The sequence below is a fragment of the Coptis chinensis genome, chromosome 7, assembly GCF_015680905.1.
Source record: "Coptis chinensis isolate HL-2020 chromosome 7, ASM1568090v1, whole genome shotgun sequence".
Classification (NCBI taxonomy): domain Eukaryota; kingdom Viridiplantae; phylum Streptophyta; class Magnoliopsida; order Ranunculales; family Ranunculaceae; genus Coptis; species Coptis chinensis.
The window spans coordinates 94,105,401-94,166,348 of NC_141462.1; the positions used below are offsets into that span (position 1 = coordinate 94,105,401).

Consider the following 60,948-nt stretch of genomic DNA (forward strand, 5'->3'; position numbering starts at 1 on the left):
TTGTGAACGTGTAGTGGTCACAGGTGGTGTGACTGGAACTACCTCACGTTGATTATTAACGGGTGGGTTGCGATAGTTATTAGTAACTGGAACGATACCTTTATTAGCATTATAATTATTATTATAATTACCTTGTCCTTGTCCTTGTCTCGGTGGATTTTGATTGTAATTTGGTGCTTGCCTAACATTTTGATTACTAAAGCCTGGAGGTGTAACGTGATGATTATTTTTCTAACCAAAGTTGGGATGTTGTCTCCAAGGCGCGTTAGGTTCGCTATTAATGGAATAAATATTGTCCGGTTGAGCGGATGGTTGTTCATAGACTAGAGGACAATAAGAGTCTGGATGCTCAAGGCTGTAACAGAAATTACATGGAAAAGTGTTGACGTTCATGACGAGGTAGGTTGTTGTTGGACAGAAATGACTTCTACCCTTTTAGTGAGAGATTCGATTAAAGTTTTAAGCTTGGGATCAGATTTAACCTCAAACATACTGGTAGCCTTAACTGTGGAAGAAGAATTACTGGAGCGGGGGATGACATTACCCCCCCAGTTATTTTGACGTTTAGATTAATCTTCCAAAAACCTATAAGCCTCAGAGGCACCTTTACTAAGGAAGCTACCCCCAGTCATTATGTCAAGAACCTCTTTATGGTGATGTAAAAGCCCTTTGAAAAAGGCACGAACAAGCGTGTCTTTCTCAAGGTTATGATGTGGACACTTAATGAGAAGATCAGTGAACCGATTCCAGGCATCTGAAAAGGATTCATGAGGATTTTGGCGGAAGAAATGAATCTTTTGAAGCATTTCATCTGTCTTTAGCGGTGGGTAAAACTGTTCCATGAATAATTGAATAAGTTTGGCCCATGAATCCACAGAATTAGGTGCTTGGGCAGTTAACCAAGATGCCGCATTATCGGTGAGGGTGAAAGGAAACACCCTCAATTTAATTTGCTCCGAACCAACAGTAGGATGATGAAATGTGCTAAGAACTTGTTCTATCCTACGCATATGTTGATTATAAGGCTTCTCATGGTCTAACCCATGAAAAAATGGTAACAAATTAAATATATTCGGGGGGATTCAAAAATCCCCCACTGGGTCTGCAAGAACGATGCAAGACTTAGGGCTATCGTTAAAGGCTTTATAAAAATCAGAGAGAGGAGTCTCTGTTTCGTCAGCCATTTGTGCAGGTGTAGTGTGTGGTATTCTAGATAGGTGTGTGTGTTGACGTTTACGATAAACAACCGAAGATGGTTTACTAGTACCGGACCTTAGTCTTATACAAAGCTAAGGCCAATATAAAGCAAACTACGAACAAACTGTCAAACAACCATGATATGCTTGAAAAAAATCCTTTAACAGGAGAGGCGAGGAGTGGAAGAAGGAGTACCTGAATGCCTCCTTGCTACGCATTTGAATAGTGTCTTGTATACGCGATCACAGTGTATTCACGAAGTTAGAAACACTGAATAACTTAAACAAAATTATTTGGAAAATAACCTATGAAAATCGGGCAAATTTAGAAGTGGGGGCTTGGAAATAGGCGTAGGGCGGCGCTAATGCTTCTTGCTTTTGCCCAACCAATGTCCAGTGTTTTTAGGGCACGTGCGCTCTCGAGATAGTCTACAATGGGCGCGGGCGCGCTCCGTGTAGATTTCTAAAAATAATAATTTCTGAGCCAAACAAACACAGTCAGAACCAAACAAGGGTGGGTGGAGTTTAATGGGATTTTGGTAGGGACGAAAAATCTAAAGGAAACGAATTTAAACAGAACTTAGATGGCAGCGGCGCCATTTGATAAAAGTAAAAACTATTGTTTACTCCTACTTAACTAATTAAACTTAAATAGACGTAAATGCTATTGTAATTGCATTCTAGATTATCAAAGTTATCTACTCTCTTGAATCATGCAATAAATGGAGTAGAGAATTCGTTCCACTCCTAATCCTTTAAACATAAGTTTCCGATATCTTAGTCGATACTAACAAAATAGTTGAGAGTAATAATTTGAAATTATACTACGATGGCAATTGAACTTAACTAAGATTGTTTAACTTATACTATGATAATAGAATATTGAAATGTGAATATGGAGAAGGGATTAGGGAGATTCGAATCCACTTGATGTATTCCTAATATGCTAGTGTCGATTATTGCAGTTCTAATCAAATAAGATTAAGTGTCGATCCCTAATTACTCGTGGCAATCTCTACCAACTAATAATTAGCATGTGAGGAAGTCCAACCCATTCTCATGGCGAATCAACTATCCTTCTAGAGTGAAACTCTTACAAGCAATAATTCTAACTAACATATCAAGTCTTCATCAAGCTTCATAAAACCCCTCTAATGGAGGTTTAGCTAGATGTCATTAGACTATCATAAATAGATATATAAGAAGAAGACATAATGAAGAATTAATAATGAACTTTTATTAATCTAATGAATACTTAAGAATAATAATTAACTAAGGTTTTAACTAATAACTAAGTCTAAAATCTAATTATCTATCTCTAATTAATTATATCTATCTAAGTCTAAGTATATTAAGAGTTACGCCTTAGTCCTCTTTATAAAAGAGAGGCTAGGTCTACATTTTTGTGCATGGGCTTTGGAGCCATGTTTTGGGCCTTTGAATCAAGCCCAAAACCTAATTACATAAGTCCAAAAAGGGTTTCTCTGTTGGAAATTACTACAATAGTCTTTTTGTCCACTTCTTCTCCTCTTATTGGGTCAAGGCCTAGACCGTTAGAAAGCACTTTCCGAGCCGGTCGTTTTGACATATAATAGGCCCAATTCCGAGGTCTGAGTCTAATGATATGGCCTGCGAAAGTTTTGTTGACTTTTCTGCTCTATTTCTACCCGTTTGACTTTGACTTTTCAGCTTTGATTGGGCTTTAAAAGGATTTTTCTCCTTGAATCTTGGCCTTTAATCATAGAACTTCTTAGCAACCAACCTTTGCTCCTTTATCTCGCAAAAGTGATATGTTTCTTGATATATTTGATTCCAATGCTTGAAATACATAAACGCACGTAAACAGTATTAACTCTTATTTATTATACATATAATTGGTCTAAATGTAATGATATTAAGGGATTAAAACTATAGTTTTGGGCTCTTATCATATCCCCATACCCGCCCCATCCCCATTAACCTACTTTGACAAAAAAAATAAAAATAAAATACAAATCATGACTGGTACTCATCATACTCACCTAACTAAGTAATTGTACTCAAAAAATTTAGATCATTTAATAAAAGCTAATAAGCTTTCACAATAGTCTAAGTAGTAAATTGAATTTGCCAATACAAAAACTATATTCTACCTCAATAATATCTAAGTCTAAGTATTTAACCAATAATATATTTTTATAGCATAAAGTGGTTTCGGTCTAGTGGTTTGAGGGTTACTTTTCCATAAGAGGGGTCTTGGGTTCAACTTGTATACAAGTGAAAAATAAAATAAAAAATCATATATACATAATTGGGTCGGGGACCCCCATCCCCGCCCCCATACCCATTTAGTGCCCCCCATACCCACCCCATTAGGGTCGGATCCCCGTACCCATAGATAATATTTACATCCCTAATTTGGGGTATGATTGTTCATACCTCAACATAATGTATAATTAGTGAGAACATCTATTCATACCTATTTGGGGTATGAACGATTATTGTTCATACCTCAACATAATGTATGATTAATAAGAAAACACCTATTGGAATATGAATGATGGACAATCATTATTGTTCATACCTATTTGGAGTATGAACCTCAACACAATGTATGATCAATAAAAACATTTATTGGAGTATGAACAATCAATTTTTTTTTTCTATTTCGGCATACCTCAACATAATATATAGTATGATTGATAAGAGCCCAAAACTGTAGTTTTAACCCTGTAACAGTCATATTTTTAGACCAATTATGTGAGTAATAATTAAGAGTTAACACTGATTACGTGGTTTTATGCATTTCAGGTTTCAAAGTCCATTATCTTGTGAGAAATGTGCCACTTTAGCGAGATAAAGGAGCAAAGGTCGGTTACTAAGGAGTTCCGTGATTAAAGGCCAAAATTCAAGAAGACAAAGCCTTTCTAAAGCCCGGTCAAAAGTTGAAAAGTCGACGCGAAAAAATAAAGACAATAAGTCACAGAACTTCCAAAGGCCGTATCGTTGGACTCAGACCTCAGAATGGGGCCTACCTTATGTCAAAACGACCGGCTCGGAAAGAGATTTCCAATGGTCTAAGCCTTGATCCAATCAGAGGAGCAGAAGTGGACGAAAAGTCTGTTGAAGCCAACTGCAGCTGAAGAGGCCTTTTTGGACTGAAAGAATTGGGTTTTGGGCCTGATTCTCTATCCCAAAACATGGCTCCAAGCCCATGCACGATTTTTGGATCTGAAAGTATAAAAACAAGAGCTTGACTCTTTGTTAATGGTAGATAGTTAGACCTAGATTAGATTTAGATTAGTTAGCCTCCATTAATGAGTTTTAGAACTTAGTTTTAGATTAATTTCTTGAATCATTAAATATCATTCATTAGATAAATAAAATAGTTATTATTCTTGTCATTTCGATTTTTGTTATTTCAATCTATTAGATCTAGTTTTAATTATTGTTGGTTACCATTTCTTAGTTGTTAATTAGATTTTAATTATTGTTTAATTTAGATTAGTAAATTTCGAATCTTGATATTATGTTTAATTTAGATTCATATGGAAATGATTATGAATGATTCTCGGCTAAACCTCCATTAGAGGGGTTGAGAAGCCTTGATGAAAGCTTGATTCGATTATCGTAGAGTCGTCGTAATTTCTATTCCACTCTAGAAACGATTAATTCGCCATAAGAATGGGTTTAATCGTTCACATGCTAGTTATGAATTGATAGAAATTTCATGTGTAATTAGGGATTAGGAAGAACCAATTGTTCTCAGCGTAGCGATTCAATTCGGATTACGACGATTAAATTCGTTAGTGAGTTAAGTTGAGTTAAGGTGGAATCAATCCCCCCTAATTCCTTATTATAGAATCAACGTAGTATTTCCGTAGTTGAATCAATTATAGTTTGTATCTTGTGGGTAGTTGCATCGTAGTATAATTCACCCTTCGTAAAGCTCTCATTAGACTTAAGACCGATTAATTAGATTAGAAAACATTCCATGCTAGAGAACTAGGAGAGGAACGAATTTGTTACTGCACTCTATTTTGATAGAATTGAGAGTAGAAACTTTGATAAATCTAGACACGTAAATTAGTTTTAGTTTTACTTGCGTTTGTAAGTTTAATCGTTTTATTTCGTAGGTAAAACTATTATTTTTACCTTTATCAAATGGCGCCGCTGCCATCTTAGTTTCACTTTAGCATTGTTTTTATAGTATAATTAGTCATTTTTAAGTCCCATTTCACCCACCCACCCTTGTTTGATTCATACTGTGGTTGTTCGTTTCAGCATTGAAAAGTTCCACGAAAAATTACACGGAGCGCGACCGCGCCCATACAGAGCGCGACCAGCTAAATTCTTGGAACACGAGCCGCGACCGCTTTCATACCGAGCGCGACCAGCTAAGTTATCTTGGAACACGGAGCGACAGCGCCATACCGCGCGACCAGCACTAAGTTATTGGAACACGGAGCGACCAGCCCCATACCGAGCGACCAGCTAAGTTATCGAACACGGAGCGCGACCGCGCCCAAAGCGAGCGCACCCGCGTCCTAAGCTGAAATTTGCCGGATTTCCACAGGTTTGTTTCGAATTTAGATTTTTCCAATTTTTCAGTGTTTTAACTTAACACGCGTAAACAAGACGCTATTCATAAGCGAAGCAAGGACGCAATCAGGTATTCATTTCTTCCACACCTCACATCTCCAGTTAGAGGTTTCTACTAGTATATCAGAATTGTTTGGAGTGTTGCATGTTTAGTTAAGTTCGACTTAGTCTTGCATGAGAATAAGGTCTGGTCGAAGAAAAACAACTAACGTAATTACACGACAATGTCAATAAACAAGTCTATCTAGTTTCCCACCCACTACACCTCTAGCTACTATTTCACACACACCACCTGATATTATGGATGAAGAAAGAGAGACTCCTCTCTCTGACTTTTATAAAGCCTTGAGCGATAGCCCTAAATCTTGCATCGTTCTAGCAGACCCAGTGGGGGATTTCCGCATCCCCCCAAATATATTTAATTTGTTACCCGTTTTTCATGGTTTACCTTATCAGCACATGCGTAGGATTGAACAAGTCCTTACAACATTCCACCATCCTACGGTTGGTGCGGAACAAATTAAATTGAGGGTATTCCCTTTCACCTTAGCTGATAAGGCGGCGTCTTGATTAACTGTCCTAAGGGCCTAATTCTGTGGACTCGTGGGCCAAACTTGTTCAGCTGTTTATGGAACATTTTTACCCACCCCTAAAGACGGATGAAATGCTTTCCAAGATTCACTTCTTTCGACAGAATCCTCATGAATCATTTTCAGAGGCTTGGAATCGTTTCACCGATCTCCTTATAGAGTGTCCACACCATCACCTAGCAAAAGACACATTAGTTCGTGCCTTTTTCAAAGGACTTCTACACCACCATAAAGAAGTCCTAGACATAATGAATGGGGTAGTTTCCTAAGTAAAAAGAGCCTCGAGGCATATAAATTTTTTGGAAGATCGGACTAAAGCGTAATAATAATTGGGGGGTAGTGACGATTACTCCGCTCCCGCTTAGTTCTTCTTCAACAGTTAAGGCTACCAAGATGTTTGAGGTTAAATCAGATCCCTGAGCTTAAAACTCTAATTGAATCTCTCACAAAAAGGTAGAGGCCATTTCTGCAAACAAAACCCTATCCCCGTCATGAATGTAAATTCAAATCCATGTAGTTTCGGTTGGAGTCCCCGAGCATCCCGACTCCCATCGTCCCATAGCCTATGAACATTCTTGTTCCATTAATAGTGAACCTAACACCCTTGGAGACAAAATCCCAACTTCGGTTGGAGAAATAACCAACAAGTCACACCTACGAGGTACAATAATCAATATGTTAGGCCAACACACGGTTATAACCAAGCTCCACCACAACAAGGACATGGATCGGGGTAATTATAATAATTATAACAACCAAAGCGAACCTCGACAAGGTCAAGCACAATGTCAATGTAGTTATAATAATTATAATACTAATAGAGGTATTGTTCGGTAAATAATAACTATCACAATCCGCCCATAAATAATCAACGAGATAGTTCGATCCACACCACCCGTGATTACTACACCCACAATAATAACCGATCGTCTTGACACCTTCATACAAGTGAGCCAATAACTTTTCCAAACCATGACTCAATCTAACCAACACATTCTACAATCCGTTAATAATTTAAACCAACAGCTTAGCCCAAGAGAAAGCCCAACCAAAAGGCGTGTTTCGTGCCAAGCGATACCCAACCCTAGAACGACAAACCACAGCCTTTGAGGTAAACGGTAATACTAGTACGGAAACTACAACCGTGGGTGAGCTAAATGCCATCACCACTCTCCGTTACGGAAGATTGGTTGATAACAAAGTAACTATGCCTATAGTTACCCCATCAGTACTCCCTACACCGGAAATCGAACTAGATACCGAAATAGAAACTGAAGAACCTACCACTGTAGAGGTACTAGTTAAACTACAACCTAAGAAACAGAAAGCCAAGGTTACACCTCAAGTCAAGCCATACGCTAAATATAGAGCGAAACCACCGTTCCCTCAGAAATTAGCCATGCTAACCAGGGATACTAACTTTGAGGAGATTAAGAACGTTTTCAAAAATCTAACGATAAACCTTCCTTTTCTCGAAGTTATAAAAAAGCTACCTAACCACGCTAAGTTTCTTAAGGAGTTGTGCACTACTAGGCGTAAGACAAACAGACATAAAGACGCCTTTCTAACTGAACAGTTCCCAACTTTATCCGAAAATAATGGAATTGTTAAGTACAAGGACCCCGGTCGCCCCTCTTGTCTAATGCACCTTAGGAGATTCTCTCACACGACGACCGCTTACTAGACACGGGGCTAGTGTTAACTTACTCCCATTTTATTTGTATAAACAAATAGGTCTAGAGGAGATGCAACCTACTAAAATGACATTGCAATTAGCTGATAGGTCTATTAAGTATCCTAAGGGTGTGGTTGAAAATGTGCTGGTTAAAGTCCAAAATTTTTACTACCCAGCCGACTTCGTTATCCTCGACACAGAAGTCACTAACGACTCTGTACCTATCATTTTAGGGCGTCCTTTCTTGGCTCGCCAAGCGCTCATAAAAGCGCCGCCAATGGTTCGATGTCCTTGTCCTTTGGCCATCTTTACGTTGAGGTAAATATTTTCAAAACGAGGACACAGTATCCCGATTCATCTACAAATGGCGAGGTTAGCATGATCGAGAGCTTAGCTCAAGATTACTTCAAAAACATGTTTCCGGAGAAACAGATTAACAAATTCCTTTCCTTCGGAAATTTTGACTTTAACAATGACTCCCTGGTAGTAGACGAAATCGAAGAAGAATTTCTGCAACTCTGTTGCACCGCTTCTTTACCACTTCAGCGAGTCCCCTTTGCCAACAACCATTCATCCCTTGATGCTTTATGACGGAAGATGAATTTTTCAATCTCTATCCCAGTGATCCTTTTGACCCACCTATTGAGGAATGTCTTGCATATATCAAGATTTCTGATGATATGGACTTGAGAGCTCTAGCTGAGAATCATTCACCTTCCATCACCAATATTCCCCACCCTCCACCTTTTCAAAGGAACCTCGAGTTTGCACTCGATCCTTTAGTTTCTCCCCGCGGCTTCATGATTTTTAAATCCACCTAGTAAACAAATACTTCCCAAGGATAAACCACTTGACACCTTCATTTTTTCAGACTTGAGACAGTCCCTAACTACACCATGAATGAGTTTTGTGCTAAACCCACATCCTCATTTTTCCATGCTTTTCTCTAAAACTTATCCCAATCCACCATATCTTCCACAACCATTCACTTTTCCACACTTATTCACTAGGACACCCTCTCGTTCAAAGATGAAACATAAGGTGCATGCTTTCGGTTATGTTATAGGTCTATCCGACTTAAGCTTTCATTCCACTAGGGTCAAGTCGTAGGAAATCTTGGTGCTTGATTGTGTTTGGATATGTTTTCTGTGATATTTATTTATGGAACGATCCACAACTATTTCGGTTGTTGATATATGATAAACTGCATATTCATACATATATTTAGATAAAGTCTCGAGTATCTGACTATAAACGACTCAATTTTTGTGTTTGGTGCATTTCCTTTCATTTCCATATATTGGTGAATGCACCATTCAGGTAACCGGGCCATCCCTATGGAGTGTGTGGTTGTAAGTACCGGATCCTAAGTCCACGGTTCACATAATTCACGTTTTCCACTCTTGCATGTTTTCTTGGTTTTTGAGTCATGTTTCTCTATGGTGTGAATTATGTCTTTACTGCTTATTGTTTTCCTTTATATTAAACCTAATTCATAAAAAGTAAACAATTTTTAAAGCTATAAAAATAGTAATCTAGCAAGTCTCGGGAATCTGACTTTAAAAGACCCACGTTTTAAAACAAATTTTTACAAACCTATTTTCAAAAATTTGTTTGGGGGTGGGGTGTTGGTTTTTCCATTATTGATCACTCAAATTCCTATTCTTATCCCCACCTCGCTCCCTTGAAGAGTAGCTAGATTTCTTCTTGTTTGTTGTTTTGATGTTGTTTTTTTTATTATATTTAGTAGATAGGATGTTACGTTGTTAAATTCCGTAGTTAATTTTGACTTTTGGAGTGAAATGTTGTTTGAATGACAATATTAATATAATGTGGTTATTTTCATTATGCATGGATTTTATTGTTAATCCCACCTTCCCGAATTGTTTGGGGTGGTATTATTTATTCTATCATGATTTGTAGAAGATCCTCCATTTTAGAGTTTGTTTTGGAGTGAAGGTTGAGAATATCAACCCACACTACACCCCATCATCATCTCCTACCTTTCACTCCAAGCTTTTCCTTCTTTTTCCTTGTAAACTTACGTTTCAAAGACTTCTACGGCACCTTTTCGCCTCGATGGATCGCACCTGCGCCGTAGACAATTTCAGAAAGTTTACTTAGAGCGCAACCCGCGCCCAAGATGAGCGCGACTCGTGCTCAAACACTGTAACTCCAAAAACCTCAGAGCGCGACCAGCGCCCAAGTGGAGCGCACCCGCGCCCTGCCTTCTGTGAACACGGAAAATTCCAGTTTTCTGCAGGTTGTTCCCGGGTGATTTGCAGTTGTTCTAGAGCGTAGTTTCGAGATGACATCTTCTACAATAATACCGGAACAGTCTTTCGAAGATTTGTTCCCAAGCACTACTTATGGTGCTTAGACTCGCGAGGTGATCACACACGTAGGCTGGGAACCGCTTATGGTTCTTGCTAGCATTTGTTCTTGGACTTGCCATGCCCACTGAAATACAAGACCCATGGTGCTATTGGGTAGATAATTTGCATGTCCGGGAGATAAGGTAAGTTTTTAATTCCATTTAGTGTCTGCTTATGTCCCAAGCAATGTAAGTCTGTTAACCCCATAATGGGTGGAACTCTTATAGAGTTCGTCGGTTTTATATTAGTATGTTTTAACCTTGTTTTGCGGATGTTCCAATTTCCGCAGCGTTTCCATGGTACTTTTCTACCCTCTTTATTTAAATGCTTTGAGGACAAAGCATGCTTCTTGTTTGGGGGTGGGCATAGAAACACGTGTAATTAAGGCATCTATTAGGATATAGATATGTATAATATGCACTTGTTTTCTAGTCAAAATTTCAAAAATTCAAAAATATAAATAAATAAGTCCGTGCTATACACTTAGGAATATTGGTATTGTTTTCCTTCTCTATGCTCTTAATAATCTAGAAGTCTCACGTAGCTTTTGCATTAGAATAATTTTTAGAAACTTAGGTTAATATGTAGGTAATAATCTTTGCATCTATCTATAAATATATTACATGAGTATCTATGATTGTTAGCAGTAAGTTTCTGAAATCTAGGCTAGAGTACTTATTCTACAAATCCCGTGAGAATATAGCCTAAAGCCTTATAAGAGTGAAACATTTGAGAAATGACACAAGGGAGAAGTAAAATCCGGATAGAGAAATCACACGTCCACTTGTTTGATCACTAAACCATATCCTAAGCGAGAATTTAGGCCCTCTTTGGATCGATATAGCCAGAAATTCAAACCTATGAATTATTTTCCGCTAGTAAGCCTTTCGAGCCTTTCTTTAGCCTTTCATAAACCACAAATTCTTTTACCCCTGTTACAAAAACAAAACAAAAAAAAAAAAAAAAAACAACCTACCCAATTTAGAATAAGTCCGAGAATAGAATGAGGAAGAAAGAAGAAGAGAAAACCTATGTAAACAAAAATTAGTTAGTTGTTTCGAAATAAAGAAAAGAAGTTTCCATCCAAAGAAAAGAAAAATAAAATAGAAATAAAATAAAACTCCAAAAAATAGAATAAAAGGAGTCAAAAGCCAAAGAAAAAAAAAATGGCTAAGGATGGAAACAAAGTGTAGAAGCAAAAAGTAAATAACAAGGTTTTCTCTAAGTTACATAATATGAAGACTCTACTATCTCGGACTTGTCCTTTTGAATATCCATTTCCTTCCTTCTTAAACCATCTCCTAATCCCATGAACACCTAATAAAGACCTCTAGCTCAATTAGGAATAGGTTAGTGTGATAGTAAGTGGCAGATGTGTTTGATCGACTCCGCTTCCTTGTTGTCATTGAGATTGTAAGGTAAAGTGTGCCCACCGCATTAATCGGAGTAGCTAAAACTTGAGCGGAAAAATCAGAGTGGTTTTCGTCTTGACATTTATGTGAGGACCTACTTAAGGACGCTATTCCAAGTTTTCATAAACGAACCTGCTAGGCATTTCATAGTATTACTCATTGTATTTATATTCGTATCATATATGATTGATTATTATGTATATATTAGCTTAGGTTTTTGACTTGGTTATTCTTATTCATTTGCTAGTGAGATATATAGATAGTTGGGACATGAATGAGGAAAAATGTTTTATTTCTTAGTCGTTGTAGTATAGTTGAAGTTTGTGAGTACCTTCACTGGAAAACTCTCATGAGGCTATAACACGTCCACTAGGAAATTCCTAGTGGTTTAAGGCCTTGTTGCATATGGTCAATGCAATCGCATTCAGCGAAACGAGAGTAGTTAGAACTCCATTTTTGGTCACTTATTCTAATTTCTCATCTTTGCTTGAGGACAAGCAAAATGCTGTTTGGGGTGGTTTGATAAGAGCCCAAACTGTAGTTTTAACCCTAAGAATCATATTTTTAGACCAATTATGTGAGTAATAATTAAGAGTTAACACCGATTCACGTGTTTTATGCATTTCGGGTTTCAAAGTCCATTATCTTGTGAAATGTGCTACTTTAGCGAGATAAAGGAGCAAAGGTCGGTTACTAAGGAGTTCCGTGATTAAAGGCCAAAATTCAAGAAGACAAAGCCTTTCTAAAGCCCGGTCAAAAGCTGAAAAGTCGACGCGGGCAGGAACAGCACACAAGTCAGCAGAACTTCCGAAGGCCGTATCGTTGGACTCAGACCTCAGAATGGGGCCTACCTTATGTCAAAACGACCGGCTCGGAAAGAGATTTCCAATGGTCTAAGCCTTGATCCAATCAGAGGAGCAAAAATGGACGAAAAGTCTGTTGAAGCCAACTGCAGCTGAAGAGGCCTTTTTGGACTGAAAGAATTGGGTTTTGGGCTTGATTCTCTGTCCCAAAACATGGCTCCAAGCCCATGCATGATTTTTGGATCTGAAAGTATAAAAACAAGAGCTTGACTCTTTGTTAATGGTAGATAGTTAGACCTAGATTAGATTTAGATTAGTTAGCCTCCATTAATGAGTTTTAGAACTTAGTTTTAGAATTTCATTTCTTGTTTTAGATTAATTTCTTGAATCATTGAATATCATTCATTAGATAAATAAAATAGTTATTATTCTTGTCATTTCGATTTTTGTTATTTCAATCTATTAGATCTAGTTTTAATTATTGTTGGTTACCATTTCTTAGTTGTTAATTAGATTTTAATTATTGTTTAATTTAGATTAGTAAATTTCGAATCTTGATATTATGTTTAATTTAGATTCATTTGGAAATGATTGCGGAATGATTCTCGGCTAAACCTCCATTAGAGGGGGTTGAGAAGCCTTGATGAAAGCTTGATTCCGATTATCGTAGAGTCGTCGTAATTTCTATTCCACTCTAGAAACGATTAATTCGCCATGAGAATGGGTTTAATCGTTCACATGCTAGTTATGAATTGATAGAAATGTCATGTGTAATTAGGGATTAGGAAGAACCAATTGTTCTCGTGCGCGATTCATTCGATTTCTTACGATTAAATGGTTAGTGAGTTAAGTTGAGTTAAGGTGGAATCAATCCCCCCTAATTCCTTATTATAGAATCAACATAGTATTTCCGTAGTTGAATCAATTATAGTTTGTATCTTGTGGGTAGTTGCATCGTAGTATAATTCACCATTCGTAAAGCTCTCATTAGACTTAAGACCAATTAATTAGATTAGAAAACATTCCATGCTAGAGAACTAGGAGAGGAACGAATTTGTTACTCCACTCTATTTCGATAGAATTGAGAGTAGAAACTTTGATAAATCTAGACACATAAATTAGTTTTAGTTTTACTTGCGTTTGTAAGTTTAATCGCTTTATTTCGTAGGTAAAACTATTATTTTTACCTTTATCAATGATCAGTAAGAACACCTATTGGAATATGTTCATACATATTTGGGGTATGAATAATTACTATTCATACATCAATATAAACTATTAACAATCTCTGTTCATACATCAACATAATGTATGAGGTATGTGAATTTATTTGGGGTATGAACAAACACTGTTCATATATGAAGAGGCCAAAACGACAGAAAGGGTAAAATTGAAAGATATTAATTTCAAATCCGGATTATTTGTCCTTAAGTTTCACCCAAAAATTGAGTTTGTGAGTGATTTCAAAAAAAAAAAAAAAAAAATGTGTCCTTGAGAGTAATTTTGGCCCGCAATTGGTGCTATGGACCAATTTCTTGTAAGATTTTGTCTCCCAAATTTTGTATGCGCATAGAAATATCAATTATAGGATTTCTTCATTTCTTATGCTGGATCCAGAACAAGAACATTGCAGCTATCTGCCTTGAAAATATCAAGTTTTCAATATATTATATATTAAACCTATTTTCCAAGAGTGGAACTTGGACGGGCTAAGCATGACTTTTGGTCTGGCTTGGGCTTGGGCCTGGAGTATTGAATTGGGTTCTCGTTAGGGATGTTGGCTAGGTTCCGACCCAAACCCATGGGAGGTAGGCTTTATTGTGGAAACTTAAGTGATTTCAGGTTTTTCGAAAGCCCAGATGACAACGTCCATGGATAAGGCTGTTGCTCAAGATATCACATCGCCCATTTAAAGCCCATCTCCACAACTCCATAGTCCACAGTAGTAATCAAGATTTGCTCTGCAATCTTGCTGACTAGACTAGATAAAGAAAAGTATGTTGAGATCATTTTCCATTTATGTATTATGATCTGACATAGTAACGATTAATAAGTGATTCTTAATAAATTTCATCAACAATGCCAATCATATTTCTACAGATTAATTAAGGATGATTATAGAGATGTGGATTTGTATCTACGACCTGATGTTGAGGTTGATAGGGAATGGCTGCACTTTTGCTTAGGATAAGAGTTACCTATGTATCAAGTTCCTTGGGAAAATTTGAATCAAGCCTTTCGTAGTTCATCTCTCTCTCTAGCTACTTATAGATGTTTGAGCTGACTTTCCTTATTTGCTCCAGGTTGTGTCAAGTGTAGATCCATATTTTGTGTTATATTAATGATTTGTCATTACTTATGATGTTACAAAGTAAATGCCTCATTGATTGGTGCGTTGACTGAGCTTCAAGATCGCGGTAGATCATTTGCTTTCTTATATGGTTATGTTTGATATTTGGGACGACCTGAGTCTGGGTCGTTGTTACATCCTAGTGGTGTGGTACGAGCTAGTGATGTACGAGCTGTGAAGATATGACCTGAGTTGTGGACACGTGTACTGTAGTGATATGTTTGAGAACGGAGGGTACTTATACAACCCTTTTTATTTTATTTCTGGTTTTGAACAAGTTTGGAAAATGTGTGGGAAATGTTGGATCTGATCCATGGGCCCAAATCACGGTGGTTTATGGGCGAGGTTATGATTATGTTTTGTGGGGAAGGCAAAACGTTTTGGCTTTTTCGAGGTTTGAGCAGCTGAAGGATTTAGGGTCTGGCGGTCTTTCATTTCTTCACTTTATCAACAAAAAAGAAAAAAAGCAGAGAGAAAAGAAAACCAAAATCCTTTTGACTTTTTGTCTTCAGGTGGGTCTCTTTCAATCTAAAAAAATTGATCTTTTGTTTCCTTTTTGCTTTTGTAATATCGATTACTAGTGATAGTTTGAGTGGGGAAGTTGAGTTGGATCAATGGAGAGAGAGAAATGTGAGTGATGAAGATGATGGTGTTAGGGCTCGTAGTAGAGGTGAGGCGTCATCGTCTTCCTCATTGGAGACGATGATTGAGAAGGCGGTACCCAGGTTGGTAGATTGTACTGCTGCTTTGAGGGAGAAGTTTGGTTGGACTCTGATCTGACTGTATACGACCTGGGTGGAGAGAGGAATGTGTTTAAAATGGATTACGTTCCTCGGGACGGGGGTGTTGCTGTTTGTTATGGTAAATTGAAGGTTGGGATGAGGTTGGTCGTTCTCCCGTCTGACTGCGGAGGTTTTGAACTTTTATGGAAAAGCTCCTTGTTAGTTCGTAGGGAATAGTTGGAGGGTTTTTCATGTGTTGGATTTGTTGAATGAGAAGGGTTACAACATCTGTTTATCAGATATTTTTGAGTATTTTTCTGTGAAGAGGTCGTCTGTTATGAATTTTAGCTTGCAGGTGGTGAAGGAGAAATCCGTTGTGATTGTGGGTGTGAGTAAGGAGGATTGGGGGCGTAGGCCTTTACTGGTGTGGGAATTACAGTCATTATGACTGGGAGTTGGATAATCGTACTATAAAGTGGGATGGTTGGTCGTTATGTTATAGGTCGTAGTGTATGTATGGTAGTTGATATTTTGAACGTTCTGACCACTTTATTTTGTTTTTGCAGAGGTTGCTATTCTTGGGCGTATGAGTACTGGGGCTATAGAAAAGTTTGCGAGGCTGAGTTATAAAGAAAATGCGTCCTTGTTGGAGAAGGTTGCACACTACTTCAAAAGATGAGGTGGTGCTAAGATAAACTTGAAGAAAGCTGAGTAGAAGAAAAAGGCCCGAAAGCTAGTCTTTGACATCTCTGATTCTAGCTCGGATACTGAGGTGGAAAGATAGGATCAAAGGCGGGTACCTATTTTTTGGGAGGCTATGCAACTACCGCTGATGATCCCTTGAGAACGGGATGGAGGAGGCTCGGTAGCCGCCCCGTTGTCAGACGAAGCGACACAGGTGAAGGTGATAGGTTGGTTGTGGAGGTGGGAGTGCTGGGGGAGGTGGTGATGCTCTCGCTCCTTTTCATAGGCCTCAGCTAAAGAGCCGAGTTGAGGTCGGTGAGTCTGAGGGGGTGAAGAGGACTCAAACTGAGTCTGAGGAATGACTTGTTGTAGTGGAAGGTCATTCTTCATCAAGTCGGGCTCCTTTGATAAGGATGAACTTGAAGGAGCTAGCGGTGGATGTGGGGGTGGCTGGTTCTAGGGGTAAAAAGAAGGCTAGTGAGACTGAGTCAACTGCCCAAAACTGTAAGGGGTCTGGGAGTACGGTCCTAGGTGACAAGGCTGGTGATTATGGCGTTCTAGATAGAATAGTCACCTACTATGACCCCGTGAGTGGGTTGACGCGGCTGGTGAAGAATAGGGACTGTAGTTTCAAGTCTTCACTGGTTGCAAATGGGATGCTGGAGAGTATTGCCCTGGATGGTGATAGGCATAAGTTGGAGACTAGGAAGGACTTGGAGGCAAACCTGAAAGACATGGATTGCTCACTGTGCTTTGTAAGTGTCCTTCTGATATGAGGTTTTGTTTTGTGCTTTGTGATGTTGACTCTTGACTTACTTTGATGGTTTGTTAGGTTCTGGCTATGTACAAGAAGCTGAGAGAGATAGCAACTATCTCCGACATGTACAAGAAGGAGCTGGAGGTTGCCAAGGAGGCTTATGACAAGGAAAGGGATACCATTGGATGCTATCTTTGTTTGGCTTGGTTAAATCAGGTTGAACGGGCTGAAGTGGTGGGGCTAAGGGCTCAGGTCGGGGATTTGGCTGGGAAGGTGGCCTTATTGCAGCCGTCTCTTGATGCTTCAAGGGTGGAGGTAGCACATTGGATTGCTGAGAGCAAACAATCGCTGAGTTCTTGGCCGAGCTTCGCTCCAAAGATGAATATAATGACCTGGTCGATCTGGTAGAGAGTAGGGATGTCTACATTCTGGTAGATGATTATATGGAATTAGAACAAAAGTACAAAACCCTCAAAAGGTCCAACTGAAAGTGGGCTGCAAGCCAATAATCGCGGAGAAAAAGCCTCTTTGTTATAGATGCTAGTAGGCGATCTAATCTACCAATCCACACTGGAATATCCGGTCTTTTGCTCTAACTATTCAGCCAGCATCAAAGAAGATCTTTCCGCCACTAAAGTGCTGAATGCAAGCGGTGACCCGACTAGTAGCTCTGTTGGTGAAGAAGGCTGCAAACTGGATCCCTTGAATGTGGAGAATCTGCCTCGTGTCAACTGATTGAGCTCTTCTTGTAATTTTGATTGATGATGGATGAAGTTTTTGAACTATTTTTTCTTTTGTTGTTGATACTGATAACTTTATTTTGATAGGGATGCTGAGGCCGTTTTCCCAGGATAACTTGGGGGCTTCTAGTATCTAACCAAAATTGTATTAAGTAAAATTATTGAAATTACTTACTTGTTTTGAAATGAGATTGTCTGTGATTTTTGTATGAATGTGATTGCTTCCCTTGCTTTTTGTTTTGTTATTTGTCGACCTGTGCGTCATAATAGTAGACTCGACGACCTGTCATACTTTGTTAGATCGTTTGATGATTGTAGGTCGCAGGTGTTTGCGTACGACCTGATAGATGTGCGTAGTTGGCAGTTAGCTAGGTTTGTTCATGTCCTTAGGTGTGTGTATTGAATGAGTGGTTCCTTTTGTGGGACTTCTTATTGATTTTTGACTGATAATTAGCCTTTGAGTGGTAATTATAGTTGAGTCAAACTTAACCCATTCAAAGGCCTTAAGTTGACTTGTGATCCTTTTTGGGAAAATTTCCTTCCGGGTACCTTGGATTGTATTTGACTAATAATTAACATTTTCGTGGAAATTACAGTTAAATCGTTATTAACCCTGGCGTTGGTGTTAAATTAATTTGTGGTCCTTTTGGGGGACCGTGGATTGAATCTGATTGATAATTAACCATTGCGTGGTAATTATAGTTGAGTCGTGCTTAACCCTGGCGTTGGTGCTAGGTCGGTTACTTTGATATCCGAGATCGGGTAGCGAGTGCAAGATGCGTGGTGCTCATGTAATGCAAGGAAAACATTTATATGCGAAATGCCGATGAAATTTTATTCATATTGATCGATACATCCGGAGAAAAAATTATTAGTAAAAGCGCTTGAATAGAGTTGTACGTAAGGTCGGGGAAGTATATCACCGAGCTGAGTTTTGATCCAGTAAGCTCCATTTCCAACGACTTTGTGAACTATGTATGAGCCTTCCCAAGTTGGGTCAAGCTTGGCTGGTGCTAAGGTCCTTTTGAGGACTAGGTCGCCAGGTTGGAAAGATCTTGGGGCGACCTTCTTGTTGTAAGATATTTTGATGGCTTGGTGGTACCGAGCTAGGGATATTGCAGCAATTTCCCTTCGCTCCTCTAGGAGGTCGACTATTTTGGCTAAGATGTTGTCATTTTATCCTAATTCAACGATGTCAGAACGTGTGGTTGTGATTGTAAGTTCTAATAGTATGATTGCTTCTGTTCCGAAGCAAAGTGTGAAAGGTGACTCGTTGGTGTTGGCTTGGGTTATTGTTATGTATGCCCAAAAGATGTTCTCGAGTTGTTCTGGTCATTGACTTTTCTTGCTCTCCAACTTCTTTTGGATATTTTTTTTGATGGATTTGTTTGTGGCCTCTGCTTGGCCATTGCTTTGTGCATACCTAGGTGTAGAAAATGCTTGAGTGATGCGCCACTTTTGTAGGAATGCCTTGACTTGTGTGTCAGCAAATTAGGTTCCATTGTCCTTGATGAGGGTGTGGGGTAGACCAAATCTTGTGATTTGGTCCATATGAAGTTGATGACGTTGACTTCCTTAACTTGAACAAGTGGGATTGCCTCCACCCATTTGGTGAAGTAATCTGTGGCTGCAAGGACATATTTGAGTCCTGTTTTCTTTTTTGGGATAAATGGTCCCATGATGTCTTGCCCCCTCATATGAAAAGGCCATGGGTTGGAAATGTTGATCAACTCCCGTGCTGGACTTAGGTGGTTATAGCCAAATGTTTGACATTGGTGGCATTTGAGAACATACTTCTTTGCCTCGATGTGCATGTCTGGCAAATAACACCCTTGGGCGATTGCTTTGTGAGCCAGAGATCTTGCTCCTGCATGGTTGCCACATTCGCCTTTGTGAATTTCGTCAAAGATGAGTTGGCCTTAGTGTGGAGTTATGCACCTTAGGTGGGGTCCTCCTGCGGATTTACGGAATAATCGTCCATTGATCACGGTGTATATGGGAGCTCGAAATTGTATGTCACGAGCATTCCTTGCCTCTGTTGGGAGCTCACCATGTAAGATAAATTTCATAAATGGGCCTATCTAAGATTGGGTAATCTCTTATTCGGATGAGGGCTGGAAGTCTGTGAGGTTGTTGACACTTTCTTGTTGGTATGCGGGCCTCTCTAGGATGTCAATGTAAACTGTGCTGGGATATGCATCTTGGGTTTTTTAGGCTAAGAATGCCAGGCTATCTGCATGTCTGTTATCTTCTTAGGGAATGTTTTCCAAGGAGAATGTTGTGAACGAGCTGATGATATCATTGACTACCTGAGCGTACTTGGCTAAGTTTGCTCCATTTGTCACATACTTTTTGATCTGTTTGATGATTAGTTGGGAGTCACTGTAAGCTTTGAGCTTTCGGGCTTGTAGTTGTTGTGCCATGCGGAGGCCTGTGATTACACTACAAATGAAGGCCTCATTTGCAATGTCATATACTATTGCTAAAAGTCTTGAAAAGCGTTGCAATAGACCAATTGCAACGCCAAATAGGGCATCGCAAAGGCGCTGCTAAAAAGTGGGTCACAAATACTTCAATGCAACGCCAAAATTGATGTCGCAAATGATCCTAGTTTGTTACCACGCCATTTCGCGTTGCTAATACACTATTGTCGTTGCTACTTTCCTATTTGAAAATAAATTAATTGTAAAATTATTTCAAACTATTTGCAACGCATGGCGTTACAAGAGAGAGCTTGTACCGACGACAATGGCGTCGCAATAGTTACACCTTTAGCTGCACTACTGAGCGTCGCAAAAGACAAACCTTTTGCTATATTGTTAGCGTTGCAGAAAGTATGAATATTTAGCTGCACATCAGGTGCGGTAAAAAGTGTCCTAACATTTAGCCGCATGTTAGGCGTGTCAAAAGGTATCTTTAATGTACAACTTCTTACTGTACAATCAAAGTTTTTAGCCACACCATAATTGTTGTTAATGATATAAAATCCTAATTAAAACACCTACTTCATTGGCGACGCATTTAGCATGGCAAATGGTGTAATTCATGTACCTGTACAATCCTGCCAAATACAATTTATATAGAAAACAATAACCACGTAACAATTCACCAAAAATCATAACAAAATGTATTTCATTAACTAAAATCATTCATTACAAAAGATTTTAAAGAATCCACTTAATTATTTTTTGCGAAAACATCGTCTCACATATCTTAGCAACGATCAATTAAATTTAGGCAAATTACACAAAACTAAAATTGCTCTATAATATGATGATCTGAGCAGCATCCACCTGAAGTTTCTTCATCAATCTACTACTTTCTTTCGACCAATCTGGTACAATGAATGAAAAGGAGTCACATAAGGATATTTAATTAAAACATTATTAACAAACTAACCTAATATACACTCAAGTTAACAATGCATGTGAAACTCTTTTTACCAACTCAAACACATGCACCTATAATAGACAAGCTATATCTAAACTGGACCACCTAATTCCTGCTTGTTACAAGTCTCATTTACTATTCATATCAATTCATCTCATCATTATGCCTCGTCAAATTCAACTGTTACAAGCAGAAGAAGTTAATAAAATCATAGGGAGAGGTACAAACAATAAGCTTCATATTGATTATCAATACAAAAATATAGAAATACAATAGAAGTGAAGGAAATCAACCTGTTACATGTTACAGTTGACTCTAGGATAGTTCTAGTTATAGCTTACACCCAATACCGTACTAAAAATTTCATCTTCAGTCTTAGCACATCACTTTCTACTTCAGACTCATCTTTAAGTTGTTGCTTCTGGTCCTATAAGTTTAAACTAGGCATAAGTATATGAAATTAAAGTACAATGGTAAAAGCAAGTAAGATTTATTTAGGAATGCTAATTTATTCCATCAAGCAACACTAGCATGGTTCAAGGGAGGGTGAAAGCCCATCCATTGAATGCAATGTAAGGTTCTATTAATAATTAGTTCTTGAAAATCTTAACGATAAATATAATGAATTATGAAATTCTCTTTTCCTCGTTTCCTAACCAATTGACAAATTTTACATACATTTGTGTAAAAGTTGTATCAGGGTTCATAAGGCAATAACTTTATAAACTCGTGCATCAAAGTTATAATTCATGGGAAAGATGAAACATTATAATTTAGACCAACTTCGTGTTTGGTCCTGAGCAAGGATATAGACCTCTAGTCTTCAAGGATATAGACCTCTAGTCTTCTAATGTTACTCATTATGGCAAGGACATTTTCATTGCAGAATATTATTTGTAAAACATATTTCTAATTATGAAGCCATAGAGAGAGAGTATACATAGTTAAACTTGTAAAAGAAGTATAAAAGGTTACCAGATGATAGAGGTGATCTTTAACCAAACCATTTGATGTGTAACTTTCTGTTTCAAGTTGGGAGTATTCCATCCGGTTCACCAGTGTTGTAAGCTCAGATACCGTATGAAGTCCGACACTGCAAAATAGATGCACAAAAAATTAACAGAAGATAGGGGACAAGATCAATAGTTGTGCGATACTAGAATGGATATAAGCGGGGTAAATGTACTCAATAAATGACAAGTGAAAATTGTCAGAGCGATTGCTGCATTTAGCTTCCCTTTCTAATGAGTGTGAAATACTTGCCTATACAACACAACATCTTTGTCTGTACCATCACATCTGTATTTAAACTCGGTAATATTCCTCTTCGGACCTACCTAGTAACGGGAAGAGAGTTCAGAGCCAGTAAAGAACAAGTTGTTACTAACTGGAAAAGATCAAATATATAAAATACCAGTTCACAAAACTGTTTAAAGCTCCCTGGCTACTCTGTCACACAAGTAGATAGGACAACCTCTCTCTACCTACCAATGCTAGCAAGTTTAGCTACCAATTTTAGTGTAGAGACGTTCATGTTTGCCCCACTGGCTATTGCAACAACAGTTTCTGTCACACCCCAAATTTTCAGAAAATTAAAAATAGAGAATTATCCACACCCTATTCCATCTTCTGAAAATCCAGGATGAAAAAAAACCCTAAAAACTCATTAACAACCACGATATTAAAATATGAGATCAAATTACAACCAAACGAACAACTCTTAATGTACAAATTCAAGAATTTACTAAACTACTCTATTACATCTGTTTCAAATCAAGATTTTATACTTCATAAAACTTATACCAGTAAGACTCCAAGAGCGAATCCTAATCAAGCGTCTTCATCCGCTGCATTTCACCATCTATGTTCCCAAGAACACACCCACGTTGCAAAACAAAGCAAACATGGGTCAGCAAATTGAATTTGCTGGTATGAGTAGACTAACAACCAAAATATATATAATAATCTTTCAAATTAATAAATATAACATTACCAACCATTTCAACTTGAATTGGAAGACAATATAGTTCCGTTTTCCAAAACGGCGTGTAGTTTCTTCCCAAGTAAGATTTCAATCCCAATATTCATTTCCAAGATAACTTACAACAGAAATACCACTTATTACATACACATATGATAACTTAATTAAATATTGGTTTGATACACATTACCTTTAAGCCAGCACGACGTCTCAGGGTAAGATATTTACGTCCCTGCATAAAATATTAACAGATCTTACCCTCCTGCAAAAACAGAGTTAGACAGCACTATAAAAGGATTTATCTCAGCCAGTCAAATTTTCATTCATAATCAAACCTCATTTAAGACATTGAAGTCCAATTAATACAACATAGTTCGTCTCGCATATTCGGAGAAAACTACTTATCATACCACCTATATCAAGGGTAGTCATTCACATGACATCATTACGTTATAAAGTTTCCAAGTGCATAACTATATATCTCAGACTATTACAAGTCATTAATGCTTTCATAATAACATATCATTTTAGAGTCATTCCACAATCACAGAAAAGATCACAAGCATTCAATAATATTATTCCCAGTCACACTTCACATCTATAACCTCACACAAACCACTTTTATATTTCTTTTTAAGAAAGCATATACATCATAATACATAAATATTCATAGGCACTAACTCACTCATACGTAAAATCAATATTTCACTTTGCTTATTAATTATCTTGTTGACTCATTTATAAACAAACTCAACCCAACCTTTAGTTCCTTCTCCACGATTTGCACTCCACACATTTGCCAAATCACACATACACGTGTGCCTATATCCCACTGAGTATCACTATATCACAGCCATCTCTGGGCTTTCCATACACATAATCACAGCCTCTTTGGCCATAAAATCTCAGGTCATTCATGGCACATTCAATGAATACCTTGGATCATTCCCGCCATATTCAAGGAATACCCATCATAACACTAACAGATCATTCATGGCACATTCAATGAATGCCCTGAGTCATTCCCGCCACATTCAAGGAATACCCAAACCTACATTCCTGTACATTCAAGGAATACGACCAACCCGCAAGGCGAATACCTTAGTTCCTCTCTAGGGTAGTCCAAACTATTGGGTCATTCATGGCACATTCAATGAATACCCATCTATCACATGACATCACAAGTCATAATATCTCATTACCAAATCCTGAGGCTTGGAGAGTTCTAAAGATGTGGGCGACACATTAAAACATTATTATCACTTATAATTATACTAGCATCACTCATGTCAAAACATACCACACATGCAGAGAGTCATTTTCGCGCATCAAGGCAAATCAAGCACTTAAATATCATTGAATGTAAACAGACTTATAATCAAACAAATACAATTTACCTAACCACACTCATATACACAATATCGTAAACAAATAGTTTATTAGCCCAAATTCAAGTCCACACACACTAATGTCCAAAACAGATCCACATATACTAAAGTCTATATTCATATACAACTTCTATCTCACACATATATATTTATGTAGTCTCAAAACAACAGTAATTTCTAACTCAATCACATAGTTATCACACAAACTAATATATATATTATAGATATAGTGTAGTGTAGTGGCTGCACTTTTGCTCAAAGTTGTCTACGTATCCAAATCTTTCAAGATTGGAATCAAGCCTTCGTAGTTCTTACCAACTACATAGTCAATGCTATAGTTTTTCCTACATTCATCCAAATGACATGTAACTTAAATATTTAGAAACTAGGGTATGTAGACATACTTTTTCATGTAGAACTCGAAGTCCCAACCTTAGCCCATCTAGAAGAAAACTTAAGTTGAAAACGGTAAAAATCCTAATTTTTTAGCGAACTAGATTTCTGATGGACTATCTTCCGAATGACACAATGCTTTCCACAGGTGTCCAAATGAATAAAAAATGTTCGAAAACTAGACTCGAACACAGTGCGCAGAAACTGATTTCTGACGCACTGTTTTCTGCCAGTCAAACTTCCAAATACCATAATTAATGCCACAGGCCTCGGAATGCGATGAGGCCAATTGGAATAGAAAGAAGACTTCCAAATCTTATTTTTTCATGTTTCATAAACATCTAGTTCAAACTCTAACTAAATTAAAACTGGACTTGAACACAGTGCGTAGAAACTGATTTCTGACGCACTATTTTCTGTCAACCAAACTTCCAGACATCATATCTACCACCACAGACCTAGGAATGCGACGAGGCCAATTGGGTTGGAAAGAAGACACAGAAAAATCATTTTTTCATGTTTTGGTGAGAGTTTGAATCTGATCCTAACTATGTGAAAACTCTATTCCAAACCAGACACAGACAAGATTTCTGCAGTCAGAAAATTCTGACATGCTAACTTCCGAACACCGTAACCATATCCACAAACCTCACAATGCGACAAGGTGAATTTGGTTGAAAAGCAGACTTCCAGACCTTAATTTTTCGTGTTTAAAAAAAAAAACTAGATCAAACTTTAACTAAACTAAAACTGAGCTCGAAATCAGACCAGCGCTAAGCTTATACTTTCTTACATCTAAAAGAGAATATCTAAAGTACTGCAAGTCAATTGGTATAAGGGCTTACTACCGACTGTACCATCTAGATCGATCCATCCATATATATATATATATATATATATATATATATAAGGTAATATATATATATATATAAACTCATTCAAAAACAATAGAACCCAATTATCTAATCTAAACTCATTCAAAAGTAATAAGAAGGATTATATCAATCTAAGTTCTAGAGCTTTGTGTCAAAGTAATAAAAAGGATGCATATATATATATATATATATATATATATATATATATATATATATATATATATATATATATATATATATATATATATCTAAGGCCCTTCAAACCCATCAAAGTCCTGCAGACCATCAGTAGTTATATCCAGAACTATAACACCCCGACTTTTATTTGCTTTTCCTATAATAATAATAATATTAATAATAATAATAATGTAAATAAATAACAGAGATAAATATCCAGTAGTTTTTGGATAAAAGCCCGTAAGTAAGTAGATAGGTTTAAAACCCTTGTTTTCGGGGAGGTTATAAAAACCAGAAAATAGAGGTTTCTCACGTAGAGTTTTTAGGAAAAACAAAACGGGAGTTTTAGAAAAAAAAAAAAAGTTTTAAAAAAGGAGAGAAAAAAAAAAAAAAGGGTTTGAACAAGAAAGATCGTCCGGTTTATTGCCAGCGACGATGAAGCGTTGGGTTTTCGGGTTTAAGCTCTCGAAGTCGTTTCGGTTTTAAATGGTGAGTAGTCATATTTTTTTTTCTATTTCACCTCACCTTGAGTTTTACAGTTTTATGGTACGAAACTTAGTTTTCCACTTAGTATTTTTGTTCTGTATATTCTTCCGTTGTTGTTTTCTGTCGAATTGATAAACATGTTAATCATATTGATTTGCGAGACTATGAAATGGTATTGGTAAAGTTTTGTGTCTGTTAATGGCGGCGTATGCCCAACAGCAGAAATCGCCTAGGATTTCGTTTGAACTCTTTATTGTGGTATTGAATTTGTATGGTAGTTGTTTTGGGTTGTATCGCGAATTGATTGTCGCGAGGGATTGAGTGTAGATTCGTGGGGAGAGAGTAATGAGTCTTTGTGGAAAGCTCTAAGCAGCCATTAATGGCGACAAAATCAGCACCAAATCGCCTGCGTTTTTGATTGTTTGATTAGTGTTTTTGTTTGGTTTTTGTTGAGAATTTGTTGTTGGGTTGAGGTGGATGTGTTGGTGGTGGATTGGGTGTTGGAGAGTGGACAATTGGAGCTTTACAGAGTGCTTTAATGGCGTCGTTCGAATTTTCTTCAGTATAACAGAATCATGATTTGATGGTATAGGTAGGTGGGGGTTTTTGTGAGGATCAAAACCGCTGGTTTTTTTCTGTCATGGATGGCCGGTGGTGGCCGTTGTGGTGGTCGGTGGTGGCTGGAGAATGAAGGAGTGAAGGAGATGAACAGTAGCAAAAACGATTTTGGGCTTGGGCCAAAATCGTGGGCTAATATCTTTTTATTTTTTTTATTTTAAAAATTTGACTTTTAAAATTAGACTATGGGCCTTAGGATTTGGGCTTTTGGGTTTTTGGAGTTTAGGCCGGGTTGACCAATGTTGACTGTTGACTTTGACCAGGGTTGACTTTGACCAGTTGACCCGAAAATTTGACTTTTTCCTAAAATTATGATTAGGTCTATTAGGATAAGTCTAGGAATACTAGCAGGTTTGACTTAGGCTAGGACCTTTATAAATATACTTGTGTACGTGTATTTACTGCTTTGTGATTTTTCAGTCTTTTCGATACACAACGTTATGACACTTATACATTCATGAAATTAATAACGCATAAACCAAAAATAATTGAATCAAGATATTCCTACGTTCTCTGAAATAATCTATGCAATAAAGTACAATAATGCGTAAACAAAACTTACCGCACCCTTTTAGAACTCTCTACGCCTCAAGTTATGGAATTTAATTTATGACTGATGAAGTCATATGTTAGGTGGGCATTTATTGAATGTGCCATAAATGGCCCGTTAGTGTTATATAAGGGTATTCATTGAATGTGCCATGAATGACCATATTGCAGTAGACTGCCCTAAAGAGGAACTAAGGTATTCGCCTTGCGGGTTAGTTGTATTCCTTGAGTGTACGAGAATGTAGGATTGGGTATTCCTTGAATGTGGCAGGAATGACCCAGGGCATTCATTAAATGTGCCATGAATGGCCCGTTAGTGATATGATAGGTATTCCTTGAATGTGGTGGGAATGACCTAAGGTATTCATTGAATGTGCCATGAATGACCTGAGTTTTTGTGCCCAAAGAGGCTGTGAAATATGTGTATGAAAGCCCAGAGATGGCTATGATATTGTGGTATTCGGTGGGAGAGAGGCACACAGGAATGTGTGATTTGGCAAATGTGTGGAGTGCAAATCATGGAGTAGGTACTAAAGGGTGGGTGTATAAGAAAAGTAATTGATTAAGTGATAAGAGAAATTGATTTGATTATGAGAGTGTGTTTGGGCTTACTTTTGAATACATAGAGGATATATACATATGTTATATACAAGTTCTAACTTTCTTTTGCAGGAGGGTAGGACTTAATAATATTTTGTCAGGAGGGGCCGTCCTACCCTTATCTGTGTGGGATATCGGTAAGTGTAATTCAATTATTTAGATATTAAAAGGAGTTATTAGAATGAGTTAATGATATGGAAGTTAATAAAATGGAAGTTTTGCTTGGGAAGAAACTATGCTGGTTGAGATGACGGAACTACTTGTCTTCCAAGCTGAGAATGATTAGGTTATGATAGAGTTAAAGTGTTAGTTGGATAAGAAAAGTTTTGAAATGTTTATATGTGGTTAGTCTACTCATACCAGCAAATTCCATTTTGCTGACCCATGTTTGCTTTGTTTTGGCAACGTGGGTGTGTTCTTGGGAACATAGGTGGAAGGCAGTGGAATCGCGGCGTGTGATTGGGATTCGTGCCTGGAGCAGTCCGTTAGTTTTCTTTTAGGTCTGATTCTTTATTTGGAAGGATGTAATAACGTAGTTTACCTTTTTTCATGGCATGAGAACATGGTAGTGAGGAATTTTATTTGGAGAGTTTGTTCGATGTTTTATTTGGAAGGATGTTATCTTAATAAAGAAATTGCGGATAATTATTGGGATTATTGTAATTTAAGTTGATTCTTTTATGACATGGCTATTAGGGTTTGTATGTGTAGTATCCCCTGTCATAGTCTGGGTTTTTAAACAAGTGAACTTAGTGATGTTTGAGATTTTTGTTATATTTCAAATATTCACTTTGTTATTGTTTAGAAATTCGGGATGTGACATTTTGGTATCGGAGCTTAGGTTAGCTTAGTGTTGGAAAGTCTAAGTGATCCTCGGATGTGGAATATGGGTTATAGTGTTGAGAGTTTTGGATATATGTGAATATTAATGGGAGTTTTGTTTGAACTGTAGATCATGGTTGAGACACGAAATGGTAATACCAATCGGACATGCGTGAACAACACTCCAAAGATCTGAGATGTCGAGTATCTGATTGAATCGGTTGTTGCAGGCTATGCTGAGAATAACCATCCATTCGGGGAGATCCTTTGCTAAAGCAATAAGGAGTTTGGTACTCTTGGTGGGTAGCGATTCTTGGTGTTGGGAATCACGATTATAAGCGAGTCTTGGATTCAAAGTTGTGAAAATGTATTTGAGCCGTATGCAGCTTTTTCGAGGTTCGTATAGAGTTGGCAACTCACCAACTTGATGACGACGCTAGGGTTTTAGTGGCGAAGCTCTCACCCCTAGTCCGGACAATCGGAACTTTTACTTGGGAAGACTTCAAGGTTAGATTTGAGAGTAAGTTCATTCCCCGAGGCAAGAAAAAAAGCGGTTGGCTCAACAGTTCTCTGAGTTGACTCAAGACGGAAGTCCGTGGATGGGGTATGTGACCAAGTTTAATGAGTTATCGAGGTTTGCTCCCTATCTTGTGGATCTTGACAAGAAGAAAAACCAAAAGTTCATACGTGGGTTAGAGAGTCACTTGTCCGAAAGTTGATTCCTTTTGATGGGGACACTTTTGATCGTGTGTTGGACTTGGCCTTGAGATATGAGGAGCAGAATGCAGCCCTAAGAGAGTCGAGGGGGAAGAGGAAGTTTGGTGAGATACCAGTTGTTGGTCCTAGGCCTTTTGAGAGCAGGCAACCGAATCGGTTTAGACCTTATGATGTACCTCAGAGGGTTCCGTTTCAGAGACCACCATCCCAGGGGTTTCAGGGAGGATTTCATCAGCAGGGTGTATTCCGACCCCAGGGAGGATTTCATCAGCAGGGTGGTTATAGGCCACCGGGGCAGATTGAAGGCTATAGACCTCAGGGGAATCAGTGGCCAAGGCAGGGTCCTCAGCTTCAGGGTCGAGCTCTCGCTCTTCCCTATCGACCAGCAGCATTACTTTTACCCGCACTGACCAATGCTTCGAGCCATAGTTCATAGTTGAAAGGGCTTCTTTACCGGGAGTGTAAGCGGTGGGGCATTTATCTCGTTCTTGCCTACCCAAGCGGGGTAATCGCCAGTGAAACGAGCACCAATTACATCACTTTCGTGGTAGAGCCTATCACCCTATGCGGGACACAGGAATGTTGAAGGTACCTTTAGTTCATCTCGGTTCACATTCGAGTTTTGTTTGATTCGGGTGCTTCACATTCCTTTATATCTCGTCAGTATGTTGAGAAAGAAAGTTTTAAAACTACCCTTTTATCTAAGCCCTTGTGTGTTGAGACACCGTTAGGAGGTTCTGTTACCTTATATGACGAGTGCAAAGGTTTTAAGTTGTGTTTCTTAGACCGTGTCTTTATGGTAGACTTGATCGTGTTGGGGTTTGAGGGTTTCCATTTCATACTTGGTATGGACTGGTTGACGCGTTATCATGTTACCTTGGATTGTGCGAGGAGGGAGGTTATAGTGAATACACCTGGCATGCCGAGGTTGATTCACACCTGTGTTAGTAAGGAGGACTCGGTGATGTCTAGTTTCCTGTGCTCTATAGAGATACCCACGGGGATATCGATGATGTGGAAGTAGTGAGAGACTTCAAGATATTTTTAGGAGATTCCGGGGTTGCCACCCAAAGAGGAGGTGGAGTTTAAGTATAGACTTATTCTGGGGGACTGCACCGTTTCAAAGTCGGCTTTGAGGTTGGCACCTAAGCTATTGGGCGAAATGAAAGTGCAAGTCGAGGAATTACTCGGGAAGGGGTAAGAGTTTAATGTTTATGATTTTTTTTGTTTTTGGCTTAACCATATCTTTTTGAGTATATGGGTTTGAATCTTTAAGGTGTGTATGACCCGGGTTCATATCGACCGAGAAAGCAACTTCACCATGGGGTGCTTTGCTATCTTTGTTTCCAAGAAGGATGGTACTTTGAGGATGTGTATTGACTTGGGGATTTGAACCGTGATGACTATAAAAATAAGTATCCGCTTCCTAGGATTGATGATTTGTTGGACCTGTTGAAAGGGGCTAAGATATTTTCAAAGTTTGATTTAAGGACTGGTTATTATCAGATGGGAGTTGAAGAGAAGAGTATTCCTTTGACTGCATTTAGAACTCGGTATGGGTTGTATGAGTTTTCTGTGATGCCTTTTGGGTTGACGAATGCACCTGCATTCTTTATGGACCTGATGAATCGTATATTCAGGCCCTTATTTGGATAAATTTATGATTGTTTTCATTGATGATATTTTAGTGTATTCATAAAACACAGAAAAACATAAGATGCATTTGAAGATAGTGATGCAGACGTTCCGGGAACAGAAGTTGTATGCTAAGTTTAGCAAGTGTCATTTTTGGGAAGAAGAAATTCGTTTCTTGGGACACGTGGTATCTAGTGAAGGGATTGCTTTGTAGACCACGAAAAGGTTCTTTACTTGATGAAAGAATGGAAACAACCAACCAACCGCTACGAGATTAGAAGTTTCTTGGGGTTAATTTGGATATTATCGAGATTTATTGAAAAGTTCTCGCTTATTGCAGCTCCGCTCACCAAGTTAACTAGGAAAGATGTGAAGTTTATGTGGACTAATGATTGTGAGAAAGCTTTCCTAGAATTGAAACAGAGGTTGACTACAGCTCCAATTCTAGTAATCCCGACTAGAGGCGGAAAGCTAGTGATTTTTACAGATGCTAGTGGAACTGGTTTGGGTTGTGTGTTAATGCAAGACCAGAAGGTGGTGTCATATGCTTCACGACAGTTGAAGATACACGAGAGACGTTATCCTACTCATGACCTGGAGTTAGCGGCAGTGGTTTTTGCTTTGAAAGTGTGGAGACATTATTTATATGGTGAGAAGTTCGAGCTTTACACAGATCACAAGAGTTTGAAGTATCTTTATTCATAGAAGGAGTTGAATATGAGACAGCAAAGATGGATGGAGTTCATAAGTAGTTATGACTTCGAGATTCAGTATCACCCAGGCAAGGGCAATGTAGTGGCGGATGCACTTAGTCGATTGCCTGGTGTTTTGACCACTCTTATGGTGCAAGAGTGGAAGAGTTTAGAGACAATAGCAGCTTATGATGTCCGGACTACACCAGATACAGGATGAGGGGTATATATGCGGTTTGGAGGTTAGGCGGTGATTTTTCGATAGAGTGATTGCCATGCAACCACGAGACCGATTTCTTTTGAGTCGGTTGGATGATCCGGTCATTGATATTTTAGATGATTGTCCGTCGATTGGGCGATGGATTCTGAGGGAGGATTGAGATTTCATGAGAGATTGTGTGTACCGGATGATCACGAGTTAAAGAAGGAGATATTATATGAAGCTCATCGTTTTCGGGTTTACAATTCATCCTGGAGGAACGAAGATGTACCAAGACTTGAAGAGGACCTTTTGGTGGGAAAGAATGAAAAGAGATGTCGGAGAATATATTTCTCAGTGTTTAACTTGTCAGCAGGTTAAGGCAGAGCATCAGAGGCCTTACGGATTATTGCGACCATTAGAGATACCGATGTGGAAATGGGAGCACATTTCTATGGATTTCATTGATGGTTTGCCTAAGTCTCGGAGAGGTAATGAATCTATTTGGGTTATTGTTGATCGTCTAACGAAATCTGCTCATTTCATTCCTATTGACGTACGTAGAAATACAGATAAGTTGGTTTCCTTGTACATTCGAAGTGGTCGGGTTACATGGGATTCCAAAACAGTATTGTTTGGTCGAGATCCTTTGTTCACTTCGAGTTTTGGAAGAGTTTTCAGCGTGCTATGGGCACTAGTTTGGCGATGAGTAATTGCTTATCATCCCCGCACGGATGGACGATGGGAGAGGGTGAATCGAGATATTAGAAGATATGTTTCTGATCTTGTGTAATGGATTTTGGTGGAGGATAGGAGGAACATTTACCTTTGGTGGAGTTTGCATATAATAACAGTTTCGAGTCGAGCATTGGTATGGCACCCTTTGAGGCTTTGTATGGGCGTCCATGTCGATCACCTGCTTGTTGGGTAGATGTGGGAGACCGAGTATTGCTTGGGCCCTTTGAGATAGTGAGAGAGACATCCGAACAGATTAAAGTCATTAGAGAAAGGATTAAGCAACCTGACCGCAGTAGGCGAAAAGTTATGCAGATTTGAAGAGGAAACGGGTAGAGTTTTCTGTAGGCGATTTTGTGTTTTTGAAGGTTTCCCCTATGAGAGGAGTTATGAGGTTTGGCATGAAAGGAAAGTTGAGTCCACGATATATTGGACCATATGAGATAGTAGCCTCCGTTGGTAATTTGGCGTATCGTCTTGCTTTGCTGCCTAACTTAGCGATGATTCATGATGTCTTCCACGTGTCTATGCTACGGAAATGTGTGAAAGATCCTACTGAGGTTGTCCAGCCAGCAGAGCTAGAGTTGAACGATGATGTAACTTTTACAGTGAGACCTATCACGATAGTAGATAGGGATGTGAAACACCTTAGGAGGAGGATTGTAAACTTGGTAAAAGTGTAGTGGAGTGAAAGGGAAAATGACGTGACCTGGGAACTTGAAGATAAGATAAGGCAGATGCACCCTGAGCTTTTCTCTGACACTCTACCTTGAATCTCGGGACGAGATCCTTTTAAGGTGTGTATATTATAACACCCCGACTTTTATTTGCTTTTCCTATAATAATATTAATATTAATAATAATAATAATGTAAATAAATAACAGAGATAAATATCCAGTAGTTTTTGGATAAAAGCCCGTAAGTAAGTAGATAGGTTTAAAACCCTTGTTTTCGGGGAGGTTTTAAAAACCAGAAAATAGGGGTTTCTCACGTAGAGTTTTTAGGAAAAAACAAAACGGGAGTTTTAGAAAAAAAAAAAAAAAAAAGAAAAAAGGAGTTTTACTGAGAGAAAAAAAAAGGGGGTTTGAACAAGAAAGATCGCCCAGTTTCGCGCGACAGTAGACGTTGGGTTTTCGGGGTTTCGCTCTCGGGAAGATGTTCGGTTTTAAACGGTGAGTAGTCATATTTTTTTTCTATTTCACCTCACCTTGAGTTTTACAGTTTTATGGTACGAAGAAAAACTTAGTTTTCCACTTAGTATTTTTGTTCTGTATATTCTTCGTTGTTGTTTTCTGTCGAATTGATAAACATGTTAATCATATTGATTTGCGAGACTATGAAATGGTATTGGTAAAGTTTTGTGTGCTGTTAATGGCGGCGTATGCCCAACAGCAGAAATCGTCTAGGATTTCGTTTGAACTCTTTTATTGTGGTATTGAATTTGTATGGTAGTTGTTTTGGGTTGTATCTTGAATTGATTGTCGCGAGGGATTGAGTGTAGATTAGTGGGGAGAGTTTGTGAGTCTTTGTGGAAAGCTCCAAGCAGCCATTAATGGCGACAAAATCAGCACCAAATCGCTGCGTTTTGATTGTTTGATTAGTGTTTTTGTTTGGTTTTTGTTGAGAATTTGTTGTTGGGTTGAGGTGGATGTGTTGGTGGTGGATTGGGTGTTGGAGAGTGGACAATTGGAGCTTTACAGAGTGCTTTAATGGCGTCGTTAGAATTTTCTTCAGTATAACAGAATCATGATTTGATGGTATAGGTAGGTGGGGGTTTTTGTGAGGATCAAAACCGCTGGTTTTTTTCTGTCATGGATGGCCGGTGGTGGCCGTTGTGGTGGTCGGTGGTGGCTGGAGAATGAAGGAGTGAAGGAGATGAACAGTAGCAAAAACGATTTTGGGCTTGGGCCAAAATCGTGGGCTAATATCTTTTTATTTTTTTGATTTTAAAAATTTGACTTTTAAAATTAGACTATGGGCCTTAGGATTTGGGCTTTTGGGTTTTTGGAGTTTAGGCCGGGTTGACCAATGTTGACTGTTGATCAGAGTTAACTGTTGACTTTGACCAGGGTTGACTTTGACCAATTGACCCGAAAATTTGACTTTTTCATAAAATTATGATTAGGTCTATTAGGATAAGTCTAGGACTACTAGCAGGTTTGACTTAGGCTAGGACCTTTATAAATATACTTGTGTACGTGTATTTACTGCTTTGTGATTTTTCAGTCTTTTGCGATACACAACGTTATGACACTTATACATTCATGAAATTAATAACGCGTAAACCAAAAATAATTGAATCAAGATATTCCTACGTTCTCTGAAATAATCTATGCAATAAAGTACAATAATGCGTAAACAAAACTTACCGCACCCTTTTAGAACTCTCCACGCCTCAAGTTATGGAATTTAATTTATGACTGATGAAGTCATATGTTAGGTGGGCATTTATTGAATGTGCCATAAATGGCCCGTTAGTGTTATATAAGGGTATTCATTGAATGTGCCATGAATGACCCGGGTATTCATTGAATGTGCCATGAATGACCAGATTGCGTGAAGACGCCCTAAAAAGAGGAACTAAGGCATTAAGCCTTGGGTTAGTTGTATTCCTTGAGTGTACGGGAATGTAGGATTGGGTATTCCTTGAATGTGGCGGGAATGACCCAGGGCATTCATTGAATGTGCCATGAATGGCCCGTTAGTGATATGATAGGTATTCCTTGAATGTGGCGGGAATGACCTAAGGTATTCATTGAATGTGCCATGAATGACCTGAGTTTTGTGCCCAAAGAGGCTGTGAAATATGTGTATGAAAGCCCAGAGATGGCTATGATATTGTGGTATTCGGTGGGAGAGGGCACACGAAATGTGTGATTTGGCAAATGTGTGGAGTGCAAATCGTGGACTAGGTACTAAAGGGTGGGTGTATAAGAAAAGTAATTGATTAAGTGATAAGAGAAATTGATTTGATTATGAGAGTGTGTTTGGGCTTACTTTTGAATACATAGAGGATATATACATATGTTATATACAAGTTCTAACTTTCTTTTCTGGGAGGGTAGGACTTAATAATATTTTGTCTGAGGGCGGTCCTACCCTTTATCTGTGGGATATCGGTAAAGTGTAATTCAATTATTTAGATATTAAAAGGAGTTATTAGAATGAGTTAATGATATGGAAGTTAATAAAATGGAAGTTTTGCTTGGGAAGAAACTATGCGGTTGAGATGACTAACTACTTGTCTTCAAGTTTGAGAATGATTAGGTTATGATATAGTTAAAGTGTTAGTTGGATAAGAAAAGTTTTGAAATGTTTATATGTGGTTAGTCTACTCATACCAGCAAATTCCATTTTGCTGACCCATGTTTGCTTTGTTTTGGCAACGTGGGTGTGTTCTTGGGAACATAGGTGGAAGGCAGTGGAATCGCGGCGTGTGATTGGGATTCGTGCCTGGAGCAGTCCGTTAGTTTTCTTTTAGGTCTGATTCTTTATTTGGAAGGATGTAATAACGTAGTTTACCTTTTTTCATGACATGAGAACATGGTAGTGAGGAATTTTATTTGGAGAGTTTGTTCGATGTTTTATTTGGAAGGATGTTATCTTAATAAAGAAATTGCGGATAATTATTAGGATTATTGTAATTTAAGTTGATTCTTTTATGACATGGCTATTAGGGTTTGTATGTGTAGTATCCCCTGTCATAGTCTGGGTTTTTAAACAAGTGAACTTAGTGATGTTTGAGATTTTTGTTATATTTCAAATATTCACTTTGTTATTGTTTAGAAATTCGGGATGTGACAAGAACACTCAAAGATGTCACTAGACTTATAGTTAATTTTTTTTATTACAAATATCTAAAATGGTTCCATTTTAATACAGTGGTTGTGACACTTAAAAACAAAAAGGAAGGCACCACGCAAACCTACTTCAGTCCTAAAAATCTGTTTGGAGTAAAATAAAAACAACTTCACTTCTAACACGGTATGTTTGAGTAGACCCACTGAAGTAGCCCCTAATTCAATTGTGCCAAGAAGCAGGGGCATATACTAATTCAATATAATACAAAAGTTACTCAAACAAGAACTAGACCAAAAGCATGTTTGCATCAGTTAGAAAGAAATATATCAATGCCTTAAACTAATGTATTGATATCTTTAAGGTAGACAAAACTCTTCAGAAACAACCAAATTTTCTTGATAAGAAACCACTTATGTTGCAATTTAAAACATTGGTTTTGCATCTACTGAGTCAACATACTCATCACACCATAACAATCAGGAAAAGAAGATTGGCGTCACTAGCTATATCATTAGTTTTATTTAGATCTAGATGAAGTACTTCCAAATATTTATATATATGCCAGCCACCATTGCCTACAGAGAACATACCCATGATTATTTATGCATAACCAAAGCGAGGCTTGAGTTCGCAAGAATGCCAATTAAATCTTTTTGACCACATCAATATTTTAATTACAAGGTTCCAATATATAAAATAAGTAAATAACTAATAGAATCATATGATTATTAATCAAATAAATTTTTAAAGAACATGTTTAGACTACTCACTTGTGAATTGATCAGAAAAGCGAAAACCAGCGAAAAGAAACGAAACCGAAAGTCACACCGTTGCGCGTATATGAAGGTTGTCTTCTCCCTCCGGCTTTTATCTCTCTCACAACCGTAAGCTCTCTCTCTCTCTCCCTTTTAGAGCACGTCTCTCCTCTTTTTGTTTTCTTTTTCTTTTAAAAAAACTCTCCCCAAAAACAAGAACGAGTGTTTGGTAAAACCAAAACACCCGAAACCCCCATCCCTTATTTCCAGCAACTACTAATCCCACTCCCCACATTTTTATGATTCTATCTTTATCTTTATCTTTATCTCTATCTTTTCTTTTTATTATTATTTAATTTTATATATATTTAATAAAAATGGGAATGAAAAATAGGGTTGTTATAGTTTCATTCTTGAGGCCATAGTATTTGCAATACACTTCTGCTCCAGCTATAACAAGCACCCCCGTTGGTTCCAATATTCTTCTCTTCTCCTCGAACATGTCCTGCAATGTGACATACATTTAACCTTCATTTTAGTTAGCCGTGCTCAGGCTAAAATAGTACTATTGGTCTATCTAGCAAAGACATGACACTTCTAGGACTTTTGGCCTGAAAGATAGACAATATATGCATCAAACACAACCCAAAACAAAAAGTAGTGCACCCATTATTCTATTGAGTTAAGCTCCAAAACAGAAAGCCTTGAAAAATCAACCTTCCATAGAGTATAGACTAGGTGTCTAGGATGTTATACATACACTATTATGATCTAATAAAGATAGACATATATTGTGATGCATATATGATATTTTCGATGGTAATGATTGAATAATGGTAGTAGGAACCTAAGGTAAGGTTCAGTCACTTATCTAAATATAAACTGAATACGTGCTGAATTGGTATAGTAAATTATTATTACACTAAAAAAATAGAATACCCAAAACTTACATTGTAAACAAACACAAATTTATCAATAAGAAAATTTATTATTACATGGTACAAGCCTGGTAAGCACCATACTCACATTAATACAGATCACTTGGAAAAAGGAAAGGGTAGTATCACTCTTTCATTACCCTGACATATCCAATCAAGTTACTGTCCTAGTTTAGAAACAATTGTTTACTTTAAAAGAAATAATATGCTAACCGACAATAATAGTATTATTCCTCATATATATTACAAGATTATGAATTGACCATTGTAGGAAACATTTTTGGATTGTCAGTTTCTATTATTAGTTATACTTACTAGCTATCACCTAAACACAGCCATACCCATAAAGTTGCTATCATTTTGAGGAAATGAACAAGGGAAAATTGAAAATAGGGAATCCTAAGGATTAAAAAAAGAGAATATCTTCAGTGTGCGAGATGTATGGTGCGCAGGTAATGTGGACCTTTGGATTAGTACTTTTGCCATGCAATACACACGCACCCCTTGGTATGAGTGGCCCAGATTTGATAGCATACCATACGACCTGCGCACCATAGATTTAGCCTTAAAAAGGCCATAAGTTTTGTCCCCCTTTGAATATCAAGCATCAGTTTAGTAGGACACCTCACAAGATAAATTCCAAATGAAAAAAAGAAAAGAAAAAGAATCCAGTGATGTCTATTTATTCCCTTTGATCAACTCATTTTAAGAGCACCAACACTAGTACTATATCCCTACATACATAAAATCATCTTAAGGAACATGAATTAACCATATAGTCACAAGGTAAAATGCATGTAGACACACAAACACATAGAATCCCAAAGACGAAAAAGAATAGCAGACATTTGAATAGACCTGACCAAGTGAGACAGTAGCTTTAAGGCCTCCAAACAATTCTTTATTCTGCCAAGGAAATCATAAGCGAATTAACAAACTATCGACTGACACTTGCAAGACTAGAATCATAAACTCAGCATTCCATCATGATACAATATTTCTATGACAAAGGGGTTAAGAGAAAACCGCCACTCAGCAGTCAGTAAACGTAATGGAATTGATTGAACTTTTCACACCCCCTTACATATATATCAAGCACATCCCATTACACAAGTTCCAGATAAGAAAAATAAAATATTCAATTTTTCAATATGCAATAGAATGCGAAATGTATAATAATTACAAATGAAACAAATAAACAAGAAGAATACTTGAATCACTTGTCGAAGTCGATGCAACCAAAATCCAACAACAAAAAGACCAAAACAAATTGAAGAAAACTAACCAACGTGAGGGGGTGATTAACCAAAATTTGAAGCTTTGACTAATCCAACACCTAAACCAAACTTTATTCCATTTCTTGAAACCAAATTATGGTAAGCAATTGAAACAAATTAAGGAAAAACAACTTGAAATCTAAAGGAATACTAAAGGGGAAAATAAATAATACCCAACCTGAAAATTTGAAGATTCATTTTTTTCTTTTTTCGAGTAGTAATTCCAGCTTTATATAACTGAGAAAATTAATTGAGAGAATTAGCTTGTAGAGTAAACCCAAAGAGAACAAAAAAAAAAACTAATTAAGCCTTAATAAGAGAACCAACCTTGAAAATCAAAACTCGGTCGGATGTGGATGAGTAAGCAAAAGTTAAACCTTATTGCGATGGTTGTTGTGAGAGAGAGAGTGGTTAGATAAGTTGCCGGTGGCTGAAGGGAAAGTCAGAGAAAGAGAAAGTCATTCTTTTAGGGCTTTCACATTTTAGTTTTTGGTTCGAGGCCCACCCATCAGTTCCAATTCCAAACTTTTATAACCCGCCTAAAATTGACCATTAGCAACACCACTGGCATCGCAACAAAGGTTATACTAAATTAGATAAATCATTCATAAAACATTTGTTACAATGCAAGGGACATTGCAAAAGATCAAATTAACTTTATCAACGCCGATAACATTGTAAATGCTTAAGGCCCTCTAGAAAAATTGCATTTTCTTTTTTTTTAAAAAATATATTTATATCAATTTGCCATGCAAGAGGCGTTGCAACAGATAAATCCATGGCTTCATGTAAAATAGTATGCCAAACTTTTTGCAGCCCCATACGACATTGCAACTGGTGACTTTTAGCAACAATTTTTTGGCATTGCAAAAGGGTGCGCTGCAAAAAACCTTTCTTTCTGTTGTAGTGTTAACACTTTATATTCCGCTTCGTTGTTGGATGTTGTGAAATCAATCTTGATTGACTTTTGTAGCTGGGTTCCTTCTGGTGAAGTTAACACAACCCCCAGTCCACTACCATTGTTGTTGCAAGCTCCAGCTACGTAGATGAGCCATGTGTCTGGGGTGGTTGGTTGATAGAGTGAAGTATTGGGCTCGGGTTCCTAGTTAATATCTTCGACAGGGAAGTCAGCAAGGAAGTCGGTAACGACCTGACCTTTGCGAGATGTTCTAGGAAAAAATTCGATGTGATGTTCTCCGAGTTTTTCAGCCTATTTAGCCATGCGGGCTGTTTTGTTGGTGGAACTCAAGACCTGCTTGATGGGTACATCTGTTATGACCTTGATGTTGTGAGCCTGGAAGTATGGTCAAAACTTGCGAGCAGAGTATAACAAAGATAACATCATTTTCTCAATTGGAGAGTAATGCTTTTCTGAATCTGCCAATGTCTTAATGGTGAAGTAGACTGGTTTTTCGATTCCCTCACTTTCGCGAAAGAGGACTGAGCTGATGGAAAAATCGGTAGTCACAAGGTAAAGCCATAGTGTCTCTCCTTCATTTGGTTTAGACAGGACGGGTGGAGTTGATAGGTAAGTCTTCAGGTCATTGAATGCTTTGTGGCATTCGTCTGTCCATGTGAATGTTGCGCCCTTCTTTAGTATTTGCAAGAATGGTCTGCATTTGTCAAATACACATGAGATGAATCTGTTGAGGGCAGAAACCATGCCAGAGAGCTTGTGAATTTGTTGTTTGGAAGTTGGTTATGACATTTCAAGGAGAGCTCGTATTTGTTGGGTGGGTTTGCCTCAATGCGTCTTTGTGAAATGAGGTATCCTAAGAAGTTCCCTGAGGCTACCCCAAATACACACTTTGCTGGTTGAGCTTCATCTTATTTTGGTGCAATCTTTCAAAGGCTTCTTGTAGGTGAGAAATGTGATCGCCAGCCTTTGTACTTTTGACTACCATGTCATCTACGTAGACTTCCATAGTGTCGCCCAGCAAGTCTTTGAACATTTTTGTGACAAGTCTCTGGTAGGTCGCACCGGCCTTGTTCAAGCCGAATGCTAGGACGTTGTAGTAGAACGTTCCTTGTTCGGTTATGAAGGATGTTTTTTCCTAGTCTTCTTCTGCAAGTGGTATCTGATTATATCCGCTATATGTGTCCAAAAATGATAGTAGTTCATGACCGCAAGTTTGATCTACCAGTATGTCAATCCTGGGTAGGAGGAAGCTGTCCTTTGGGCAATTCTTGTTGACGTTGGTGAAGTCTATACAAAGTCGTACCTGACTATTTTTTTTAAGAACGGCTACGATGTTAGCTAACCAGGTCGCGTACTCGACCTCTCTGATGAATCCAACGTTTTTGAGCTTTTCTATCTCTTTATTGATGACTTTTTGAAATTTGAGTGCTAGTTTCCTAGGTCATTGTTTGATTGGATTTATAGTTGGATCTACATTTAATTTGTGGCAAGCGACCTGAGGGTCGATTCCTAGCATATCGATATACGACCAAGCAAAAACATCTTTATTGAGAGATAGAAAATTGACAAGCTACTCCTTGAGCTTGGGGTCTAAATCAGCCCCTACATAAACAAATTTTGGGTCATAATTTGTGCCCAAATTGACTTTCTCTCCAGGTTCGATTTGTACTTGTTTTTCCTTGAGCTTATCTGTTGTTGATGCTGGAGGGTTGAAAGTTTGAGGATCTTGCAGCTTTGGGATGTCTTCCGTCTAGATGATTTGAGTTTTAACCTTGGTTGTTTCGCTTACTTGATTACATCGATGAGCTTCTAGTTGGTTGCTTCTGAGCTCCATGATACCTCGGGGTCTAGGGAACTGCAGGACTTAGTGTAAGGTTGATGGAACTACTTGGATCTTGTGAATCCACTTGCGTCCTAAGATGGCAGTGCATGACGACTTGACATCAATCACACTAAAGCGTGTTGAGGTCTTGACCATGTCCTCTTTTTGTCTAATGGAGACTGGTAGGATGACATCTCCAATGGCATCTGTGTGGTCTCCATTGAACCCGTAGAGTGGTGCATTTGACTCTATCATCAACGAGTCTGGCAGGTGCATATCCATGTATGTTTAGTAGAAAAGGATGTCACAAGAGCTGCCTAGATCGATTAAGATTCGCTTGATTGTCCATCTATTAATTTTGACGTGCACTACTAGCGCATCATTATGAGGTAGGCACAACTTGTCCAAATTTTCCTCTGTGAATGATATTGAGGTCATTGAGCATTGGCATGAGTGATCACTTCAGCTTTGTGTGATAGGTGGTAGATTTCTTGTAGTGCTCTTATGCGCCTGCGCTTTTCACGATTGGAGGTCTCGTTGTTAGAGGTGTCTGTAATCATGTGGATTACTTTTTCCTCATCGTGGTCGAAGGAGTGTTTTCTTCTATTGTGCCTCGACCGACCTGGAGATTTAGATCGTTGGGTTGTTCATACGCTCCCTTCGCGGCGGCGCAAAACGCCATGACTCACGGCTCCCCGCTTCATTGCGGTTGGCATTCAGTTTATGCCTAAGGTCGGTTTCTAGCAGAAACTCTTTCAGTTTTCCCTTTTTGACTAAGTCTTGGAGGTAGTGCTTGAGGCTCTAACATTCATCGGTGTCATGGTGGTGGAGTTTGTGGAAGTGGCAATATGGACGTCCTGATATGGCGATCACCTTGTTAATGTTTGGTTTGGAGTAAGGTGCTGTATATATCTTCTTCAGGATATGGCTTCGCGTCCTAGAGAAATTGGAGAATTCTCTCTTGGTGTACGATTGCTTGTGGGAGTTGGTGCCCTTGTTGTTACCTGAGTACTGGTTGGTTTCTTTGGGTCCCCGTTTGTTGCTGACTGTGAGGACTTCTTTGCCTTTGCGCTGGGCCATCCATTCTTTGTACTTCATATACTTGTCGACTCTGTGGTATAGGTTGTCTAGGCATTTTGGCATGTTGCGCATGAGAGATCCTGATAGGTCGGAGTCATTTAGGAGGGCGTTGGTGAATGCAAAGGTTGCGAAGCTATCCTTGAGGCTTGGTTCCATTGATAGGAGTTCCTTTTAGAAATGTCCTAGAAAAGCACAGCTAGTCTCGCCGTGTGCCTGCTTCAGTTGGAATAGCGAGTCTAGGTTGGCTTGTTTCTTCTTGTTGTGGATGAACTCTGCTGTGAACATCTCAGCCAGCTTGTCGAAGTTGTTGATTGAATCAGGAGTTAGTGTGTAGAATCAGGAGTTAGTGTGTAGAACCAGTCTAAAACTCCATCCTTCAAGCTGGTTGAAAGAGTTTGCACTTTAGGTAGTCATAGTCTGGAGCGTTGTAGAGTGCCAGGATTTGGCTGAAGCGAGCTATGTGCTGGCCTAGACAAGAGCTACCGTCATACAACGGGAACTTTGGCTGGATAAAGTCAGTGGGAGGCTGCTTGTCCTTGACTTCTATGGTGAATGGTGACGTTTTGTATGACTAGAGCATCTTTTGTACGATCTGGGCTGCGCTAGCTTTTTCCCTTGACTTCTCCAACCGCTGAGTGAAGTCCTCCAGTCGTTGATTGGTGGTTGTAATGAGGGCTGTGACTGCGTTGATTGGTAGTTCTCTTGTTGGAGCAGGGTAAATGATTTATGGAGAAACTTGACTTGATCTACTAGAGCTTGTATTTGTGCTTCCATGGTGGTTTTCTAACCAGCTTCGTGGGCTTGGAAAATGTGGTGTTTTTCTCAAGGGAATGAACCGGCAGATGACGTCAATGTAGAGGTGTAGATTTGTATCTACGACTTGATGTTGAGGTTGATAAGGAATGGCTGCACTCTTGCTTGGGATAAGAGTTGCCTACGTATCAAGTTCCTTGGGTAAACTTGAATCATGCCTTGCGTAGTTCATCTCTCTCTACTTATAGATGTTTGAGTTGACTTTTCTTATTTGCTCCAGGCCGTTGTCAAGTGTAGACCCATATTTTGTTCTATCTTGATGATTCGTCATTACTTCTGATGTTACAAAGTAAATGTCTCGCTCCTTGATTGGTGCGTTAACTGAGCTTCAGGATCGCTGTAGATCATTTGCTTCCATATATGGCCATGTTTGATATTTGGGACGACCTGAGTCTGGGTCGTTGTTACGTCCTGGTGGCGTGGTACGAGCTAGTGATGTACGAGTTGTGAAGATACGACTTGGGGTGTGGACACGTGTGTTGTAGTGATATATTTGAGAATGGAGGGTACTTACAATGATCAAGCCAAAATGTTTTAATTTAAATTAAGCTAAATATTTTCCTCTTCGGATCTTTGTTAGTGATTTGTACTATCAAATATGGTTTCTTCGAGTTTCTTCATATTTATTACATTGTTTTTACTCATTAAAGAGAAATTAATTTTTTTTTGCTTACAAACCTCTCATTGTAGATGTCAAATGACAGGTGTACAACAAATAAACTAACTATAACACTTTTTTTTTTAAATGAGTTAATAGGGTTTGGAAGACCCTTAACCTGTATTAAGATCTTACATAAATTGTTCCCTTTAAATCATTCGAAACTAGTTAAGAGAGTTTACTATATATATATCTAAGGGAGGACCACCATTACAAACATATTTCTCATCAACAGACATAGATAGATTAGCTAGGTAATCCGCACTATTGTTAACTTCTCTATAAACATGAGAGAAGATGACATCCCGCATTCTTGAAATTTGATATCTGATCGCAGCAACTAGATTACAACAGTACCATGGAGCTTCTTCTGAACCTTTGAGTATTTGAATTGCTCTAAGGGAGTCAGGGCAAACTTTGATCTTATGGAAGTCATGTTGTTGGCAGAGGATAAGTCCCACTTCTATAACCTAAAGCTCTTGAAATATTATTGAACGTTGGGTACCTCCTCCTGTGTAAGTGAGTAAAACATTCCCATGTCGATCAATGACGATACCACCATATCCTACACTGTTCAACTTCATAGAACCATCGGTATTCATGAGTTTCATGTAACCTGAAGGAGGAAACTTCCATTTGCAGTAAATTGGTTATTTAGTTTTGAATGAAACTTGAATGTCCAGTCTAGTCAGCAGACATCTGATGGCGACAATGTCTTGAATAGAGTCGATCCTAATCCCCAAATAGATTTTCATTTCCTTAAGGATAGAATTAGCAACATGTCTCCATGAATTTATATTGTTCCTGAATCTTCTACCATTTCGTTCCTTCCAAAGATGCCCTATAGTGGCACATACATAAACCTTATAAATCTCAGCTTGAGTGTTGTGTTGTCTGCAAAGGTTGATTATATCACACCATTCCGCATTGGAAGTTTTGACAGATCTTCCTAGACCAATAGCATTCTTCACTAGTGACCAAACATTTGTAGAGAATTGACAATCAAAAAATACATTGACTATAACGCCTTTTGCTCTCGCTTTACCTGGATTATTTATTTTAGGCGGCAAATTCTGTTAGTTTAGCATTAGATTGATTGAAGAATATAATGCCGACGTCTAAAAATATAATACTATATATATAGTCAATGTAGTTTGATCAAATCTATTGTATATATAAGAGATGATTTGATCACATATCAACCTGCCAGGCAGCCAACAACTTAAGAAATAAACTACGAATTGACTTGGATCAAATTTCCTAATTACACTCCTGCTTTTAGGAGTTTTTTTAAATTAATGGAGTTGAAATATCTGAAGAGCATTGTTTATCTTCATAGGATTGATGGGTTTGGTACTGTACGTAGTTGATATTTTGTAGATAATTTTTTCAACTTTCTTCCCTCCTAATCTTTTCAAATATCTCATCTTCCTGTCTCATGACAATAAATCTGTATTAACATGTGAAGTGTAGGACTGTTATTACTATTATGTATTATCAAATCATTTTTATGTAGAGATGGACAAAGACCAGCTCACAATAATGTACGTCAAATTGTCAATGTATAGTTTCATAAATAACCATAAAAAAAAAAGTATAGTTTCATAATGCAGAAGGTCTTGTTTTAAAGATTAATGTCGACTTTCGATCTCACTCATGGAAATTGAGACCACTTGGCTTAGTTCTCATAATGTAGAAGGTAGCTAAGCTTAAGGTAGGCTTTCAAACTCATGGAAATTGATACCTTGCTTTCATTTACCAGTAGCATGGAGGCACGGTGGGATTTGTAAATTACAAAATAAGAGAGCAGATCACCTTTCAACCGTCCCTATTTGTATATTTATTAATCCCTCCATGAAATTGAACTAGTACTAAAGTACTTAGAACTTAAAAGTTTGTTATAAATTAAATGTATTTCCTAGGAACATTGCGAGCCATAAACAAAAAACAAAAATATGGCACTTATTTTAATTAGGAGATCACAGTGGGCACCGTTGATTGTGCATTGAGATAGACGTGCGAAAGTTTAGAGAAACTTCTTCTCATCAAACAGAGTAATATTATAGATGTCATCAATCATGTCTTGACCATCACACTTTCTAATTATTGGTTATCGACGTACAGTTAATATTTTAGTGGGTTTTTAAATTCTCATAGCTATAATATTTTCAGTTACCCTTCATATATTGAATTATCTCATGCATTGTTAGGGATGTGATGGTTCAATACTGCTTGACGACACCTCGAGTTTCACAGGAGAAAAAAATGCAGTTCCCAATCGAAATTCGGTGAGGGGATTCAATGTCGTTGATGATATAAAGTCTGCAGTAGAGAAGCTGTGTCCAAAGGTAGTCTCTTGTGCTGATATCTTGGCAATTGCAGCTAGAGACTCCGTTGCGATTGTAAGTGCATTTCGTTTTTAGCATTTAATCAAACTCAGAATTATAGATTAAGTACCCCTAGCTGAAAATGTTATTAATGGGATATGCAATTCAGCTTGAAGGTCCTACCTGGAATGTAAAACTTGGAAGAAGGGATGCTAGAAATGCTAGTCAAGGCGCTGCTGATAGTAACATTCCCCCTCCAACTTCTAACCTCACGAATCTCATCTCAAGTTTCCGAGCTCAAGGTCTCTCTGCTAAAGACATGGTTGCGTTATCTGGTATAAATCCTCACTTTCTCAACTACAACTTTTGGATGAAGTTAACCCCCTATATTTTGTACACCAGAATAACACCAACATATCTGCTCAAACAACAACTTAATAATTGAGAAATAATGTTGAACCAGTCATTTCAAGCAAGTCAGCTATGTTTGACCATTAATTATGAGGTCATAGTTTTAACCAGAAAAGAAAAGCCAATTTGAGAATCTGCAAAATTCTACTGGGCTACTTATTTAAAACAGTATTTTTAAAACAATCGTGCTAATAATATTTTGGAACAGGTTCACATACAATTGGAAAAGCCAGGTGTACTACCTTCAGGCCTAGAATTTATAACGAGACCAACATAGACAAGTCTTTTGCTAAGACAAGGCAAGAAAATTGCCCAAAGAAAACAGGGTCGGGAGACAACAACTTGGCACCATTAGACGTCCAAACTCCAACTTCTTTTGATAACAACTACTACAAGAATCTGATCAACCTTAAGGGCCTTCTTCACTCAGATCAAGTATTATTCAATGGAGGATCGGCTGATGCCCAAGTGAAAAAATACACCTACAGTCCCGATACCTTTTTTGTAGATTTCGCCGCAGCCATGATCAAGATGGGTGACAACAAACCACTCACTGGTTCAGAGGGAGAGATTCGAAAGAAATGTAGAATGGTGAACTAAGATCGTGTTATTTCAAGGAGACAATAAAACAAAGCCCAGCCCAATTTTAGTTTTTGAACTGCGTGAGTGTGCTACTTTTTTGAGTGTATCGTGTAATAGTGCTATAGTGCTTCTCTTGATTCTGTACCAGTTTTGTTTTGGATTATAATATAATGTTTTTTAGGATTTAGTGTGTCATTAAGAGCAGGCTCAAGGGTCAGAATCTGTCAAAAGATTTAACCATTCCAAAACCGTTGAATTAGCATCCATTTCATCACCCCTTTTTGCCTCTGAGTTCTGAAGTCTGAACATCCTCTTCATGCTCCTCTCGATCAAGTGCTCAATCTGTTGTTGCCAATCGACTCACATATATAAACATGTCCAAACGACCAAACCTCAAGCTCGTCCGAGAAAATTTTGAGCCTCCAATATCATAATGCAACTAACTCATACCACAAAGTCTGAAAGTGATTCTTGTGGCTAACCAACCAGGCTTTAATTAGCCTTGGTGGAATCTTCAGATTATTGAATCTGTTATTTGACTTATTTCTGAAGATCAAGTGGAAGTTTACTATACAGCCCTCAAGAGTTGAAATGAAACAAATTTAGTACTAGTTAGAAAGTAAAATGCCATATGTATTAGAAGATGTCAACCCAAATAAATGCTACATGTGTGAGCCAGTTTCATGACCACTAACATCACATGTAGAAGAGTTCTAAAAATATAATACTAAAAATATAATACTGAGAGAAAATAAAGACACAAGAGGTGAACCCAAAAAAGAGGAAGAGAGATACAAGTAGACCTAAGAGGGACCCAATATCAGAGAGGCCAAAAAGAGGGACCCAATATTAGAGAGGTCCAAGGACTTTGACCTAAGAGAGAGAGGGAGTGAGGAAGAAGAGGGTGGCAGTGAAGATAAGGAGGAAAAACTTCACGTGAATAGGTTTCTTGATCCCCCAATGGTGGTTAGTGAACCCAATGAGTTTAGGCTCAAAGAAGATAGAAAAAAGGGAAACATTTCCCATTTACCGATTCAACAACCGCTTCACAAACTTTAATCTCAACAACCGCTTTCCCCAGTTGAAAAACACTTCCAAGAAAAAGTATTTCTCAAGTGCTGCTTAGAAAAGCTTATGTTCCAGCCCTTCACCAAATCAAATACTACTTCTACAAGCTCATATCTTTACGAGTTTATTTCACTGAAATCACCTAGTACTAATTGATCATGGAAACAAGAGGTGAGGAAATATAGATTCACGTACATATTGCAAGAATCGGCTCAACCGAATCAAACAAGTCCTTAAACTTCAGACATATTAACAATTTCATAGAGTTTAGATTCACTATTTGATCTCCAAAAATAAAACTTTTATTTTTAAGTTAGGGAACTCAAGTATATTCACCAGAGAGTATTGCAAGGTACTAAGTTCTCATAGAGTGGTATAGAGTATTTAGTTATCTTAAATCTTTATTGAACATATGTTTGTGGGGTAGTTTGACAAAGATGGGTTTTGCTTAAAGGTTTGTTGTCTGGTTCAACAATTCGGCATGTTTCTATCATTACTTCTTACGCAACTTCCTTTTTATTCTACTAGTTCATCTCCTATTCAGGTCTTGGTCTACACGCTGATAATTGGAACTAATAGAGAGTATGTGCTTTCTTTCGTTGTTTAATATACGTTTGGTTTTATGTATTCTATATAGAGATTGGGATTTGTTCTAAGATACATTCATTATTATTATTTCTCTCATTTTCTTTGAAGCAGTAAGGAATTTGAATATACATGCTCAAATGAATGTGTCTTTGTCATTAGGATCATAATAAGTTGGGAAAGATGTGAAGTATATTCACTACAGAGTATTGCAAGGAAATCAGTTTGTTCAAGGTCATGGTCACCATCATCACCATCATAGTAGACACTACACCATAATAGGATATTTGCAACAACCTTTTTGATTTGCATTATTTATATAGTAAGTTTCGTTAAATAAAGCTTGGCAATGTTGAAAGCGTTGCTTTATTTGGGTGAATTTCCGAATTAATTGCTAACCTTTTTTTAGTGTTGGAGAAGTGTTACAAATTAAAAACTTGAAATTTCTCAAAATAGGGAAACTAAAAATCGAAATATAAAACACAACTTTTTTTCTCTCCTCTCTCTCTCACCGCCGCATTCCAAGATCCCTAAAATCTTCATCAAAACTAAAATCCAACTAATTTTCGCACTCCTCAAAACTAATTTTCGGTGGATTAAAACTTTAAAGTTCTAGCTGTTATTCAATTTCTAGAGAGAGGAAAAAAAAAAGGAGGGAATCAAAAGAAGAAGAAGAAGAAGAAAACAAGGAGGAGACATTCATTCCTCGTATTTTCTTGCAGTTTGAGGCTAGATCTCAAGTCTTGTACGTTCTTCTTTTGAGGTAATTAATCTTTCATTTTCTTTCTACTTACTAAGATGGAAATATTATTATTATTATATATATATAGGAAGCACTTGGTTTATGTATTCACAGATAATGTCAAATAATAGAGAAAAAAAATTGAATAGAGTTGTGCATAGACAACAAACAAGCAGACGTATCTGTTTCTCTTATTAAAGTTGTCTGTTTGTGTCAATATGTTATTTCTTTTTTCATGGGGGAAGATTGTCTTTGAATCTGTGTCTCTCTTTTTCAGTATATTTTCTGGAACTTGTGAATTTCTTCTTGGACATTACATCAATGATTCCCCGTTAAATATAATAATAAATTCACTATGTTGGTTTGTTCTGTTTCTTGACTTTGTATGTATGGTTTTTAGTCAGTCAAAGTTGTAGTGTCATTGTGTCAACATGTCATTTAGGGATTTACCATTAGATGCTTTCAATTATATCGTCGAAGATTCCATAAGCATTAACATAGATAAATTGAGCATCATCTAGGTTATTGTTGAGGTTGTCCACCATATTCCTAAGCGTCCCATTAAATAACCGACATGTAAAATTCTCTCGACGATAAAATCGACTATTAGCCAATGCATTTGGACTGCAACCAATCGACCAACACCAATCAAAGCCACTTTCCTTTTTTATGCTGAGTCTATATATGTACACGAAAAACAAGATTTCATTAGCACTTAGTAGAGACAATATTGCTATATATGTACATAATTTTTGATGAACTAAGAGAATGTAGTCAATGTACCCACCCTTAGTTGTTGAAAAACTGTTGAATTAGAACGTCGGCATATTGCACTGTAAGTGTATTGGCAACTAGTTGAGTACATTTGGGGCATGAAGTAGTTGTTAAGGTAGTCATTGTTGCCCAAATCCAACCTAATAAATACATTGCCTTAGATAAGCTGCTGCTGAATTTTCATCCCCAAGTATATTTACTACTTGTGAATTCCCTCACAACTTATAGATCACAACAGAGGCAAAAATCTCAAGAAGCCCTTAACCATGCATAGTCATGAACAAAACCATATCCGTTTCTAACAATTCCTAGTTGTTCAAACTTGTTCTTCGATGCCCGATAGAATAAACAAGTTAGATAAAAAGGACTAGTCAATTTGGCCTTTAAATAAGCCACATCAAAACAAAACAAGTTATTCCAATTTCCACACAAATTGAAAAAGCAATGGTGAAGCTTAAAACACTAACTTAATTATCAACTTCATTAAAAAGCAATCATTATATAAACAAAAGAAGAGGAAAGTTAGCTATCATTAGCTAAGCTAAAAAAAAAAAAAAATGGATAAAGGGGTAGTAGTAGATGATATAGGAGAAGGTATGCAGTGTAGTAATCATCCTTATAAGAATAACCCAGTGGGATCTGTGCTTTTTGTCTTCAAGAAAAGTTGGGTAAGCTTCTTTCTTCTTCTTCTTCTTCTTCTCATCAATCTAGTCCTTGTTCTTTTTTTTCTTCTTCTTCTTCACCTTCTTCGTGTCCGATAGTAATAATGGTGGGGTTAGTAAGGTTGGTAGTGTTAAAACTTATGGAAGTTTGGGTTTCACTACCACCGGTAGTCTACTAGTTCGGCTGCCACTCATAATGCCAATGCCACTACTCCCAATTTATCTGCATTTCCTTTGTTGTCTTTCGTGAGGAGTTGAATGTTCTTTAGCTCAATGCAGCTACTAGGTATGATTATCTTTTGTCCTTGCTTGATATAGTGATTTGTATTTCATTTGTTATGATTAATATTGATTGGAATATCTTTTCAAACATGTCAATCTATTTGTCCTCCTTTTTCAAACTGTGACTACATAGTATAGGACCACACAAAAGCAAATTATCCACTTTAACTTTGGTCGTTATTCACTAAAAGGTAGGAATCAAAAGTCTAAATGGCTCAATCAAGTAGAATTGTGAAGGTATTTCAACGCGTTTTTGGGTTGTGAATGAGTTTTAGATACAAATTATGTCTCGATATTTTTTTCCCCTCACCGTGTGTAAAGGGCTTCGGGTTAAATTTGCAAATGATGAAGAGGAAAAAGTTACTTGACAGCAAATCGAATAGGTGATGCAATATTGGACTCTCAAGTGTTATTTGTTCATGTAAAGAGGAGTTAAGGACATAGTGCATAACCCAAATAATATACAAAAAGGAGTAGTGTCTATATGCTTATATTGCCTATTCAAGTATGGAGCTGGGAGGAACATTGCATATCTTTCTCTCCCTGCTCCTTAGTTGTTTCAAACCCAAGCCCGACCGTTATCAAGTATACTTGAGGAAAAACAATAAGCCCAGCCAACCAACATTGTATGATATCACTTAATGACTAATTTTAATCAACTCCATGACTACATTGTCTTTTTGTGCATTAAAATAAGGTTTGATTAGCTTTTGATGGAGTTGCTAATGGCCATTCTTGACTTAATTGATTTCTATTTGGATCACATATTCAGTTTCTCATAGCTATGTTTGTTTTGAAAGTTTTATCCTGTTGATCCTAATTTCCCACCTTAATTTTGTTTTTGAAAGTTTTATTTGTTTTGAAAGTTTCTCATTTGTAGCTATTTGTTAAGATCTCATTCTTTATTATAGCGATATATATGGTATAAGGACTATTCCATTTCTTTGTCATGTGAATTATGCTATACACAACAAGTTTCAAGTTATTTTGTCATTGCACTACCTCGCTCCAGCCTTCGAGGTCTCTAAGAAGAATATGTGTTATGGTTTTTCATAGCACATGCAGGGTAAATATTTTTTGTCAAACAATGCAGCAGGTTAATTAGAAAGAACATGGTGTACGTTTTGGGTTTATGTAAAGCCAAAGCATAGATATCGACCACACTTACGGATATTCGTTGTGTGTTTTTTGGTGAGACTTGTTTGTGTTTATTGATTATTCATCTCAATGTTTGTGGTGGATGGACATTTGGACTTGGTCAACCGATTTTGTCTCTCATGTTATCATGCACATATGTGTTCTTTTCTTTAACATGAATGATTAGCTGTACATAATTCAATTTTATAATAAAGGTGTTGATCAGGATTTTTGCATGGAAAATTCTAGTAGTAGCTTATCTAAGTATACATTGCCTTGTAAATTTATACACTTGTTTTTTCACCCAAACTGAATAGGTATGGCACCTTAGGTTACTATCTCGATCCCTCTAAGCTAGATGAAACTATTTGTGATATCACCATGACTCTCACGTCCCCATTACTAGGAGCAATTTAATGGTGTTTTCATTTGTTAGCTCCAGTGTTTATATATTCTCGGTCATGTTATTGAGTCACTTCCCCTGATGGTAAACAAAAGCCGATTGTCGGGTTTGGTCTAGTATTGTCAAATTTCTTAAGGAATTTCTGTTTTAATACTTAGAAAATGCGAATAAAGGGTGAATCCTTAGAAAACGCCACCATCCAAAGAAAACCTAATTAGTCTTGTATTTGGACATAGCTATCTATACGCTTGTGTGTAGCATATTCTTTTCATACTTGGCTTTCCTCGGAAGATTATAAATATCTTATTTTCCATAGTAAAGTAAAAACTTTATTCTTAGAGATAGAAAAAAGCATGTCGAAGCTTTTCCCCAAGTGTTTTCTTTTGCTTTGAAGCTTGTTGTCGATTCTGTAAAACTCAAGTTTGGTCCGTGATATCCTTTTATCTTTATTTTTCTTTTGAATGCTAATATTCTTTCCCCACACACTAATAATCTGAATAGAGATGGCTTTATCATAAAAGATGAGATTCCATAGGTCGAATCGAGCTGAATATGTTGTTGAATCGACCGGTGTGTTTACCACCAAGGATAAAGTTCTTTGCTCATTTGAAGGTTTGCTTTTCGTGTTCTAGCCTCTAATGCTTGTTTATATTGACGGATCTGTGTTCTCGTGGTTTGTAAATGTTTATAAAAATGGGATTATTATATTATAGTCCACTTAAACGGAGTTTTCTTATTGATACTATTTTGAAATGAAATAGTTGTAGTCGGTTAATTCTAAAATGGGGTTGTTATGTAGTTTGTTTCTTAGTATGTGTAGTGATCCCTATGCAAATGAAGTGACAGTTCGTAGTAGAATAATGATATTTAAAAGTAATTAAAATTTGTGTGGTTGGATATATATCTACTTAAATACTACTAATAAGATTGAAATGAATTTGATTTCATTTTATTCCTAGAAGAAATTCTACGGATAGGATTGAAATGAAGTGGATTTCTTTATTTCATTCCCCGTTGGTAGTTTTTATGTATTGACTTTCTTGTGCCTCTACTATGGTTGCATACTAATTATATATATTGTTTTCTAAAATGTGTTGGGTTGTCAATGCACAAGGTGGTGCTAAGAAGGTTGTCATTTCTGCCCCAAGTGTAGATGCTCCCATGTTTGTTGTCGTCAAATGAGAATGAATACAAGTCGACATCAACATTGTCCCCAATGCAAGTTGCACTACCAACCGCCTTGCTCCCCTTGCCAAGGTTTGTTTATATTTCAATGGTGTTAAGATTTTCTGAAATTCGGGATCTCTGCCAAAATTCAGATCTCTCAAATTCAGGCTTGCTCCTGGTGTGTGCACTTCGGAGGGGAAAACGCCAAGTAAACTCCCTCTCGAGAATTCGCAGGTTAAATACTCGATGACTCCCTCAAGAATGTTTCTCTGCAGTGTTATACTCCCTTCGACGACGCTGCGGTTGTCGCGACACTGGGTGAGATTTCTCTGCAAAGGGAATTCACCGCGCCTTCTCCGTAGCTTTCTCCGGAGTTCTCTGCCGGGTTGCGCCCCGCGATCCTCATGGACAGCAGTGCCCTCATGTACCACGAGCCCTCATGGACAGCATCAGACGCCCTCATGCTCGCTCTCAAGATCCTCCCGATCCTCAACCACAACGTAAAATTCGCAGCAGCCCCTCATGTTCTTCTTCAACCCTCTCATGTTCGGCAAAGACTAGAAATCTCAAAGCCAGCTCCCCGTGTTCGCATCAGCTCCCTCTTGATCAAGAGCACCCTCATGCTCATGGGATTATACTGCCACAAAGGCATCTATTCTTCTTCAAGCGTAAAGACACTCTAAAACAAAGATATTCGTGGTATGGGATGTAAACATGTGTTGCTTAATTGCTTTGTTTGCCTTACTTCAATGAATCAATCATGAGAAGAGAAGACAAACTAGCTAAATATAAAAGAATATAATGAAGGCCTAATAGCGGATGGGATTTAACCGCTAAAAACAAATGGGTAACTAACTATTCATGAATATCGTCTATTTAAGGTATTTTAACTATTTAAGGTACGTTAAGTGCTTTTCTTGGATTCACAAGAACTTTCTTATGTCTGATTGTAATTTACTTGTATGTAGGTGCAACAATCAAAAGGTATCCCAAGGGCATCTGATTATCGGAATTCCATGCCAAGTGTCACTTGCAGGTAATTGCATTTTAACAAGGAGTTCGCTAAACCTTATTTTTAACTTCAGCTGTATCTATTGCCACACATGTTATGGTTGTTATCTATGGAATTATCACACACACTACACCATAATAGGATGTTTTCACTTCCATCCATTCATTAATTTTGTTTACTTTACTGGATCTTAATAGTACTAGTGTAGTTATTAATAATGCACCCTTTATAATTTATGTGAAAACAAATTGTAAAGTGGCTTGACACGCTTTAGCTCATGAAGGTTTGCTATTTCAACTAGAATGAAATATGAGTACATCATTAGTAAAATTATTAAGTCATTCCGAAAGAATGTATTTGGTGAAGACAAAAAACGAGAAAATAATGGTAGATTATTGAAGAAATGTTTAAGGTAAGTAATTTTATGGGTAAAGAATAAATTTGATTGCTCCATATAGATGATCAAATCTGGTGCTAAACATATATTTTTAAGTTTTTATTTATTGTATTATACCCCATGTGTCCGTTTTCGTTCCTTCTTGTGAAGACGGAAATGGAAAAACAATGTAGATACCACTTGAAGTTAGGGCAAGAACCGTTCTTTCACACTATTACATTGTGAGCACGAACTACCACCATTATTATGAACCCATTTGCCAAAAAAGAAACAAAACGATCAAGATTATATTGTTTTCTTAGGAGCTCAAGTTTGTAAAACAAGAGGGTCACTTCTTCTAATCATATGTTATTTTTCGCCTTTACCACTTGTGAGGTTTTTGTGTGCTATTGTAAGTATTTCTCACCATCTCTCTTTTTAGCTGCCTTTTAGTACTATTGTTCATGGGTAGTGTTCATGTATATGATTTAATTTCATCTAATGCTCTTTCTTAATGGAAAAATCAATGAATGAATTACTTTTAGATAACATGTGTGTTGATTTGCGTTAATGTGTACTATCTTATACATAGAGGTTATTTGTTGTTAATCACAAGAGAACCCAAAGGTAAGGTTTTCTCCAGCTAGTTGTATGGCGTTTGTAGTGTTATCTATCAAACATGTTACACTCGCCAAAGTTCGTGTCTTCATATCCCAAGAGTTCAGTTGTTCAGCCTTCTGTTATTTCTTTTTTCATTCCACTGTGCCATCCTTGGTAGTCACAGTGTTTTTAATTTTTCTTTGCATTGTTATTTTCTAATGGCTATTCATTGTATTGATAATCCAAATGGAGAGTGCACAAGGAGATGCTACTTGCTAGAGCGATGGGTTAATAAATGGTCGTGGAAGGAATCGCGCAGAAGGCATTGAGCTTTTGGGTTTGAAGATGCCAAGGACTTCCTAGAGTGAAAGGAAGATTTTGAAAGCAAGGGTGGTTTGTTTAGGTGGGAAGTTTGCTTTACTTAATTTTGTTTGCTTCCAGTTTGGAGTTTTGTTATATATTTGTCTAAACCATTCTTGTATTCATTGGATTCTTGTATTCATTGGTTATTGTAGGTTTAAATTCTCGCTACAAAATATGAGAAATTATTATTTTTATTAGCAACCCATCAGCAAGCGGTTTATAACCGTTACAAATGAATTTTAAATTATGGAAATTTCTGTTTGCAACGCTTTTAAGCGTTGGAAATTTCTGTTTGCAACGCTTTGAATTTCTGTTTGGAAAGCTTTTAAGCCGCTTGAAATTTCTGTTTGCAACGCTTTGAATTTATGTTTGCAACGCTTTTAAGCGTTGGAAATTTCTGTTTGCAACGCTTTGAATTTATGTTTGCAACGCTTTTAAGCAAATTTCATCTTTGAATTTCTGTTTGCAACGCTTTTAAGCGTTGCTGAAATTTCATTTTGCAACGCTTTTAAGCGTTGTAAATATTTTCAACACTTTACCGACGCTATATATTTGCAACGCTTTAAAAGCTGCTTGGTTTATTCGCGAACGGTTTTTGCCGCTGCCTTTGGGTGTAGTGAGATGTGGAGACCGTCTTGGTTTGTCGAAATTGTTTGCCTTTGGTGATTCTTATGCAGATACTGGAAACTCAAGGAGAAGTGTTGATTCATGGTTGACGCCATATGGTATCACTTTTCTTGGAAAACCAGCTGGTCGTTATCCTGACGGTTGTGTTTTCACTGATTACTTAGCTTCTTATTTGAAAATCAAGTCCCCCATTCCATATAGATGGAGAAAAATGGGGATGAAACCACTAAGACATGGAATGAACTTTGCATATGGAGGAACAACGCGTCCTCTCGATGTTTCTCGATTCATTTTTATGATGTGTTCCTGACTTTGCTTATTTTTGTCTTTGCCTTTCATGATGAAAAGTAGGAGAATTGTTTGAGAATTACTGAGTTTCATATATGTTTCGACCAGATATGATCAAAACATCAAGTGTTGATAAAAGAGACGAAGAACGTAGAAAAGTAATTAGAAAAATGATGGTGATCGGGGGAATGATGAGATCAGACCTTGCGGTTGCCTACGCATCCAAATTATCAATGGGATCAAGTCTCAAGAACGTAGTTCAAATGAAAAATAGTTTGGTATTTATATAGGTAGAGTAGAGAGTCCTTGTAGCTCAAGCAATCTTGTAGCTTGAGTAATTGTGATATATTATAACTTTTAACCGATAATTATCTCTTTGATAAGAAATCGAATCTGACATAAATCAACGTACATTAGTGGCAAGTCATGTGGCTAAGGTTCACCTTAGCCACATGAGTTAATGGGCCCGTGACATTGATCCATGATATTGCGAATTGGGCTTTAGCCCCGCTGATTAAACAAATAAAGTGGAGACTCCTACCAATAGATGTTTGCCACGTAGGTGGGGGTCGAACATCGCCCCTCTTTGGCATGCGAACAAAGTTCATATGGCAAAGAAGAAAGAAAAAATGAGCGGAATGTATAACGGTGTCGCGGTGAAAATAAATAATTGGAAAATTGATCGTCGAAAAAAATTAAGTGAATTATCGAACGAAATAATGTCAAACTAACGATATCACGGACGAATGTAGTTAAATAAAAGATGGCCGAAAATGCAAGAAAAAATAAAAATATGCACGTAAATAAAAAATTGCAAAATTCGATTGGCGAAAACTATACCAACGCTGCGTCAATAATTAATAATAATGAAATTTGAATTCGACGATGCGTGCCAACGGAATAACGATACTTTGATTATACCGTTGAAAATTAAACGTAGGGGTAGTTTAGTAATAATAATAATAAAAGGATGTTAAATACATATTGGACTCAAAGTATTCGGATGAGATAAGAATGTGGAGGAGATAAGAATTGAGAATAGAGATGAAGTTGGATTAGCAAAGAATCCCATCAGAACTGAAAAACAGCTCGACCCTATATAAGTGCTGGCACTTATCAAAACAGTCGTGGTTAAGAAAAGTTTTGAAGTCGCAGAAAACTCCTCCTCTTCCGTTTTATTGCCGCGCTAGAACGCTGTGTTCCGTCTCAATCAGGTACGTTCTCTCACCATCAGCTCTTCTCATATATAAACTTGTGTCGTTTACCAGTAAGGCTCAGGGTTGGCCGACAAAGCAACAGGGGCTTTGGTGGCAGAGCGCTGTTCTCGCCCCATAACGACGTGCTCTCGCCATGAAGCTTTGTGCAAACGAGGTACTCACGTGATCCAGATTTCCGATTTCTGCATGATCAAAGACGATCAAATATCGCATGGTGGTGCGGATTATCGTGGGTCGGATCACAAGTCTTTGAACTCTGGTGAGTTTGGTTGCAAAGTGGTGTCCCTCTTTAGATCAGTACCCCGTATAAAAAAATCAGCCGCTTCCATCAAACAGTAATCGCTCAAATTTTCAACTTGATTTCGATGTTTGCGGTAAGTAAAACTTTACTCTTTATACTTCTTGTGTTTTTTTTTTTTTTCTTTTATTCATGGTCTTTGAACTGTTGAACTCTTCCCCAGGATGTTCTCTGCATGAAACACATAGTGGCGACAAAATTATGAACGTCGGTTTTCTTCATGAGCTGCTGTCGAAGAAACATGGTGAAGGCATACTGATGGCGCCCATGTTCAAACTGATATTAACAAATATGATACGGTGCAGCGCCAGTCAATGAAGGGCACCGTACCTGCTCTTTTTTAATATGGTAGGGTGCATCCGGAACTGAAATAACAAAACATGATATAGTGCCGCGCCAGAAAAGGAAGGGCACCGTACCTGTGTTGCCTTGATCTGACCCGGTTCACCCTTGTGGAGCTAGTGAATCCGGTTTTTGAGCAATCTGACCTTTTTTATATCAGTTATGGCAAACTTGTGTTTAAGTCCGAAAGATTGATGAAAACAGATATTTTTCGCCGCAGGTTAAAACGGCAGTAGTACGGGCCAAAGAAATTCATGAAAAAGTTGCGAAGAAAAGTATCGTTCCGAATGAAGTCAATGCCGTAGAAGAAATAGAGAAAGTGAAAATACTCAACCGAAAATTGGAAGAGGCAAACAAAGCGTTAAGCGGAACCAACAGAGAGTTAGAAGACGAAAACAAAAACTTAACCGAGCGGACGGAAGAAGCCGAAAGCAGAGATCGTCTTTAAAACTTTGGGAAAGCCTCGTGAGATAATGGAA

General features: G+C 37.7%; 1 protein-coding gene across 1 annotated transcript; it reads left to right on the forward strand.

Moving 5' to 3' along the window:
- Positions 1-46,504: 46,504 nt before the first annotated feature.
- Positions 46,505-48,709, forward strand: LOC147490130 (peroxidase 4-like). Its single transcript, XM_086574806.1, has 4 exons — positions 46,505-46,564; positions 47,417-47,608; positions 47,703-47,868; positions 48,153-48,709. Exons 1-4 carry the CDS (start codon positions 46,505-46,507, stop codon positions 48,542-48,544), a joined length of 810 nt encoding a protein of 269 aa, XP_086430932.1. The 3' UTR covers positions 48,545-48,709.
- Positions 48,710-60,948: the final 12,239 nt, after the last annotated feature.

Coding starts and splice junctions, on each gene's coding strand:
- LOC147490130 (XM_086574806.1), top strand. CDS start 46,505: ATGGAGTTGAAATATCTGAAGAGCATTGTTTATCTTCATAGGATTGAT. Junction 46,565..47,416: donor GGATTGATGGGTTTGGTACT/GTACGTAGTTGA, acceptor ATGCATTGTTAG/GGATGTGATGGTTCAATACT. Junction 47,869..48,152: donor AGACATGGTTGCGTTATCTG/GTATAAATCCTC, acceptor ATTTTGGAACAG/GTTCACATACAATTGGAAAA.